The 72,089-nt window shown below is 38.4% G+C and overlaps 4 protein-coding genes across 6 annotated transcripts; 2 read left to right on the top strand and 2 right to left on the bottom strand.

Moving 5' to 3' along the window:
* Positions 1 to 13,364: 13,364 nt before the first annotated feature.
* On the top strand, positions 13,365 to 15,907 carry LOC103931820 (transcription factor MYB14). Its single transcript, XM_009341347.3, has 3 exons — positions 13,365 to 13,557; positions 14,000 to 14,129; positions 14,877 to 15,907. Exons 1-3 carry the CDS (start codon positions 13,425 to 13,427, stop codon positions 15,412 to 15,414), a joined length of 801 nt encoding a protein of 266 aa, XP_009339622.1. The 5' UTR covers positions 13,365 to 13,424; the 3' UTR covers positions 15,415 to 15,907.
* Positions 15,908 to 35,831: 19,924 nt separating this feature from the next.
* Positions 35,832 to 38,766, bottom strand: LOC125477434 (malate dehydrogenase-like). Its single transcript, XM_048584535.1, has 7 exons — positions 38,605 to 38,766; positions 38,060 to 38,218; positions 37,782 to 37,957; positions 36,696 to 36,973; positions 36,476 to 36,611; positions 36,280 to 36,391; positions 35,832 to 36,189 (listed from the first exon to the last, which is right to left on the bottom strand). The coding sequence occupies exons 1-7, from the start codon at positions 38,645 to 38,647 to the stop codon at positions 36,095 to 36,097; spliced, it is 999 nt and encodes a 332-aa protein (XP_048440492.1). The 5' UTR covers positions 38,648 to 38,766; the 3' UTR covers positions 35,832 to 36,094.
* Positions 38,767 to 39,736: 970 nt separating this feature from the next.
* LOC103931822 (pre-mRNA-splicing factor SLU7) lies at positions 39,737 to 44,238 on the top strand. 3 transcript variants are annotated; one of them, XM_009341349.3, is made up of 10 exons: positions 39,737 to 39,892; positions 40,632 to 40,795; positions 40,887 to 40,999; positions 41,575 to 41,988; positions 42,124 to 42,259; positions 42,339 to 42,638; positions 43,031 to 43,247; positions 43,517 to 43,620; positions 43,785 to 43,853; positions 43,972 to 44,238. In XM_009341349.3, the coding sequence occupies exons 1-10, from the start codon at positions 39,877 to 39,879 to the stop codon at positions 44,047 to 44,049; spliced, it is 1,611 nt and encodes a 536-aa protein (XP_009339624.2). In that variant the 5' UTR covers positions 39,737 to 39,876; the 3' UTR covers positions 44,050 to 44,238. The 3 variants fall into 3 exon arrangements, with proteins under 3 accessions (XP_009339624.2, XP_048440578.1, XP_048440580.1); XM_048584621.1 differs by having other exon boundaries at positions 43,517 to 43,628; XM_048584623.1 differs by lacking the exon at positions 39,737 to 39,892 and having other exon boundaries at positions 40,759 to 40,795; positions 40,887 to 41,093; positions 41,186 to 41,988.
* Positions 44,239 to 44,371: 133 nt separating this feature from the next.
* LOC125477474 lies at positions 44,372 to 46,363 on the bottom strand. The gene is made up of 2 exons (XM_048584624.1): positions 45,360 to 46,363; positions 44,372 to 45,269 (listed from the first exon to the last, which is right to left on the bottom strand). Exon 1 carries the CDS (start codon positions 46,058 to 46,060, stop codon positions 45,386 to 45,388), a length of 675 nt encoding a protein of 224 aa, XP_048440581.1. The 5' UTR covers positions 46,061 to 46,363; the 3' UTR covers positions 44,372 to 45,269; positions 45,360 to 45,385.
* Positions 46,364 to 72,089: the final 25,726 nt, after the last annotated feature.

Here is a 72,089-nt window from a genome sequence, read left to right as displayed (position 1 = left end):
AAATTGGCAAGTAGAGCTTTCTGGTGATCTACTTCTAAAGCTGCTTTAGTAGATCTTAGGTTAGTGAGAAGAAGAACATGACATGCATAAAGAGCATTAAGTCGGTCGTGAGACCAGAGATGAAGTCTCCAACTACTTTGAAGGAGATCCAAAGCTTGACCAGACGAGTAGCTGTCTTCAACTGCTTTCTTTCGTGGTCCACCGATCGATGCAAGCCCTTTTTCAAGGCCATCAAGAGGGTACAACTAGACAAATGGGACAATGAATACGAAAGAGCTTTCCAAAACCTGAAGAAGTATCTCACATCACCTCCCTTACTATCCAAGCTGAAAACAAATGAGGACTTATACATCTACTTGGCAATAGCAGTAAACTTTGTCCTCATACGAGAAGAGTTGGGGGCCCAACTGCCAGTATTCTACACTTCTAAAGCTCTTCTCGATGTGGAAACTAGATACCCGAAGATCGAAAAATTAATTTTAGCGCAAGTTGTTGTGACTCAGAAGCTCAGACCATACTTTCAAGCTCATACAGTCATCGTCATGACTCAATATCCTCTACGATCAATTCTACATGGTCCGGATGTTTCTCAATAAGTGATGAAGTGGGCGTTGGAACTTGGCCAATATGGTTTAGTTTTTCAACCCAGCACGGTGATAAAGGCCCAAGCTTTGGCGGACTTCATAGTAGAATTCACACCTAGCCTAGGCGACCTAACAGAGCGACCCAACGACTCCCCAAAAACAGTTGAGCACACTTTAGCCACGCCTACTCCCCACAATGAAGACTTCTGGCATTTGCATGTCGACGACACATCCAACTATAAAGGCTCGAAAATAGGCGTGGTCCTTGTCACTGTTGACTATTTAATGCTCGAGTAGGCGATCATTCTAGGCTTCAAAGCATCCAACAATAAAGCAGAGTACGAGGCCCTACTAGCAAGCCTTCGAATGGCAAAAGACTTAGCGGTGAAAAAGCTCGCAATTCATTTCGATTCCCAACTAATCATCAGCTCGACTATTGGGGAGTACAAGGCAAAACATCCAAGGATGGCACAATACCTAAAGAAGGTACGTAAGCAACTTGAGGCATTTTAGACTTACACTCTCACTTAAGTTCCGCAGACAGACAACGTTCACACGGATGCATTAGCCAGCCCAAGCTCTGCCCTCGACCACCAACTCAAATGCTCTATTCCGGTGAAGTATCTAAATAAGCCAAGCATAGAAGCAGAGCCGGCAGCCAGGTGTCATAGGTTAGTATAACTCCTAACTAGCAAAGTTCTATTATAAACTATTTGGTTAACAGCACACTCCCCAAGGAAAGGTTGGAGTTTAGAAAGCTCCAAATAAAGGCAGCACGCTACTACATGTGGAACGACATTCTCATCCGAAAATCTTACACTGGACCACATCTTCGTTGCCTAGCGCCTCCATATGACTTGAAGGTTCTAAGCTCAATCCATAAAGGCGTTTATGGAAATCATTCCAGAGGCCGATCCTTATTGCAGAAGGCTCTTAACACAGGCTACTACTGGCCTACTATACACCAAGATGCTAAGGAGTTAGTACAAAAGTGTGATCATTGCCAATGCTACAAGTCGGTACCAGCACTGCTTGCCAGCGAACTACACTCGCAGACGAGTCCTTTGCCGTTCATGCAGTGGGTAATCAACCTCGTAAGACCTATAGCACCTGTTACTGGGGGTAACCGATTACTTCACCAAATGGGTAAAAGCAGAGCCCATGATGACCGTGACTCAGACAGACATAGAGCCCTTCATATCGAGGAACATCATTTTTCGATTTGGCATCCCTCGGTCAATCGTCACCAATAACAGCCCACAATTTGTGGGCAAAGATTTGGCGAAGTTCTTCCAAAAGTATGGCATCAAGCTGCACATGTCCATGTCGAGATATCCTTAAGGTAATAGACAAGCGGAAGCATCTAACAAGATGATCGTTGACTGCCTCAAGAAATCCTTTACCAAAAAAAAGGGAAAATGGCCAGATGAACTCTCCAAATGTCTATGGGCATATCGCGCCACCAAAAGACGAGTAATCGGTGAGGCTCATTTATCTTTGGCATTTGGTTCGGAAACCATCATTCCTTCCAACATTATCATACCAAGCATTAGCATTTTACTGCCAAGCATTGAGCAGAATGGTAAGGAGATGGCCATAAACTTAAATCTGGCAAAAGAGAAGCACGAGCAAACCATCACTCGTATTGCAGCTTACCAGCAACATCATCTCCAGCTATAATAAAAGGGCCAAGATCTGGCAGTTCCAACCCGGAGATCTAGTCTTAAGAAAAACCTTCATCATTGCCCATAAAGAAGGCTTCAAAAAGATGGATCCCATCTGGGAAGGTTCGTACAAGATATTGCCGCAAGGGTAATTACACCCTCGCTATCATGAATGATAAAGAAATCGAGAAGCAATGGAACACCTATAACCTGAGGAAGTACCATGTATGACCTCACACCATATCAAGACCCGAAGACTCAAGCAGCTCAACGGGCACCACCTCGCAAGCCAATGACTATCCAGTTATTATTCAATCTTTTACAACTAAGTTATTCGTTCGTTTCACTCATTTTTCAATGAAGAATTCATAAGTAATTTACAACTTAGCTCGACTACATGTTTACAACAACTGATCACCCTTGCAATTCAAAAGAAGACCGCGCCCTTCACAGAGACTCATCGCAGGAATTTTACCCCCCGAGGGACAAACCATGCTTTCCAATGCGAGATGATAAATCAATCCCCCGACACACATATGGGTATGCACTCCAAAGCGGGAGGATAAACTCTACACTCCAAATATCCAAACGTTGATGAGCCGGGCTGCCCTACTATAACTAGATGCATGATAACTTGCACCGGGATTCATAGAAGTAGTCATAATGGTCTTTTTCAAGGCTTAGCTAACTGAAGGATTTTGGGTCTCTTAGCCTAATCCATGGGGAGCCGAGCCCTAAAGATGGAGGGGGCATATTACGCAGTACACCTTATAGACGACTACCCTAGAATCTTAAAGCTGTTACCGAATGCACTAAGGTAGCCTACAGTTTCCAGAAGATTGTTTATAGCTTGCCCTTCGAGCAGTAAAGTCGTACTAGACTTATACAACTAGACATTCTTGTGAAAGGTTAAATAAGCTAGCATGCATATACGAAGCCTTATCCACCGCTGACATGCTACGTAATCAATAAGTTTCACAACTGCCAAGCACGGGACAACTAATACCAATTCCTAAAGTGTTGTGGTACTTGATTCGCAACCTACAAAATTGGAGAAAGCTAAGGTTAACATCCTAGTAGTAACGTGAACTTGTTTGCTTCTATAGGTAAGGCACCCGGCTGCCAACCTTATGGCTAACAACCTTGCAAAGTTCTACACTAACACCTACGGCTGCGTAGGCTTGTTTGCTTATAGAAAAGCAGCACGTCTGCCACTGGTTTATAAAGTCTAAAGGTTAAGGCATGAACAAAAGAAACGAAGATGAAGAAAAGCGAATGAAGTAAGTTTATTAAATTTTTTAGCAAAATTGATAAACAACTAGCAAAAACCGAAGAAGTTCAAGCAAAAGCAACAAGGAAAACAAAGAAAATCCTAAAGGCTACCTAGAAGACTACTCTTTAGTAGCTTGGACACCTACGGTCACTCAGTCGTCACACCTTGAACAGCCGCGACACTCTCAATAACGTCACCATCCAACGCTTCGCCACCAGCTGCCCCAGCTTGGCCATTAACTTCTTTGACTATTTCACCAATAGAAGACTCAAAAGTGAAGGTGAGCAACTCTTCCGAAGAAATAGAGAAGGCTTCGAAGTCTTTACCAGAAAACTCAAAGTCATATGGCCACCCAAAGAGAAGGTATACATAACCATGCTTGTAGAAATCAGCTTGACTCTGAGTAAGCGAAGCCTCGAACCCAGCCTTAAACCCTTTAACTGCTCATTCTCCTCAAGTAGACAAGCACGGACCCGATGCAGCTCCTCCATTTCTTTTTTCAAACTATCGTTGATCTTCAAAACACCTTGGAGTTCCAACACTTGAGGCTCAAGCTTATCAACAACCTTCTTGAAGTGGATCACTTGGTTGTAAGCAACAATCATTTCTTCATCCTTTGCAGAAGTAGTGGAGCGGAATTCAGAGATAGCACACTCAAGATCTTAAATCTGAGGTCTGCAACACCCAATCTCATTCTCAGCACTTTCATACTTTACTTAGATCGCATCAAGCCTAGTCTTCAAATCCACGACCTCTTGGCGAGCGGTCTCAAGCTGTAGAAAAGTAGGGGCAGAGATGTTAGACCCCTTCAAAGTAGCAAGCTCAGATTCTAACTTGTTGACTTTCTCGGCCGAGGAGTAAGCTTCGGCTGCCACAGTTCTTGCAACCTTCTTAGCAGCTTTGGTATCTTCTTAATCAAGAAGCATAGACTTGACTGCTAGAATCGCCATTTTTTACATTATGGTTAGCAGAGCAGTCCTCTTACACTCGGTCGTATGCTTCGTAAAGGAACTTGGGCCAACAACCCCTTTGACGCCATCAACAAACTTGGCATATTCATCCATGTCCTCAAGCAAATTTGGTTTCAAAAGCGCACAAATCTTAGCAACTTCCCCAGAAACAGACTTGGTGGATTTCTCACAACTGCCCGCACGAGCAGCCTCATTCTTCTCAACAGGCGAATCGGTCTCAACAGCAGAAGGAATGGGTTTTGGCATCATTTTAGCAAGCATGGGCACCTTGTCACTATTCACAGTAGCAAGCCTCTCCAAATGGGGATCAAACTTAGCCCCAGATGAACGTTTTGGTGTGAATTTCCATACCGGAGGCACGGAGGAACTTCTACACTGGGCAATCTTATCAACAATCGAACTAGCAGCCTTCAGAACGGCAAGCGCCACCGGCATAGATCTAGTAGCCTCCACTTTCTTACCCTTGGAGGAAGTCAAGTCAATCATAAGCTTGGGAGCAGCTGGTAAACCCTCATAAGCAACTGAAGAAGTTTTCGACTGCTTCTCAGCAGGTGTCTCTTGAGCAGACGGGGAAGGTTTCATTTTCCCACCTTCATTTGCACAAGCTCCACCATAATGATAGGATGAGCCAACACCTCAGCCTTAATTCGTTTTATCTCCTCTCTTGGGGGCAGCCTACCTTTCTTCCTACAAAGAAGACTAAGCAGCTAATGCCATTCACGGTACTCAGAAGGGATACCCAGAGCGACATGCACTTTCTTCATGTCCGGATAAGTGTTAGGAGTTGAGCCAAATTCCGAATCTACAAAAATAGCGGGAGATAATCAGAAAATTAAAGAGCAGTTTAGCACAAATACAAAACAACCAAGAGATTAAGCAGCTTACTTACTTGATATGAAGACCGTTAGAACACGCGGCTCGGGGGAAGAATCAGACTCCTATTCTCCACTTATCTACAAAGTCTCCTTGGCCCAGTCATGATCTCCCTTGCTTAAGTTATCAAAAAGCCTATGGCGAGATCGCAGCCGCCCAACTCCCTCAATGCGGCCTTTGTCAAAGAAGTACCAAAATATGTTGACGATTAGATCTAAGTCAAAGAATTGTCTTGGAATGTGGAATCCCACCATCACACGAACCACATTCAGAGAACATTGAGCAAGGGCACATTTCATGGAGCAGAGCACTTCTTGGAAAAAACACGGCATAGGAAAAGTAAACCCCAACACAAAATAGTAGGGGTAAAACTTGATGGCTCTTTGAGCCCTATCACATGGTTCACGGCTACTACCATCCTTAACACGCTTTACGCACACTCCCGATGGAATAACACTCCAATATGCCTCGAGGAAGTCTCTAAACAAGTCATCGGAGCTAATCTTGAAGTGAACGGCCTCGAAGTAACCAACATTGCTCAAAGACTCGCCTTAACGGTACAATAATGGCACACCATGCACACCATCATCATTTTTGTGGCTCGAGGAAGACATGCTTGAAGAAATTCTACAAAGATGCAAGGAAGATTCATTGGACGACTGTACACACACTCACACACACACACACACAAAAAAGAGCAAGGCATTCTTCAGCCCAACCTGGTGGCCCGCTGTTCTCTCATTCCTCACACATGCACGGGGTCGAGCCCAGCATGATCAAAAAATAAATAAATAAAGAATATGAAGGCCTAAGATGCAAGAGCCCATCACTCATGCCAGGCCCCACGCCCTGGCATGTCCTCTCTCACCCGCAGACTTCACGACCCAACTCCAGCTTGGCCCACGCCAAGCCCAGACCACCAGGCCACCCATGACAACCCTTGTGCCGTGACCTTCCCCAAGTTCTCTCAAGCCTCCTCGACACCCCCCTAGGTCAAGCTAAATTTCAAGCCCCGAGGCTCCCAAGAAATTAAGCAGACAAGGAAAATTAATTTTTTTATTCTTACCTTGAAGCGGCGTGAAGATGAAGCAAGCAATGAAAGATGATCCTTTGCCCGGGTAAGATGTAGAAGATTGCTAGAGGAGGGGGAACAAATATCCTCTAAGCTCTCTCTCTCTTGTAGGGTAGAATAAATCACTCTCCAAAGTTGATTTAATAACCCACTAAAGGTGGACTTAAATAGGCTTTGAGAGAAGTTTATTTCTCTTTCCTAGAAGGATCTAATTTCGTATTAAAGAAGGAATCTACATCAAAATAGGAAACAATCCTAAGTTTCCTAAAGCAAGAAAATCTCTACACCTGTTGTTTTTTTCTATGAGCAAGCTAACAGGTGTGGAGGCATTTGTGGAGCCAAAATTAATCAGGAAAAATATGGAGGCGACACGTGGATTTTTGGGTGAAAAAGACAAAATTACCCTTGAGGAACACCGGTACTCCTACTCTCAAGTAGTGGACAACCATCCCTCAATCACATCAAAAGTGCCCAAAATACGTATTTATTTAAAACCTATTTCATCCATCCTCATCAATTCTTCTCCACAAGGTAACCCCAAAATCTTTCCTTTCAAATTATATTAATTAGCTAATTAATTGATTTATTATTCAATTAATTTATTAATTAGCTACAAATCATGAATCTTACCCAAAAAACCATCCAAGTGGCCGGTCCATCTCCTCCCAAAGGGGCCGGCCGCACCCCTATATAAACACTCTCATTTTCTCCAAAACTCAATTCCAATTCTCTTGCTAAATTCTCTAAATTCTCCAAACACTTTTCCCTCAAAATTCTAACTTTGGCATTGGAGGTTCTTCAACCAAAGTCCCCCCCCCCATCGTGGGTGCGTGAGGCTCTTGGCCTTGACCTAAGGTGTTATTTGTTTTGCAGGTGCAATTTTGTCTAAGAATAAGGAGGAAGAAATTTGAATCCACAATTTACGTGTGCAAGAAATTACTAGGTCTAAGGATTACATATAAGGAGTACAAAACAACTTTTTTGATGTGTTAATAGAAATTATCTAAATTTATTCTATTATATTTGAATTTTGTATTATTATTTTTATATCAACAAGTAAAAAATGAAAGATTTTAGGGAGCTTTAATGAAAAGGGCTTGGGCCAACAAATATTTAACCAAAAACTATCCCAAAATGTTATTAACCAAAAGGGCTCAAAGCTTAATAAAAAAAAACCATCCTCTTCTCACCCTTCTCTGGCTTAAGCGGTCAAGCTCCACATAGCACTTGGGTTTTTTCAACTTCTCCAACAACGGCGACCCCAACGACAACATCTTCGGTGTCGAGTTTGATGTCTTCGAAAACCAAGAGTTCCAGGATCCTGATGACAACCATGTTGGTTTGGACATTAACTCCCTTACGTCTAATGCTTCGAGCAGCACTTGGTATTGCAGTAGCGGACTTGATCACGATTTCAACGAGTTGAAGCTCAACAATGGAATTAACTATCAAGTGTGGATTGATTTAGGGGCTCAAGAATTAACGTGAACATGGCTCGTGCTGGCGTGGCAAAAACAACCAAATTGAATTCCTCCATTTTAAAAACAACCAAATCAAAGTTCAAATCAAAGTTGAAAAATAAAGCATTCATCGAAACAAAGCCGCCGAACACAAGTTCAAAGAAGTTTAATGGCAGAAATTGATGAAAAAGTGTCTAAAAAAAAAAAAAAAAAAAAACCAATACATAAAACTGTTTCTAAAGAACCCAAAACATAATACTGTTTCTGAAAAAAAAAAAAAAAAAAAAATCAGATACAATGTTTGTTTAGTCTGGCACAAATAAACACTGTATCTGGAAATAAAAGAACCAAAATCTAGAAATAGTGACTTAAATTCCAGAAAAAGTGACTTAAATTTCAAAAATAGTGACTTAGATTCTAGAAACAGTCTATGTTTTAACCTTTGACTATTTCTTTTCTTTCATGCATCAGTTGATTATATTTAAGAAACAAGGTGTTTAATTTGCTTTGAATCCAAATACAGTGAATTTCACTATTTCTTTTCTAGCTTACATTTAAGAAACAATGTGTTTATTTCATTTGAATCCAGAAACAGTGACTTAGATTCAAGAAGTAAAGTAACTTAGGTTCCAGAAACAGTGATTTAAATTCCAAAAATTGTGTTTGTTAAAATCTAGAAACAGTTTATTTTTACAATCTAAAAACAGTGACTCATCGTTATTATTGAATAACATGTAAATCTCAAATTTATTTTCTAGAAAAACAAACGATGAACTCCATTGATGAAGAAATATTGAAAAACAGTATCTTGAATACACTATGAATAATAACGACGATCACATTTTAACGAAATAATACAAACTATAGCATGAGGATCTATATTTTTGTTTCAAAGAAAAAGAAGAAGGTCTGTAAAACAACGATGACCTCCATTAACAACAAAAATCTGGAACTCAACTTAAAAAAGTTAGAGGTAAAATCGACGAATCATAATTTATTATAGTTGAGCCATTTTTAGTTGGACTACTTTAATATGGGTCTTGCACTAAACATTAAACAAAACTTATAACATAATTTTTTATTAAAACTTTTCAAACCATTTTCATTAGTTTTACTAAGATTTTATTAATATCAACTAAACCTGTAATAGTAATATAACAAGCTACAGTTAGAGATGCTAAAGCCTGGACATGATTTCCGTGTAATGGAAGAGATTTTTCTATACGATGGTCAATCTTTCACATGTTATTGCAAATTCCCGTATTATAAAAGAGCAAAATAGTTATTATTCAAATTTCATTACTAAACAGTGTAGTATTGATAAATAGATAATATTTGTAGAACAATAGCAACACATTATAAGAAGGGGAACTTTAACGCAGTTTCAAAAATTTGAGTTATTGTTGGATTTAGTCTAGTTTTCTATTTTTCAACTTTAATTATTGGATTTATTCTAGTTTTTAAAATCTTCAACTTTAATGCATTAATGCAAGTATTATTTTAAATGGTTTTTTAGTCCAAATGGTCTTTGTGATTGGCATAACTTCTCGCTTCAGTTATTGAGATTTGAAATCAATAAAAGTCGTCCCTGAGTTTGTCCACCATCAACCATTTTGGTCATTCTGGGAAAAATCTCCATTAAATAAGAATAAAATGACAAAAATGCTCTCAATTTAATAAACAATGGGACAAAAGGATTTGAGAAAATTGAGGGTATTTTTGTTATCTTATCCGTATTTAATGGAGATTGTTCTAGGGATGACCAAAATGATTGATGGTGGACAAATTCATGGGCTACTTCTATTGATTTCAAATCTTAGGGACCAATATGAGGAGTTATGTCAATCTCGAAAACCATTTTGGCAAAAAAAACCCTTTTAAAATTATTAATCCATACCATCTCTAATGACACACCCCGACTGAAATTAAGGCGTGTTGGCCGTCACGTGAGGGTGACGTAGCCATGTGCACAGTGCGGAAGCAATATTAATATAAGAAATGCGAATAAATAAAAAAAAAAACCAAACTAACTAAAGCACTAAAAGATAAAGTGCAAGACGAAAGTAAGTGTGAATTCACAACCAGAGCATAAGTAGCCTAAGTGCAGTCCAGCTAGACAAATACGAATTATACAACACCCAAAGGTGATCTACATTTATGATGTTCTGTCAGATCCACCGTCGAAATCCCTGAGGTCCACCAAAGCACTTCTACCTAAAACCTGGAAAGGTGCAAAACAGAAAGTGTGAGTGGGCAATAACAAAGCTTTTCAAAATTATTTCATTTCTCAAAAGTTCTAACCCCTCGCCGTAAAACCTGTATAATTTCCCAGAAAATATAATATATGCTATACCACAACCATGTTCAGAATAGCAAAATTCACAAATATGCCATGACAATTATCTCAGCATAAAAAATGAATAATATATATATATATATATATATAAGCCAGGTGATATAGGTCAATGCAAATGATATGTCAGCCGAAGTCACCTAACGTGACCTGTATGGCTCAAATCCATATCTGCACACGAGTTGAAACCACCTAAAGTGGTCTGTACGACAAGATTGGGTGTAAATAAATACGCTCAAATGCTACGATCACATGAAGATTGTGCGAATAATCGCAGGTCACCTACGAGTCGGAACAACCTATAGTGGTCTGTACGACAGAACTGTGCACCTAACTTGGATCCAAGGTGAGCGTATGGTGCGGGAGGTGAACATCGCGTGAAGGACTGTGCCCTAACTCTGGGCAGAAGCACTAACACCAGGGTGCAGGTTTATGAGCTCTCAACACATCTCACATAATCATCAATTCACATAAACACTCTATAACTCACCTGAGCGTCCACCGCGTTAAATCACAATATGCACATATCGTACAAATTCATAGTCCAAGAAAAAATCACTAGGCATGGCATTTCAAACATAATTTCATTTGAATCGATTTTCTGGGAAAAATCTCAAGTATATAGGTATATACGGAAAACTAAAAGCCCACTCACTGGTATGTGGAAGGGTCGTAGCCCTCGAGCCTTGATTGACTGCGCTCGTCCTGAGGATAGGTCTCACCTATATGCGAAATGACTGAATAAACGTTATTTAAAGAACATATACAAAACTAGGAAATAACTTCTTATACATTGCTCAAATGGGGCATTTGAATATACCACCATGACCTACTCAACCTTAGGAACATCCCCATATTTTTACAAAAAAATTCCGAGCACCCACGCGCCGGCTAAGGCACGACCAGACGCTCGGCTCATGCGCAAGCACGTGCTTGGCACACCAAACGGATTCCCTAACAGCGTTAGGGAATATTCCGTTAAAATTCAGAATATGCCGTTAAAGTTACCTGACGGCGTCAGAATATTCCGTCAACATCAACGGAATATTCTCCTCCTTCTTCCTTGGTTCGCAAGAGTCCAGCGCTGGTCACCACTGCGATCGCCAAAAACTGGGAAATTTTAAAACTTCAATATCTTCTTCATTTCTCAACCAAAATCCATGAAATTAGAACCAAATTGAAGCTTAAGATGATAAGAACATAATCATACCACTTTGGGGACCTAAAACCAACTGAAAGTTGCCTAAAAGACCTTCGATATTCTGTCCAAACCTGCAACTCACTAAACATGGGCTTCCCGACGTCCAAATCACTTCAAAATTACTGCCCGAGCTTCGTGAAGATGTTTTAAGGCTCCCTATAACCTTAAAACTCCTTGAAAACTTCACAATCACGAGTGCATAAACAGTACTCCAAATTGGGGTTCTTGGTTTCTCGGGAAAACAAAGGTTTCACATCCAAATAATAGTATCAATGGGTTCCTGGGCTTGCAAGGAACTTAAAAGCAACCTCCTCGACGTCGATCCGTGGTTTGAGAGCTGAGTTCAAAGAGTGACCGTACACTTGTACGGACAATGGATGGAAGTCGAGACAAGGAGAGAGAGAGTCAACGGGATGCTTGGGTGTGTGAGTGTGTGTGTGGTTCAGTTTGCAGCCAACCAAAACAAGGAAAATAAAACCTAAATCCTAAATAGTTCCAAAAGTCTAGGAAAATTAGGAATTGGACCACAACCAAAAACATATCACACATAACACGTCTCAACGTCCAAAGGCAAATTAGACATTTCATACCATCGATAAAAATAATTTGGAACGGGCTGTGACATCTAAACCTTGGGTTAAAATTTAAAAAATTTTACTCAGAAAATTTAGGTTTTAACTCATAAACAGTTTTTCTCTTCCAATCTTTTTGTATTAAACTTTTAGCCCAAGATTATTAGAGATTGAATTTAGGATAATTTTTTTCTTAAGGTAAATTTATAAAAAAAAAAAATTATGTAGACTAACCTAATTTAATTTTATAAATATTTTAACCTAAAAATATTTAGATTCCAATAAATATTGAAAAATCAGTAAACCAACACTAATGAAACTCATGGAATACTAAGAAAGAATATGAAACTCATAAAAGAAATTTTTTTTAATTACTTTCGCTATTGGATTTAAGTTTGGACAATTAGATCTGTTTTTTACTATTGAATTTGATCATATTAGATCTTAACCGTTGGATTCAATGAATTTATAAATATAAAACTAAAAAAAATACACATATATGGTGAACCAGCCCCACTAAATCATGGGGAATCCTGAGCTAAATTTGCCCCAGAAATGAGTTTTGGGTTAGAACTCATATTTTTCTCAAGGATTGAAGTAAGTTAGGATACGTTTAAAACCTAAAATTTGAGTCTTACTCTAAAAATTGACGTAGGTCTTACAATTTCCTATTCATATCTCAACTAAAATAGAAAATTGCTTTGATATTTTCAGCAAAACTACATAGAAAGGGTTAGTGTCAAACCCGAATTACTTTGGCTGCTTCAACCATCCAACGTCACACTACTAGTTTCCCTTGTTTTCCTTAATATTTTATGAGATCATGGCCAAGATTTTTTGTCTGCTGCACGTCCTCAGTCCCGGAATTGGATCTCATCACATATTCATTTTGTAGAGATTTTAGGAATTTTCATATCTTAGTTATTCATTGTATATCATATGATAAAAAATTATTTGATTTTTTTAATTTAAAATTAAACATAAATAGTATTTGACGAAAATTAACCACATGATATACAATGAACGGTTAGAATGTGAGGATTCCTAGAATTCCAACAATGTGGATCCAGAGAGAATCCTCTTCCCTCGGTCCGTACTCCGTACTTTTAATAGTATCTATATGCCAAAATCTAGTAATCTACAACTCTCTATATCTTAATCATAATAATGAATTGCTAATTAGTAATTAGGTTAATTATTATTTTAATCGATAGATTACGAGCTCCTTCGAGGAACTTGCGAGTCTCTTTTTAATTTGTCTGTCTTGGTCCAGTCAAACATCCCTTTGTGTACTGTGGATCTTAAGATAAATAGCCAGCCAAGGCCTCAGAAATATTGAGCTCTCAAACCCAAGTACTGCTGTATTCTTAGCATTTTTCACCCAAATTAATTAGGAGAGAAATGGGGAGAGCTCCTTGCTGTGAGAAGATGGGACTGAAGAAGGGGCCATGGACCTCTGAAGAAGATCAAATTCTTACATCCTTCATCCAAAAATATGGCCATGGAAATTGGCGTGCCCTGCCAAAGCAAGCTGGTAATTACAACTATCCATCTGGGTTTTTTTTTCTTTCTCCAAAGATACATAGGCCACAAAGATCGGCTCTCCAATCAAAGATAGTATTCCACATCTTTGCATTACATGATGACAAATTTTACAGTTCTATATATGTTATTACCATTTGCAAACCTGAATTAAGTTAGCTAGCTATAGAAGTCTATTCTCCTCTTTTGCACCCAACTTCGAATTTCGCTCCTTGTAATTTAAATGAATTTAGTGTAGAGTACCGTTTTTCTAAAACATGTTAGACACCATTTATGCATGTTTCATGTTGAATTAATTAAACAAAAACTAAAACTGGAAAATTACCAATAATAATTAAGAACACTTCAATAGCTGCTAAGTAGCAACGTTGCTATAATTGCTTTGAGCCTTGGACTCATCTTTTTCACTTGTTTTTTTTTTTTTCTTGAAATAGGGTTGTTGAGATGTGGAAAGAGCTGCCGACTCCGGTGGGTAAACTATTTGAGGCCGGATATTAAGAGAGGAAACTTTACAAGAGAAGAAGAGGAAGCTATCGTTAAGTTGCATGAAATGCTGGGTAACAGGTAAATAAAAGCATCAAATTTTAATTTTCATGAAACTTTCGTAATTAAGCTAGCTTCAAAACATGCATGTTTATCTAGCCTTTTTACCCTGCAGCCGACTATCAAGTTATCAATCATAAGGAGGATTAACATAGTCAAATTAATAAGAAAATTTCTATCAAACTCATTAAGGCTTGTTTTTACAAAGAAGAAGGGCATTTATACATGTACTCGAGATCTGAGGTCAAATATGCACACCCTACTCCTCTCTAGCCTGGCGTATGAGCCAAAAAATAAAATACAGGATCGTTTCTCGGACACGCAAATCAAAGGCACTGATTTTCTGTTAGAGAATAGCAAGTGGGAGCTGGCAAAAAAGATTCTCTATTTGGAAGCCACCACATTAGACATAATTTGATTGTAAATAACGTGCAACCATGAAGTTGATAAATAATTGTCTTACTATGCAGTCACAACTCTCAAAACTCAAATTTAAGCATAAAATTTTAGGACAATTAGCTGAAATAAATATATTTTCACATTTGACATTTTATTGCAGAAAAGATCAGTGTTTTTTTTTCTTTTCAGTATTATATTATCATTACGTTATCATTGTATCGTCGATATGTGATTGTCATTATTAAAAAATAATCATTACTGCGAACGAAATATCAAAGCATGTTATTGTAGCTATTTTCCCAAAATTACATACTTGTTAGTTAAACTATCTTGCAAATGCTTAATTTTAATCTTTTGTTTCATTTTCAGGTGGTCGGCAATTGCAGCAAGATTACCAGGACGCACCGATAACGAAATAAAAAATGTATGGCACACCCACTTGAAAAAAAGACTCAAAGATCATACTACAACAACATCATCAACAAGAAGTAGTAGTAACAGTACTTCCAATGTCACAAGCCAATTTGCTGATGAACCTGAAAATTTGAATTATCCACAACCATCTTCTAGTGATGTTTCCTCCTCAGTCACAGAAGTCTCAGCTGCATTAAGTACCGATCAGGACACAATCGTCGTCAAGGGCGAAAACATGGAGTTGTCGGAAACCTTCCCCGATATTGATGACAGCTTCTGGTCAGAGGCACTTTCAACTGATAATTCCAGCGTCCCATTACAATTTCCAAGGGCCTCAAATGATGAACCAATATTGGAGTTTCCCATCATCAAAAACGATTCGGAGGAATTTGGTTTTAGTTTTGGTCTAAACATGGATGATGGCATGGAATTTTGGTATGATCTTTTCATTAGAACTGGTCATGGGGGAACGCCAGAATTACTAGAATTTTGAGTTTTACTATTTTCTCTCTTTGGAGTTTAGGAGGATATTTTATATTGGTGGTTTGAAAAAGTTTTTAAATATTTTTATCTTGAATTTGACCGTTAACAAATGCTAGGTTGGACAGAAATTTCAATTGTGGGGGCAAATGTTTGTCCTTGTACATCCAAAAGTTAGACTACCACTTGTGCATTGACGAAGAAACTAAAGCTAATTAGCTCTTTCATTATATAAAAAGGAGAAAAGAGGTGGATAAGGAACAGAATAATGTGAGACAAAAGAATTGACTTGGAGCACAGTTTTGTTACTTTGTATAGATATATATATATATATATATATATATAGCTACAATAATTTAATATTTTAGAGACTTCGGTGATATATAATCCTCCTTAGTAGGTTTTATTTGTTCAAAGTTTATGTGTAACCATAATGATGATGACGAAAATGATGTAGCTGGACCTTTTTACTCTGAAATAAAAAATTCATTGTTTTAATGTATGCATATTTAATATGTATATTCGATTTTGCAGTAATTTGTTTGATAGTGCTCTAGTCATATATTACGTGTTAAAGAAGGATATATAGTGAAAAACAGAATTAAATTGTTCTAATAAAAATAAAAAATAAAAATGCAAGCTTACAACAACATAGTTAAAACTTCTTACAATTGTGTCTAAAGAAAAAGGAAACATGGTTCTAACAAATCAACACCAGAATTATAAAAAGATGAATGGAGGTTTACCAAAAGGCTATTTCGATTTCAGATACCACTAACTGATACTCATGTCGGCAATATGATGATATGCAAGACAATTAATGTATGAACAAGAAGTCAAATAAGTACACAAATTTTGCGATCCAAATTTGACATACCTATTTTTTCAACACAGGCATTCATCCACTGAAAAACGGTGATTTATACAGAATAAGAACCAAAGGTATAAGTAGCAAAGCAAAATTAATATTAAACTACTATTGGTTTTCTTCTTGTTGGATCTCCTATTTTTTGGAATGCTCTTTCCACTTGGGCATCTAAATCAACTCAAGAAAAAAATATCTCTAAACAAGGGTTTAGCACTATGCAAAATGTGTGCAAGGAAAGCAAAAAAAATCAATTGATCGATATTAAGATAACAATTACCATTAGTCCAAGAGCTAGTTGAATATTTTTTCGAGCCTTTGCCCGTAAATTTATTTTTTCTTGTTGTTTATAGTGGGTTTATAAATATTAAATTGATATTAGGAAAACAGAGCAAGTTCTATATCTTCGTCACCATTTCATAGTCCAAAAGAGAGTTCTATTCCGAGGGTAAATAATGTTGTCACAAGGCCCACATTTTCCACAACTTCTCAATCCATGATTTATTAAATTACAGTTGAAAATCAAAGTATTCCGAGGGTAAATAATGTTGTCACAAGGCCCCCATTTTCCACAACTTCTCAATCCATGATTTATTAAATTACAGTTGAAAATCAAAGTATCAAATGGACGAGCAAATAAAATATAAACTACAAATATTATTATTATTATGAAAAAAAAATAAACAATTTGCCGAGATAGCTGCAAATTGAATAACTACATCTTAATTGACTTTGTGACATCCCACATCGTTTAGGGGAGTGATTCTTATATGTATATTCTCATCCCTACCTAGCACGAGGCCTTTTGGGAGCTCACTGGCTTCGGGTTCCGTAGGAACTTCGAAGTTAAGCGAGAAGGGGCCTAGAGTAATCTCATGATGGGTGATCCACTGGGAAGTTGCTCGTGAGTTCCCAAAAGTAAAACCGTGAGGGAATGGTAAGCCCAAAGTGGACAATATCGTGCTACGGTGGTGGAGCGGGCCCGAGAAGTGATCCGCCCTGGGCTGGGATGTGACAATTTGGTATCAGATCCTAACCCTGGTCACGAGTGTGCCGAAGAGGACGTCGGGCCCCTAAGGGGGGTGGATTGTGACATCCCACATCGCCTAGGGGAGTCATCCTTATATGTATATTCTCATCCTTACTTAGCACGAGGCCTTTTGGGAGCTCACTGGCTTCGAGTTCCGTTGGAACTCCGAAGTTAAGCGAGAAGGGGGCTAGAGCAATCCCATGATGGGTGACCCACTGGGAAGTTGCTCGTGAGTTCCCAAAAGCAAAACCGTGAGGGAATGATAAGCCCAAAGCCGACAATATCGTGCTACGGTGGTGGAGCGGGCTGGGGAAGCGATCCGCCCCAAGCTGGAATGTGACAGACTTAACTTTCATACTAAACTACAAATTATATTTACGAGCCTTCATGCACGCGAGTGAGCAAATAAACTATAAACTACAAATATTATTATGAAAAAAAAAATAAACAATTTGCCGAGATAGCTGTAAAATGAATGACTACATCTTAACTGACTTAACTTTCATACTAAACTACAAATTATATTTATTAGCCTTCATGCACGCGCTCACGCGCATGTAGAAGGTATTTTTTGAATCACGGTGTGTTACGCGCAACTTACACGTTTTAAATCTTTTTATATGCGTAAATTTACAAAAGGAATGTGACAGCCCGTCCCGGAAATTTTGAAAACGTACAAGTGAAAAGACACTTTTGCCCCTAGGTCTATTTCTTAACGTTGTGTGGTTGTTTGAGTTGGTGTGGCTGGCTGTGGACCACACACACACTCCCATAATCTCCCTCACCCTTTCCCCCTATCCCTGCACCTTTCCCGAGTTCCCTTTCCCTTCCCATTTTACATACAACGTACGGGCACACGCACAAACCCATCAAACCTTCACAGATCGAAGAAACAAAATACATATCCATGCTCGTGAGGCTCGTAGGAGTTCAAGCTTGTAGGAAGCTTGGTGAGGTCCCTAGGAGGCTCGGGGTGGTTCGTTTGAAGGTTTTGGACGTCAGGATAGTGAGTTTCGAGGTTGGCCGGAATTGGGGGAGTTTTCCAGGTGAGATTTCTTGGATTATAGCACTTGAAAGTGGTATGATTTTGTTCCTCTCGTTGTAAGCTTCATTTAGGTACCAACTTTGTGAAATTTGGTTGAAAAATGAAGAAGATATCACGATTTGAATTTTTCCCAATTTTCCGGCGCTGGAGGCTCGCCGGAGAAGATGATGGAATATTCCGTCGAAACTGACGGAATATTCCTAACTCCGTTGACAGATATCATTAAAGATAACGGAATATTCCTGACGGCGTCAACTGACGCCGTCAGCGTGCCAGGCACGTGCCTGCACGTGGCCAGCGCGTGTGGTCGTGCCTTAGCCAGCAGGTGGGGGCGCGTGCGGCGGTGAAAATTTTTTCTAAAAATATGGGGATGTTCTTGAGGTTGAGTAGATCACGTTGGTGTATTCATACTAGGCCTGGCAATTTCTGACACGACCCGATAACCCGACACGACACGACACGAAATTAACAGGTGTTTGGGTCGACACGATAACGAATCGGGTCGTTATCGAGTAACCCGATAAGCACCTGTTAAGATAACGGGTTGGTTCGGGTATACACGTGGGTAACACGATACACGATAAGCAGAATATTATTTTTATAATTTTATAACCCTAAAAAAATACTATAATAATTATATACATTAATTTTACAATTTTATACCCCTAAAAATTATAATAAATATATATATATATATATATATATATTAAATTAACTATAAAATTTATAATAATTATAATAATTATATATACTATAATAATTATACCCCAAAATATTAAGTCTATCTATAATAATTATATATATATAATTTTATAAAAACTATAATAATTATTAATTAATAATTTAATATGCATGATGCATTGCATGATTTTGCATCCATTGAAATTTGATGTGATTTCTTTCCATTCAAATTTCAATAATCAATTTCTTGCTGTTGCCAACTTGCCGCCCTTTTTGAAAAAAAAAATGGAGGAAAAATGAAAATGTTAAGAAAAGTTGAAAATGAAACAAAAAAGTGAGGGAATTAGGGAAAGATGTTGGAGGGAAAAGTGAAAATGATAATAAAAAGTTGAAAAGGAAACAAAAAAGAGAGGGAAAAATGAAAATTAATAGAAGTGGTGAGAATTTTTTTTTTTTTTTTAAGTTATTAACTTTTTATCACACACATGACTGTCATGACATATCTCACTATTTTTATAATGACACACGTGACATGTGATGTATGTACTATTCCGTGTACCAGTCAATTATAATTTATACGTACAAAATAAATAGATTTAAATCTACTTAATAAATATATATATATATATATACACACACACACGGAACTTGATTGATGGCATACGAATTCTCCAAAACTAATTTCAACGATCCAAACCGTCAAAATTGTTTGTATATGCTTGGAGATCACATCACATCAGCAAAAAATCACAAAAAAAAAACATTCAGAGATCAAGTAACGGGACAAAGCTTTTCAACGGTTATAAACGAAAAATCACGATTTAACGGTTATTTTAACTCCGATTTTGATGATTTTTTATAACTACACTCCTTGACCCTATATGAATACAATGAATGAATTCGATCTTCAATTTAAAATATTTACACAAGTGGATACCACAAAATCTTATGTTATACTTAATGAAAGTATAAATAAACTCTAAGTGTTAGTCAATCTATCGTTTTACGAATTCTCCAAAACTAATTTCAACGATCCAAACCGTCAAAATTGTTTGTATATACTTGGAGATCACATCAGCAAAAAATCACAAAAAAAAACATTCAGAGATCAAATAACGGGACAAAGCTTTTCAACGGTTATAAACGAAAAATCACGATTTAACGGTTATTTTAACTCCGATTTTGATGATTTTTTATAACTACACTCCTTGACCCTATATGAATACAATGAATGAATTCGATCTTCAATTTAAAATATTTACACAAGTGGATACCACAAAATCTTATGTTATACTTCATGAAAGTATAAATAAACTCTAAGTGTTAGTCAATCTATCGTTTTACGAATTCTCCAAAACTAATTTCAACGATCCAAACCGTCAAAATTGTTTGTATATGCTTGGAGATCACATCAGCAACAAATTACAAAAAAAAAAAACATTCAGAGATCAAGTAACGGGACAAAGCTTTCCAACGGTTATAAACGAAAAATCACGATTTAACGGTTATTTTAACTCCAATGTTGATGATTTTTTATAACTACACTCCTTGACCCTATATGAATACAATGAATGAATTTGATCTTCAATTTAAAATATTTACACAAGTGAATACCACAAAATCTTATGTTATACTTAATGAAAGTATAAATAAACTCTAAGTGTTAGTCAATCTATCGTTTTACGAATTCTTCAAAACTAATTTCAACGATCCAAACCGTCAAAATTGTTTGTATATGCTTGGAGATCACATCAGCAAAAAATCACAAAAAAAAAACATTAAGAGATCAAGTAACGGGACAAAGCTTTTCGACGGTTATAAACGAAAAATCAAGATTTAACGGTTATTTTAACTCTGATTTTGATGAATTTTTACAGCTACACTCCCTGACCCTATATGAATACAAAGAATAAATTTGATTTTCAATTTAAAATATTTACACTCCCTAACCCTAAACCCAAAATCTTATGTTATAATAATTATGAATCAACTATAATATTAATAATTATATACATTAATTTAATAATTTTATATCCCTAAAAAGTAAAAACTATAATAATTATATAGATGTAGGTGTAAATTGAATACAATTTCATGATGATCGATGTAAATTGAAGATTTTGTAAATGGAGGTGTAAACTTTTGAGAAAGACTTACAATCTTAAAAACTCTTTATCCTTGCACATTTAATATTTGTAATATATTAGTAGTGTATGTATTATTTTTTTTATTAGGCTTTTATTTTCGAGTGTAGATATAGTACTTGAACGAGAAATGTTTTAATGTTTTGAAGTAATATTTATGTGGCAATGTGTGGTATGTGCAAATTTAAAAAAAATATATTTTTTTCTTAACGGGTCATAATGGGTCATAACGGGTCGGGTCACTTTACCCGTTGGGTAAAGTGACATGACCTGTTAAGGACCCGTTAAGATAACGGGTGTGACACGACACGACCCGTTAAGATAACAGGTGTTACACGAAAACGACACGAACACGATAGACACGACCCGTTTGCCAGGCCTAATTCATACACCCCATTTGAGCATTGTATGAGAAGTTATTTCTAAAGTTTGGTTATGTGCTTTAAAATTAACGTTTTTATAGTTGTTTCGCATATAGGTGAGACGTATCCCGAGGACGAGCGTGGTCACTCGAGGCAGGGTTTTGGTTTTCCGTATATACCTATATACTTATATGTTTCCCAAAAAATGAATTAAAATGTTTTTACATTATTATGCCATGTTTATTGGTTGCCATTCGTTTATGCATTATTGGTTATATATATATACATGTGTATTGGTGCCGTGGACGCACAGGTAAGTGCCGGGTGAGTATAATTTATATTTACGTTCAATAGTGATTCTAGTGACTTAGAGAGCTCGTAACCTGCACCCCGGTGTTAGTGCTCCTGCCCAAAGTCGGGCACAGTACTTCACGTGATGTTCACCTCCCGCACCACACGCTCATCTTGGATCCAAGTTAGGTGCACAGACTTGTCGTACAGACCACTTTAAGTTGTTCCGACTCGTAGGTGACCCGCGATTATTCGCCCAGCCTTCATGTGATCGTAGCACTAGAGCGTACTTATATTACACCCAAGCCTGTCGTACAGACCACTTTAGGTGGTTCCGACTCGTGTGCAGGTATAGTTAGTGAGATGGAGATTCGAGCTCTAGATTCAGCCGTACAGGTCACGTTAGGTGACTCCGGCTGACAGTTTACATGGTATTGATTTGATGTTTCCTGAGTACTGGCATATTACTTCGATAAATATTGTATGACACGTTTTTCGAGCATGACTTATATTTATATATTTTATTTTCTGGGAAGTATATAGGTTTTACGGCGAGGGGTTAGTATTTATTTATTAAATGGTTTTCGAAAAGCTTTGTTTTTGCCCACTCACGCTTTTGTTTTGCGCCCCTCTAGGTTCTAGTTGGCTAGCACGTTTGGTGGCTTCCCTGAGGATTTCCCCGGCATATCTGACAGACCACCACCTATGTAGGACCACCTTCGGGTGTACTTTTGTTGTCGTCGTTTCCTTTTGGACTGCATTAGACTTTATGCTCTAAACTTAGTGTCGCACCTATGCTTGCACTTGTTTTTTTTACTTGGGGTAAAGCAAGTTTTTATTTATTCGTACCATTTATATTATTATTTTATTTAGCTTCCGGACTGTGCACATGGTTACGTCACTTTAACGTGACAGCCGGCATGCCCTGATCTCGATCGGGGTGTGTCAGGAAAGTCAAATATTTGCAGTAAATGAATAATCTTAGATCATGCTAGAAGAAACCCCTCATAAACCAATTAAAGCAGCTGAAACCACATAATAAAATCGATCTCTATTGAATTTATATTAAGAATAGAGAAAATAATATTTAATAAACAACTGATTGAATCACATTATTACTAGCTCATTGTGAAGCTAAGCTCACCCTCTCCCCTTTAGTGTTGATAATATTGTTTGTTAAAAAAAAAAATCATTTGACAACTAATTTAATCACATTATTATCCGCATACGAAAGACTTTTTTTAAACGTGTTTAAAAATAGAAAAATAATATTTAATGAACAACTGATTGAATCACATTATTGCTAATCTATTGTGAGATACTAATTATTTTTAAAAAAATTGTATGAAAATCTTTAATTATTAAAAAAACACTATTAAAATAACGAAAATACCCTGCCACATTTGATGCATTATTTTGGGTTGCTTTTGAAGTTCTTGGTTTGAGGGACATTTTTGTTCAATTCTTTTTTATGAAGCTAATGACACCAAAAAACACTGTTCATTGAACCCTTAGCTTTATATATAAAAGTAAAGACGAATACTTTAAAAACCTTAATTTGCAAAATACCAAAAATAACCTAATACAAAATAAAATCAAATCTAAAGAATAACTTCCTAAATAAAGTAATCATTCATTTTTGGATTAACAATTACATATAGACTCTGAATTGTTGAAAGTTCAGGGGAAAAAGAGTGTATCGCAGTCTTTATTTCCAAGATGCATTATGGTTGGGAAGTGATTTTAAAGGAGGAGGATTTTTTTCCTTTCTAATTTTTTTTTTTCTTCTCCTTCTACTTGAACGGTTACGATTAACTTACATTAATATTTTATATTATTTTTTTTAGATACAATAAGAAAGAAAGCAAAGTGTGAGAAGAGAGGAGGGAAGAGTATGAGAATTGGAAGGAAGAGAATCTTACTCTAATTTTAAATGATTTAAAACGCTTTTAGAAAAAAAAATGTTTTTAAAACCAATTATTAGTAAAAAAAAAAAAAAACTTAATCCTGAAAAATCACATGAAGCTTTTTGAACAAAAAAAAAACATTTTCTCTAAAAACGCTTTCAGTCATTTAAAAGCATTTCATCAATGATGTACTTGTTAAAGTAGGAGTGGGTAATAATAAAGGGGATGTCACTTAGCATTTCATCATCGATTCTCGTCAAATGTGAATTTAAATCATATTATTATTAGATCATCGTAAGATTTAACTCGTTCTTTTACCTCTTAGTGTAAAAGTATGTGTACTTAAAAAAAAGTAATAAAGGAGCTAACGACTTATAAAGTTATAGTCTTTGTTTACGGTACTGATTAAAAAGTAGGACCAAAATATCCGCTTAGTTGCCTTTCTTACTAAGTAGTCATGTGAGAATCTTCTTTTTGGAAAAGTTAATCAGCGATGAATTTCCAGTCATCCACAAATATCTGTTAGTCTTTGATTGCTGCTTTTCTCTGTACGCACTAAAGAAACTGTGCAAGATATTCAGTCCAGTCTTCCATGCATGAACAATAACGGGAAGGTCAGCTTTAACTAGGGGACGGAGGTTTAGTCGCTCTATAATTTGTGGTACAATATATCTAACCTGTATGATGTCGACTGTCGAGACGAGCTAGAACAACACTTGTTTTGGCTTTGAACGTGAGTTATCAGCTGTTGACTGTTGAATTCTTTGTCCCCGCTACAAGAAAAGGTGGCAACCACCATAGAGTAGTAAACGTGATTGTTATTGACGTAACTAATTAAAAACAATGACAAAAAAAGTCGAAAAGTGTGACATCACGGTTTTAGGAATAACTATTCTTGCAACAATCACGCTTGCTCCATGGTTATTTTCTATTTTTCTTTTGCTCTCAATAGACAACTATTGATCGAGCATCAATTTTGGTGATGGATTTGAGTGAGGATCCTTAGAAAGTTACGGTAGATATAAGCAGTCTTCACAGGGTACATTACACTTATGAAACATCCATTAAATGGTGTACTTCGATCTTCCAGAATAGTGGAAAATTTAGTCTCATTTCTGTGGGCTGAAAAATCTGAGTTCGTGAGAGTGATTTGATTCCTATACCATAAATGACCCACATTTTAAAGAAGAAAAGAGAATGGTTAAATAGTATTGACAGAACTTACCCCTATTAAACTTACACCACTGTTATAATTGTGCTATAGAAATTAAACTACTGTGAAAGGCCTTGATCAACTCGATTTTATAGTGCACCTTTAAATTGGAGCTAAACCACTCAATAGGCTAATTTTAGATGTTTATATTCAATAAGTCTGCTGTCCTATTACTTGGTTCTTCCTTATGAAGCCCAGTTAAGTGATTCGGATTATGGTACACATTAAAGGCCCAAAGTTACTCCAAAGGAACGTCATCATAATTTTGGACTAGTAACGATAACAGAACTCACAAACAACACGAAACTGGGTTGACTATAATGTTGTTCATGTCAAAATCGTGTCAACCTTCCTAAATTGAAACTGAGGTCATTTAAATGGATTAATAATTATGTATCTTGTTGACATATGTAGGATTTATCAGAAAAGATAAATCAAAGAATATTCCACCCACATGAAGATGTTAAACTTCCTAATTATCTAGGTGATAATTTGATGAAAAATCAATGATATTCATCATGAAATATGCTTAGGATTTTCTTGGGCTAATTGATCATTCTTCATCCTACCTAACCACTATATAAGGAAGCTTTAGTGAAGAAACAAACACAACACAAAAACACCAAGGTTTTACATAGTTCATATATTCTAGTTGGGTCTCTAGGGTAATCACCTCAACCCTAGGTCTTGGAGGCAAAAACCAAAGGGCCAACTCGACATACTGTAGACCTTCGAGCTTCTAGACATGCAAGGGGGTTCAAGGCCTTTGTTTGTGTTTGTAGGAACGTGTCGACATCCAAGCTTCCGCACAAGAGGTATAAACGTCCCTCTACCTTATTGATGGTCTTCTAATTGTCGTATCAAAGTCACTCACACACTTCTCGCACGGTTACACGATGTATTAATGTATATGCCATGTTAGAAAGGCTGAAAAACCATAGTTGCTTGCTTTTGAATTTTGGTTCATATGAGACTATGTTTAAAATTTGGTAAAGGAAAACGAAGTGGTTAGAGAGATAATTGAAACCCTAATTTCGGATTAGCATGAAAAACGAGTTTTTGCGAGCCTTTTTGCATGTGTTTAGAGTTCTTTTTTTTTTTTTTTTTTTGGTTTTTTTTTTTTTTTTTTGGGGATTCTCCCAAGAATACTTAATTGTAGATTGCAATCTTAGCTTTCTAACGACATATGATACATATAAAACGGAGGCATATTGACAAATTTATGGCCTTTGTGAACATGCCTTGTGAGAATATGAAATCTGGAAATTTCTAGATTTCATGGAGGAAGAAGATGAACAGTGGTTCATCTCTTCCACTCTTGGCCTGGGTGAGTACACGTGTACCGCTAAGATTTCGAGGATGTTAGGTACACTGATTGGATTTATCTCACGGAGTTTTATCTAATGAAGTTCACTAGGATGGAAGTGGACCACCACAAGGCAACGCGTGTAAGTCATGCACCACCTGAGGCATGTGGGGTGGAGTGCGTAATAAATAAAAATAATAATTTGCATCGCAGCTTTGGGCAGCACATGGGACATATTTTTGGGGCACTGCTGGCTAGTGAATCATCATGGTTCCCTGACTTATGTAGGTGTATATTTAGTTTTGGTATTAGACATGTTTTTGATTTACTAAAATTAAGGAAACGTTTTTGTTATTATTATATTATCCTTTTCTTTTAAGTTAAAATCACCAAAATTAAATAATTATCCATAGTTTGCCCGAATTCTAGGAATGTCAAGGAGATTATATCGATCTAGTTTACTCATGTTATTGAGCATTTTAAATTAGAAAGGAATATTCTTTAGTTGAATATTTAAATTGATTACTTCATATTTGTTTGTGAATAATTGGATGTTGTTAATTGGGCTTGTTGAGCATGTCATTTAAGAAAACGATCCATATTTAGGATCTTTATCCCACATGATTTAGTTGGGCCCAAAATTAGATATTTGACTGGGGTTTACCAAGTGGTCAATCTTCTTACTTGATGTGGTGTCAAGGAAGGATCTTTATGGAGACATCTTGGGTGTCAAAGAGGGTTAATTTTCAAAGACACAGTATTGCCAAGATATCGACCTGGCCGCACTTACGGAGGCCCACTTATTGAATGTTTCTCATGCTCCTAGGAATTAGATGCACACTTTGATCTCTAAAAGAACCGAGAATCTAAATGAGAATTCTCTTCAGGAATTAGCTCGAAAGTTAAGGAAGTTCCCTAGGAGGCATGCTCAAAGTAGTCCAATTCAAGAAGATGAGAAAGAGAAAGATAAAATCCTCAAACATCATTGATGCTACTAATGTTGAAGAGAGAGACATCTCACTGACATTGATTGAGTGAATCTTCACATTGGTTGAGTGAATCTATCATGATCTTCAATATTAACTCTCTACTTAACGAAGTATCATGATCTTGAATATTAACTCGCTACTTAATGAAGTATGCACATGGTGCACATTTTGCTCATACTTCTTTTTTAGTTGTATTTGAAGCAATTTTGGCATATGTGATGAGAATCCAAATGAAGATAAGATAACTTGGTTACCTAATTCTATTCCTTAAAGTACTAAGCAATTGATCCCCGTGGGAAATATAGGAGATTGCGGATGCGTTCGCATTCCTTAATTTGGACTTAGAATATTTCTTCAACATTTCATGATTGAGCAATATTTTTTGGAATATTTTATCCTTTTCAATGTGCCAACATTTGAGAAGTTAAAATACTTTATAATTTTAAGACAAGTGTTAGGTTATGGAATTATTGTTCCACATTATTCCTCAACTTATATTGATTGTAACTTTCTCTTTAAATATATTATTGAATGCTATTGATCAAAGTGGTTTGAGATACGTCATTACTTGACCCAATCACTAAATGATTAACCATACATTGAAATTTTAGTAAGTTTTGAAGAAGCCTCAAGAGAGTGCTATTCAAATCTAGCTCGAATTAGTGTGCTAATTCACTACAATTACAATTTTATTTTAGTCGAGAGCATTAAGTAGATGCTCCACATGTTTTTCTGAAAAATTTATTGTTTTTTCTGAAAAATTTATTGTTTTTTTCCTACTACTCAAGGCAATTATTCTTTAAATGTACATTGTGGTAAAGCCTTGGTTTAACAACTGTTTCACATGTATATCAAAAGAATAGAGTCTATTATACTCTTCTTAGAAAACCAAGAAATTACGACTAGGATTCCAATCACTTGGAAATGAATTTTGGAAATTTTGTGTAATGTCACACTATTTTAAGGTGGTGTAGGGGCAATTTAACTCTTCCAACCTAGTGGGAGACATTTCTTGAAAGTTTGATGCCTACAAGTAGTCCATAAACCCTAGAGTAATTGGATGAGCGAAGAAAAGACTCTGAATTTCCACTTAGCTTACACCACTTCTCACATATGGTGAGATAGTTGTCTAGGATATAGACTTAAAGGTTAACTAATTTCTTGTGACATTTAAACTATAATAGAATTGACTATAAACTTGTTCTTCACAATGGAGAGATCTTTCAATCTTTAAGCGAAGGTGGGGAAAATCAAATATTCTTACCAAGTGTCGGTAAAAGATTGTAAGTTTAGTGGGAGTACAACTAATGGAAGTGTACCACTAGACTTTAGAGATTCTCCAACCAAAAGGTTGTTGGGCGTGGTGGTTGTACTACTAATAAAAGTGTACCACTAGTCTGAAAGCAGTCTCTAAGCTAGAGCGCTAGCTTAAGTACAAGAGGTTGTATGTTTAGTGGGAGTGTACTAAATAAAGTGTACCGGTAAACTACAAGTAATCTTCCACCTTAGAGAAGGACAACCAAAGAGAATGTGCCAAATTGCACTGGGAGTAAAACTAATGGAATCATACCTTATGCCTTTTGTACTAAAGTCTATGTCAAAAAGAAGAGGTTTAATGATCGCTACTTTAACATGTTTATCTAAGACGGTCAAGTTAGCTATTGTCCCAAGAGGCATGTCTAGGCAAGTAGTTAAACCAAATTAGACTGACATGAGAGCTTAGGGAAGACAATTTGAAGTTAACACTGTTGACTTGTATTAGGATTCCTATAATTGTGGGATTCCTACTACAATTGGTTTCCTAGTTTAGGATGTAATTATTCTTTCCCTTATTCTTTCCCATATTTATTCTTTCCCATATCTGTATAGGGTTGTATATATACCTTGTTTTGATATGAAATAAAATATATTCATTGAAAAGCATTCTTTCTTCTTGGCACCAGAGCCGGGTTAGAAAAACACTAAACACTAATAATATTTTTTTTTTCTGCCGTGTACCTGATCCATTGCAGCGAGCAACCTTAGGATTGTTGTTGCCCGTGCCCTGACCGATTGCAGCGAGCACCAGATAAGGTGTTGTTGCCCTGTTGATTTGTCCAACGTGTTTTAGGTCCCATCACCACTGCTGTTTTTTCCTTCTCTGCCTAGTTTGTGTCAGTCAACACCGAAGCAACAAAGAGATGGCTGAAGAAAAGGGGGCTGGTTCACAGATTGTTTCAGCGGCTGCTCCAATTATGGTGCAGTCAGAGAATTCAAGCTTTAATATTGGTATGGTTTTGGATGAAAAGAACTATGATTTATGGGCTCCTCTCATTCAAATTCATATTGCTGGAAGGAAGAAGATGGGATATCTTCGTGGGTCTATCAAGGCACCTAGCGAAGACGATCCTAAATATGATGATTGGTTTTCTGAAGATCAAAAACTTAAGAGTTGGCTTTTGTCTTCAATGAAGCCCGAGATTATGAAACGGTACATTCGGTTGTCTACATCGAAGAAGATTTAGGACTCCTTGAAGGCAGCCTACTTTGATGAGAATGATGAGGCTAAAATTTATTCGTTGAATCAGAAGGCATCCCGTCTGCGTCAGAATGGTCGACCCTTAGCTACCTATTTTGGGGAGCTCACTGAGATCTTCCAAGAATTGGATCACTTTAATAAAGTATCCATGGAGTGTGAGAATGACATCAAAGTGTTTCAGAAATCCACTGAGAGACAACGGGTCTATGTGTTTCTTGGTGTTCTCGATGATGGGTTTGATCAGGTGTGTGGAGAAGTGCTGCGGAAGGATCCCCCACTTGGCCTGCAGGCTTCTTATGCCTATGTTCGTCGAGAAGCCGATCGAAAGGAAGCAATGAAGACAGAGGTTGACAAAGGGGAGTCTGCTGCCATGGCAGCAAGGGCCCGTGGATCATCTAGTTGGTCGAACCGAGAAGGGTACAAAACCGGCCTGGATCAACTCGGTCGAGCCAGACAAGGCGGGATCGTCCACAAGGTAAGTGCCCACATTGTGGCTTGACGAGACACTCCAAGAGTCGTTGTTTTGAGCTGATTGGATATCCCGAGAATTGGGATAAGACCCGTGATCCTCGGTGCAACAAATCTCGAGCCTCCATTGTCGAAACAAAGAATGATTCGGATCAGATAGCGAACAAGGCATCTGCCATGATAGCTGCGGCAGGAAGTGATGGTAAGGCACTCAGTACTTCTACTTCTGTTATGAATAATACATGGATAATTGATTTCGGAGCTACTGAACATATGACTTGTGATTCTAGACAGGTTCCATCACTAAAAACATCCACACAAACCGAGGTTAATGTTGCTAATGGTAATGTCGTCCTTGTTATTGGGGAAGGCGCTGTTTCCCTTTCCGATACCATGAAACTTGACACTGTTCTTGTGGTTCCCTCTTTAAATTATAATTTGCTGTCTGTTGCTCAAATAACCCTTGCCTTACATTGTTTGGTTATTTTTTGGCCCTATTTTTGTGTTTTTAAGGACATCCGGACGCGGAAGACGATTGGTTATGGTATTAGAAGAGGGAAACTTTATTACTTGGAATTGATCACCAGTAGTTCTAGCTTGCTGACTCAAGCTCTCTTTGTCGATGATTCTCAAAGGATTACTAATAAAGTGTCAGACATCTGGATGTGGCATCGGCGCCTTGGGCATGCTTCCTTTGGTTATCTGCATAAGTTATTTCCTAGTTTGTTTGTCAAGAATGATGTTTCTCAGTTTAAGTATGGTGTTTGTGAAATGGCTAAAAGCCATTGAACCTCTTTTCCTCCCAGTTTAAATAAAAGTATCGTTCCTTTTATGATTGTGCATTCTGATGTATGTGGACCGTCAAAAGTAGCCACTCTTGGTGGTGCTCATTGGTTTGTTACTTTTATTGATGATTGTACCCGCATGACTTGGGTTATTTTGTTATAGTCAAAGAGTGAAGTTAGTTCGGCCTTCCAACGGTTTCATAAAATGATTGCTGTACAATACAACAGGAATATCCAGGTTCTTCGCAGTGACAATGGGGGAGAATATGTTAATATGGAACTTCGTTCATTCTTAGAGTTGCATGGTATTGTTCATCAGACCACGTGTCCGTATACTCCTCAACAGAATGGGGTTGCAGAAAGGAAAAATCGAAACTTGTTGGAAATGGTTCGTGCTTCCCTACTTGCGGCACATCTGCCGCTCAATTATTGGGGAGAGGCACTTACGTCTGCAACTTATCTTATTAATCATCTTCCATCTCGGACTCTCAACTTCCAGACGCCATTTCAGGCTCTCGCATCTCAGACTAGCAGCCCCCCGACTCCCAATCTTCCCCCACAGGTCATTGGATGTGTTGCGTTTGTTCACCTCCATCCACCTCAACGGAAGACTAAACTTGAACCTAGAGCTCTTCGTTGTGTTTTTTTTTGGGGTATGCTACTACCCAGAAAGGGTATCGTTGTTATCATCCTTCGAGTAAAAAGATGTTTATTACTCAGGATGTGAGTTTTCACGAGAATGACATGTTCTTTGGTTCCTCCCCGTCCTCACTTTAGGGGGAGTACCACAATGATGAAGTTCTGACTCACGATAATAGGGACGTGTTGAGCTTGGAGTACACGGCTTCTGGAAGAGGGCAACAGCCCACGACACCTGGGGAAGGGCAGCAGCCCATGCCCGTGACACCTGGAGAAGGGCAGCAACCCGTGTTTTCTGGGTTTAGTCCTACCGAGCAGCTTACTGAGGAGCAGCCAACAAGTCAAGAAGAGGAGCAGCCCATGGGTCTCACGGGATGTGAGTTGGAAGATGAGATGCAGCCGCCCAATTGCAGTGAAACAGAGCAGCAATTACAGCATGTGTCACGAGATACTACTTCTCATAACCAATCGTCTTCTACACCGGATGCACCTCCACTTCGTCGCCTTCCAGAGCGTATTAATAGAGGTATTCCCAAACCCACTTATGAGGCAGATCCTGAGTGTAAACACAAGTATTCCATGAGTGAGCCAAACTCTGATTCCAGAGTAAGATACCCATTAAACCATTATGTGTCTACCTGTCACCTGTCAGAATCAAATAAGTCATTTGTATATCAATTATCTACTGTATCTATTCCTAACAGTGTGCAGGACGCGTTAGCAGATTCCCGCTGGAAAGATGCAATGAACGAGGAATTGAGATCGTTGAAGAAGAATGCTACCTGGGAAATAACTGACTTGCCAGCCGGAAAGAAAACAGTGGGATGCAAATGGGTTTATACAGTAAAATATAAAGCCGACGGAACGGTAGATCGCTTCAAAGCAAGATTGGTGGCAAAGGGGTATACACAGAAATATGGCATTGATTACACTGATACGTTCGCACCAGTGGCAAAGATCAATACAGTTTGTGTTTTACTGTCCTTAGCAGCAAATCTGGATTGGCCTTTGCAACAGTTCGACGTAAAAAATGCTTTCCTCCATGGAGATCTGACTGAGGAGATTTACATGGACCTTCCACCAGGATGCAGTGATTCGGACAGACGGAAAAAAAAGGTATGTAGGCTCAAGAAATCACTGTATGGATTAAAGCAGTCTCCTAGAGCCTGGTTTGGAAGATTTACCAAGTCCATGAAGGCATTTGGGTATATACAGAGTAATTGGGATCACACATTGTTTTTGAAACACCAGAACGGAAAGGTTACGGCTCTAATCGTGTATGTGGATGATATGGTGGTTACTGGTGATGATCTTGTTGAGCAAGCAGCCTTGAAAAGTTATATATCCACAGAATTTGAAATGAAAGATCTTGGTCCTTTGAAATATTTTCTTGGGATTGAAGTATCAAGATGCAAGTCCGGGATATTTCTATCACAAAGGAAGTATGTTCTTGACCTATTGGAAGAAACCGGTATGACAGCATGTAAGCCGGTGTCTACTCCGTTTGCCGAAGGAATGAAGTTGGGTATAGATTAGAACCAAGTACCAGTTGATAAAGGGAGGTATCAAAGGTTAGTAGGAAGATTAATGTACTTGGCTCACACTAGGCCCGATCTTGCTCATGCCTTAAGTGTGATTAGTCAATATATGCACAATCCAGGAGAACAACATATGAGTGCAGTTATGAGAATATTGAGTTACTTAAAAGGAAGCCCTGGTAAAGGAATTTTATTTCGGAAAAATGAGCATTTCAGAATTGAGTGCTATACGGATGGTGATTGGGCAGGATTAACGGATGATAGACGCTCGACATCTGGGTATTTCACCTTTGTTAGGGGAAATCTAGTAACGTGGAGAAGCAAAAAGCAGAATATCGTATCAAGGTCAAGTGCAGAAGCCGAATTTAGAGGCATGGCACTCGGTATTTGTGAACTCTTGTGGCTTAAGTTTCTATTGCAAGATGTGGGTGTCAAACAAGGTCTGCCTATGAAGTTATTCTGTGACAATAAAGCTGCACGGGATATTGCTCATAATCCTGTGCAACATGATCGGACCAAGCATGTAGAGGTTGATCAGTTCTTTATTAAAGAGAAGCTAGATAATAAAGTAATTGAGGTTCCTCCCATAGGAACGGACGACCAAGTAGCAGATATTCTCACGAAGGCGGTTTCTAGTAACAAGTTCTCCAGATTTCTAGACAAGTTGGGCATGTGCAACATCTATGGACCAACTTGAGGGGGAGTGTTGACTTGTATTAGGATTCCTATAATTGTGGGATTCCTACTACAATTGGTTTCCTAGTTTAGGATGTAATTATTCTTTCCCATATTTATTCTTTCCCATATCTGCATAGGGTTGTATATATACCTTGTTTTGATATGAAATAAAATATATTCATTGAAAAGCATTCTTTCTTCTAACACCATGTCATGTAATTCATTAGCTGTGCAACGTATTTTTTATATTTGTTATCAAATGTAAGACATGGATATATGATACTCTAAGACATGACGTTAAAAATGCCTCGATCCAAGTTCAAGTACCAGACACTACGGTGCTGAACTAATCTATGCCATACTACCAAGAAAAGCTCGAATGACCTTCAACAAAAGAGTACTTGTACCCGAACCGACACAGGTAGGTAGGTAGAGAATACCGAGGGGCGTGAGAACTCTTTCTAAGGAACTCAGCAAAATAGCTCTATAACTTAAGGGATAAAGAGTGTCAAGTTTGGTGTATGACGAATAGTCTGGAGTATAAAGCAAAGAACTTCCAAGTGATTTGTTTTTATTAGTTTGGTAATGGCTTAATAACAATACTCCTGGATATGTACGTTCTTTTTCGCGAGGTCGCATGTCCCATTTTCTGTATGAGGAGATAGTCTAGAATGAATGTGAACTATATGTGTTGATTGATAGTCTAGAATGAATGTGAACCATATGTGTTGATTGAGATTATGCCACACCCTATGCGAGTGAATGGGAGATGTATTTATTAAAAAGGATAAATTAAAGAATATTCCACCTTGATGAGGATATTAAACCTCCCAATTATCTAGGTGATAATTAGATGAAAAATAAAAAATATTGATCCTAAAATATGCTTAGAATTTTCATTGGCTAATTGGTCATTCTTCATTCTCCCAAACCAGTATTTAAAGAGGCTTGAGTGAAAAAACAAACACAACACAAAAACACAAAGGTTTTTCATAGTTCATATATTCTGGTTAGGTCCCTAGAGCAATCACCTCAGCCCTAAGTCTTGCGAGGCGAAAACCACAAGGGCAACTCGACATACCGTAGCCAACCCGACAACCTTCTAGGTTCTAGACGTGCAAGATGGTACAAAACCTTTGTTTGTGTTCGTAGGACTGTGTCGAGATCCAAGCTCCCACACAAGAGGTAAATACGTCCTTCTACCTAATTATGGATCAAGCTTCAGGCTAAGCTCACTAGTGGTCGAGCCTCACCCTACGTGAAAACGATCAGTATTAGCTCATTCAGCACTTGGGGACGTATAAAAGAACGTCATAAAGAGATTCTGTAATGGCTGTTGAAAAGGGAAATATGATCCTTACTATGCGGTTAGTTGTCAATCATAGTATAAGGTAACAAAGTAGTTCGACTAAAAGGAGAGCGAGGGGGAACGAAAGACCCTCAACCAGTAGAGCTATCATCTAGAGTTATATGCGCTCAAGGCTGCAGCTCCAATAGAACCAGTCTCCCACGAGCAACAGACCCGTAGCGTCCGAAGACATATGACTCCTTGACAAAACATGAACACAACATGCAAGCTCTTCAACACAAAATAATCGACTTACAATTGACTCCATCAAAATTTGAAGCCCCGATGTTTATCATTTCACCAAATTAAGACAAATGAGTACAACAAAAATGGAGGTAAAGTAGAGCTGCAGCAAAACAAGCCGAGGGAAGGGACATCTTGAAAAGACAAACACAACACAAAAATTAAAGAAATCAATCACAAACCATTTACGATATAGACGAATGATTGCAGTCAACAATCCCTACAAATCATTTAAGTACGACCGCAGACGGGAGCCAATATGATAGCGGGTCATATATGTTAACAGAGCCCCAAAGCCCTCAGAGAGTTAATAAGGCGTATAAAGCATTGTGGGCTCCTAGAAAGTCTTGGAAATCAACATAACCACAAGAACTAACAAATTAGAATCAAGGCAGATATGGATTATTTTACGTCAATGGGACAATCCCATTGACGTTCAAATATGCAACTAAAAGAAGAAAAAAGTCGAAGTGTCCACATAGAATATTGGGCTCAACAACTGTAAAACCCACAAAAGCAGCTTCTGCATCATTAACATCTCTCTATCTTAACAATGGCATTATTCAAAACTTCAGCTACTTCCTTTTCTCACACATTGCAGGGAGGCCAACTTACAACCACACCAAGGAATGGCCGAGAGCATCTAAGAGAGACAAGAGTATGCCAAAGCTTTCTCCTCACTCAGCTCCTCTGCAGTTGCATTCAACTTCTTCCTCGAGAACTCGTCAATAGAGAGTCCTATACAATTGTGAAACAAATGTGTATTAGAACTTTGAATGTTCACATTCTATTCAATTGTTAAGAAATGCAAAGACTACAGACTCTTACCTTGAACAATCTTCCACTCCCCATGTTGGCAAGTGACTGGGAATGAGAAAATGAGACCAGGAGGTACATCGTATGAGCCGTCAGAGTAAACACCCATGGAAACCCAAGTGCCCTGAATGTATCGTCAAATAAATAATAAGCATATAATAGATCTGTATAGATGTTCTAACTGAAATCCGAACAGAATCATAAGTACCTCTGGGGTTCCAAGTACCCAATCACGAATGTGATCACAAGCAGAACTTGCAGCAGATAATGCACTTGACAGCTTACGGGCCTTGATGATTGCAGCACCACGTTGTTGAACAGTGGAAATGAATTCTCCATTCAACCTTATTAATAAAAAGAATGCTTCACTGTAAGTAAACCTAATAATAGGACTAAAGCGAGTTTTAAATGTAGATCAAATCATGTACCATGCATCATCAGCAACAAGCTCACGGACACCTTTCTCCCCAGATGGTGTCTTGACAGTTGCATGGTTGACATCAGGATACTGCGACGATGAGTGGTTACCCCAGATAATAACATTCTTAACATCAGAAACTTGAACATTCAATCTCTCAGAAACCTGGCCCAAGGCCCTGTTATGATCTAGTCTAGTCAAACAGGTGATGTTTTTCTCAGGAATTGATGGTGCAAATTCCTTCAAGATCAATGCATTGGTGTTTGCGGGATTAGCAACAACCAAAACCTGCAAATAGGAAAGGGAGCTTGTAATGTCAAATCAATTTGAACTTCTAACTGCAATAAGTGTCTTCATGTTGTACAGAAAATGTAAAAGCTCTCATACCATAAGGGATTTTAATTCTTTTAATAAATCTAGGGTATTCAATTAGGATTTTAAGTGATTCTCTAAAATTTAACGTGTATTCAATCAGGATTTTAAGATAGCTTACTGTTTATTAAAGTCCTAAGAAATCTGGTGATTCAATTAGAATTTTAAAGAAGTTTATAACATTCCACGTGTATTCAATTAGGAATTTATTCAAAGAATTTTAAAAAATTGAGGAATTTGAGGGAATTGGATCCAAGTGTATTTTAAGCATTCACAAATCTCACCTCTCCCCCTGAGATTCCGAGGGAATTGAATCAAAATTTTACATGAAATTTTTACAAATTAGTTAAACTCCATCAAATCATAGATTTATAAATTGATCAAAATTCCTCAAAATCTCAATTGAATACACACCAATCCTGAATGATGAATTTGATTGGAAACTAAACAAAGCTATTTGGTATCCAAAAGGGAGCTTAATCACACCCCTTATGGAGAACATGACACATTCATAATCTTGCATCTGCAAAACCACCTATATAATTACATTCAGAAAACAGAGAAAATAACATAGCACAGTCTGAACATAATTGACTGATTTGTCATGATTGTGCTTGAAGATGTATTTGAATCGTGCACAAATTCATATCATAATGAAGTGACATATTCCTTATAAAAATCAACAAACTACGCAATAATTTCTGTTCTATTCAATATTTTTTACCTTGCAGTTGGGAGCTGCATGCTTTTCCAGTGCAGAAGCTTGGGACCTGTAGATGGAAACGTTCTTTGTCATGACGTCTTTCCTTTCCATGCCTTCTTTCCTTGGGAAGCCACCCACCATGACGGCGATGTTAACTCCAGTGCATGCCTCCACAACATCAGTTGTAGCAACAACACCTGATACAATCCACAACAGGTACCAATCACATCAAACTCAACCACAACATGCACGCACAAACACGCAGTTCCATATACCGATAACAGATCAGTGGTATTTACCTTTAAGCAGAGGGAAAGCGGCGTCCACCAACTCCATCTTGACACCATTCAAAGCCTCAGCAGCTGGTGGAATATCAAGCAAGTGCAGAATCACCGGCTGATCCGCTCCGAGCATGATTCCCCTTGCGATCATCGGCACAAGCGCATATCCAATTTGCCCTGCAAATCCACAAATACACACACTTTCAACTTCACTCACTCAAAAATCATCCAAATCGGATCGCTACTTCAACAAATCACAAGCCACATCATTTCAAAACATCGATCTAATTACTACTTCGTCGCTCCTCCCACTCTCAGCCCTAGCACATACACATACATATACACAGACACACAGACACACAGACACACACAGACACAGACACACAGACACACGCACAGATATATATATATATATATATATAATCATGTACAGATCTAAAAGGTGCATCAATCATATGAAATATACAAGTTAACAACCAAGAACAAGATCGTAGATCTAGAAGATCGATCAAGGCTTGCTGAAAATTCGAAGAAACAGTGAGATTATGGATTCGATACTGTACCTGCGGCTCCAGTAACGAGGACGCGAGCTGGTTCTTTCGCCATGAATTCCGATGAGCTAAGGAGGAAGACGAATCGATCGATCTGAAGAGGCGAGGTGGACTTGCAGATGAGAAGAGCTTACAGTCAGAGAGTAAAGTTGAGGGAGGAGAGGGGTATATATCTGCGTGGAATTTTTGTAGCCAAGAAGATGGGATACGGACAGGGGAATAGCTTGACACGGCGCCGTTTTGAAATTAAGTGGACGCTTTGACGGCGTCATCAAGCCAGTGACTTGGAGAGGACGTGGGCAGTATGGCGCGTGATGAAGAATAGGCGGAGGAGGGATATTCCGTTTAGATTCGGTCTCGTGATGTGTCCTAACGACGATCGTCATGATCCATGCGGAGGCCGTATAAAGTAGTTTTTAAAGTTTCTAATCCAATTGTTCTTCTTTAAGTCAAAAAACTTGAGAAATTTTTCAGTGTACTTGGCAACATGGTTGAGTATACCAATATAACTAATGAGAATATCTTTCTGAATTGTTCATATTATTATTATAATATTTAGTGTATTAGACCGTGATTTAGAAAAATACTACTTTTACGATATTTTTCATACCACAATCGTATTATCTCTCTATAAATATGGCATCCATATGTGTAGATGGGTCATTTAACAAAATGGTACAAATGTATGAAAAATATGATAAAGGTAGCATTAATCGTGTTCTGAGAACATAGAAAAATCTGTCAATGAGATGAGTGATAATAACTTTTTCCTTTACGTTTTCATTTCATTTTACACACTACTCCAATCCCTTAGCTCCGTGAGTCGATTAAACATTTTGCTTACATGGCAGGAAATTTGATGATTTTTGTTTAATTATTCCTACTTCCCTTCACAATACCTACTTATTTAATTTGATTTAATTGTTGAAGATTTGGAATCCAAATTTTATGCTTTGGCCTTATTTCATGGTGTGGATTTCGGTTAAGATAAAACCCTCCCTTGATATGAAAATTATTCAGTGATGAAAGAAAACTTTGCAGTTGACGCTTTACCATGTGGTGGAAAACAATCATACTTACACATTTTGACGTGAATTCTCTCTCTTCCAACAAACGAACAATTTAGTTAACACACTATAAACGGCCCAATCACAACTAAAGTTAAAGCATCAAAGAATTTCCCTTATATAAATACTCAGTTTTATGAAATAATTGGTTTCGGTGTTCCTTTATTTTTCCAGAACGTTCTCCGCTGCTTTGGCGCTGCTCTTCCTGCATTCAACCATGGCTACTGCATCAGGTAAAGTTACAGACTTACAGTTCTCGTCGCCTCCCAATTTCTCGAATCGATCGCCGCCTTTCAAATCAAAGTTGTCACTGGTTTTTTTGTCGCTAAATATTTTAGAATCTTGATTAACAAGGAGCGAACGAGGGCTTAAATTTTGAAGAAAACCCCATTCTTTTGCGTTTTGAGTGTGAATGATCAAAATATGCTTAGATTTTTGGGGGTTTTTGAATTGTTGGGGGAAGATTGGTCTCAGTTTTGTGGATAATTATGATAATTAAGAGCACCCCGTCCATTGAATATTAACATTTATTGGATATTTTCTTAATTTCGAGATATGTTACGTTGCGATTTTATCGGAAGAAGATGGATTGGACTCAACGCTTAGGTTTTTTACATTTTGTTTTTTGTAGTGTGAGTTAGGGTGGGAGTGTGAAATGATATTTCAGACTTCAGGGGTCTATTTCTGCTCAATAATTGGTGAATGAAATTGATCCCTTTTTGCTAATTTAACTACCTTAACAGTTCACAATGTAATTCTGCAAATTCTAGTTAGTTATCAAGTGCAATTACTGAACAGTTTGGTAAATAGGAACCCATTATGCATACATATATAGACAGAAACATCATGCCGATGTTGGTGTGAGTAATTTGATTTCAGTTATGTAATTGTCTAAAACAATTTGAGTAATTGACACTTTTGTAAGAATGCAATCCCGCAATTTGATTTTGTAATGTTTTATGGTGTGTGCAGCGGCTTTCAAATCAAGGGAGGATCATCGGAAGCAGATGGAATTGGAGGAAGCGCGTAAAGCTGGGCTAGCGCCAGCTGAAGTTGATGAGGATGGGAAAGAGATTAATCCTCATATTCCTCAATATATGTCAAATGCACCTTGGTATCTTAAGGCTAATCAACGAGTAAGCTAACATTCTAAGATTCGTCAACCCTTTCCCTTACTTAGATGTCAAGGTGACATATGCTTAGCGTCTTTTTTCAATTTCTGTGTAGAGTTTGAAACATCAACGGAAATGGAAATCAGATCCAAATTATACAAAATCCTGGTACGACAGAGGTGCAAAGACTTTTTGGGCTGATAAATACCGGAAGGGAGCATGTGAAAAGTATGTGGATCATGCATTGCTTATAATACTGGTTCCTGATTTTCTTCTCCTGCTGTCGTACCACATCTAGCTTGTCATCTTCACTAAGATATCGGTAACCGAATCTCAAATATCATATACTTGTTCACTAATTGTAGTGGGAGTTTAATGATCACGTCTTTCCACTGGGAAGTGCTTTTCATGTAGGGAATGACAAGATTGCTGATGGTGTTATGAGCTCACAAGATTCATATATCCACTCTTATCCAAAACTGGTTTGTTAGTCGATCAAAGAATTTAGATGCATTTACTTAATAATTCTATAATTTGTGATGGTACCATGAGTTTTGTCAGGAAACTATACTCGGTTGTTAAATTGTTGAATGCCTACAGACAAGTTTTGATCTGGTTTTCTATAGTCACTATAGTAATATAATCATGTTAGTAACAAAAGCTTGTGTATCTTATTTACTTATTCTTGGGGATAGGATGCATATTTTAGCCCATGAAAGAAAATTTAAACTCTTCTTACCATATTTTGTGTTAGAGTTGGGATTTATTTATTACCAGGGGGTTTCATCCTTTTCTTTTTACAGCTGTGGGGCGATCACGCATACCACAAAGTTGTGCATGGAGAGGCCTAGAAAAAAAGGAGCAAGATGGACAGACATGCACATTGCACCTGATGAAAAAATAGAGAGTTTTGAGCTGGATTATGATGGAAAACGGGATAGATGGAATGGTTTTGATGCAGCAACTTATGCTCATATCATTGAGAGATACGAGGCAAGGGACGAGGCTAGAAGGAAATACCTGAAGGAACAGCAGATAAAAAAGTTGGAGGAGAAAAATAATAAGAAGAATGGGGAAGGGGAGGTTAGTGAAGATGATGAGGATGTCGATGCTCTGAAGGTAGATGAGGCCAAGGTTGACGAAAGCAAACAGATGGATTTTGCAAAGGTTGAGAAGCGTGTTCGCACGACTGGTGGTGGAAGCACTGGAACTGTGAGGCATGTATTGCTTTGTTTGCTATCTCCTTGATAGTCTGTGTGTTGTTTAATACGAAACATTTTTTTATTTTGTGTATGGCCTTCCCCCAAAAGATGATTCACACATGGTTTTAATTTTGAATTCTCTTGGTTCAGAAATTTGCGCATTCGGGAGGACACAGCTAAATATCTTTTGAATCTTGATGTCAATTCTGCTTATTATGATCCCAAAACTCGGTCCATGCGTGAAGATCCTCTTCCTGATGCTAACCCGAATGAGAAGTTTTATGGAGTGAGTTGTCGAACTCGGAATATTTTTTAATTCTATGAATGTGAAGGAAAAATGATTTGTCAACTTGCCATTTTTACAGGGAGATAACAAATATAGAGCGAGTGGGCAAGCTCTAGAGTTCAAGCAGCTCAATATTCATGCATGGGAGGCATTTGAAAAAGGGCAAGACATTCACATGCAAGCTGCTCCATCTCAAGCAGAATTACTGTATAAGAACTTTAAGGTCATTAAGGAGAGGTTGAAGTCACAAATGAAAGATGCCATTATGGAGAAGTATGGCAATGCTGCAACTGAAGAGCAACTTCCGAAGGAGCTTCTTTTGGGACAGTCTGAGAACCAAGTTGAATATGATCGTGCTGGCAGAGTTGTAAAGGGCATGGTATATATGAGATTAAATTATCTTGCCTTGCATTAATGATATTTGTACCTTTTATCTGTATGCAAAAAAAGCGAGAGGGGGAGGATAGTGTCTGTGTGCATGATATTTGTACCTTCATTATTTTTAAATGGAGGGGGGAGTTTCAAACCCGGTCGCATGGGTGGAAACCCAACACCCTATCCACTAGGATGTTGGACCACATGCAAGTTGTTTGCTAACATAAATCTCTTGTGAATTTATCTGATAAATTAATCTACCTAGTTGTCTCCTAGGCAATTTCATCTTCAGAATATGCTTGATAATGTCAAGATTGCCCTCTAACTTTTATATGTAGCATCTTTGAATGCTTGGTAAGGAAATTAACATCTGTTTTCTTCTGATTTTCTTTGAAGGAGACATCCCTTCCAAAGAGTAAATATGAAGAGGATGTTTACATCAATAACCACACAAGTGTTTGGGGATCATGGTGGAAGGATCACCAATGGGGATACAAGTGTTGTAAGCAAACAATTCAGAACAGTTATTGCACTGGTGTAGCTGGAGTTGAGGCTGCCGAGGCAGCTGCTGACCTAATGAATGCGAACATTGCCCGCAAAGTAGCCTCTGAAGGTTTGTATCTTTCACATATGTTTTTGTTTATTTATATTAATGTTTGAGAACACTGTTTTTATTGTTTATGGAGAGTGCTTTATCCATATTATTAAGTAATATCGTTTATTGTGGTTGATTTCATCATTTCGTTTATTGTGATTACGATCGTGTTTCCAGATTCTTATTTGTTTTACCTTCGTACATGTGGATATGTCTTGTTACTTTGTTATACTTTGAACTTCTTATCACATACTCAGTTACATTCTGATTCTTCAAATTTTTTGCAGAGACGCCTGCTCCAACAGAAGAAAAAAGGGTTGCTACCTGGGGAACTGATATACCCGACGACTTGGTCCTTGACCAGAAAAAACTTGATGATGCTCTTAAGAAGGTGATCTTGTTGGATTCATTTTCATTTTCAATTTACTACTTTTAATGTCACTTTATATATTTAATTTAAGATAAACTTTATAATACTCAACTCACATCGCCACTATACTAGCCATTGTTTCCAAACTTTATTGATTGATTGTTCATGTGTGTTGCTTTTCCCAGGAGGATGAGAGAAAGACGGAAGAAAAGGATGAAAGAAAGCGCAAATATAATGTTAAATGGGACGATGAGGTATAAATAAATACCCATTATGTTCCAATTGTGTTTACCTTTCTTTTCCTTGTATGATGTTGCTCGTGTACTGTGCTTCCTGGATAAATTTTTTTACACCGTGTCATGCATTTTGTAGGTTACTCCCGAGGAGATGGAGGCATATCGAATGAAAAAGATTCACCATGACGATCCCATGAAAGATTTCCTGCACTAAAAGAGTCAACTGTATTTGCCTTTAATCTGGATACTGTAAGCTTAGAAACCTTAATTAGCATCTTGTCGATTAGGCTCCGAGAAACATTTGCAGAAAACCTGCAGTTGTCTGAGCTCTTTGGATCTTGTTATTTTTGTGCACATCTGTAGAACAATGAAATCATATTAGAAAGAGGACAATTGGATTCAACTCTACTGCTTCTCCATGGATTGTGAAAATTGGGATACTAGCATACAAATATGTGGAGGGGCCTTGTAGCATCCGAGGTTATGTACGGTTTCCGTCCTCCGTCAATATTTGCTTGTATAAAAAAGAGAAATGCTCTCCCTCTCCACGACTCTCTTTTATTCTAGCTCTTGTATTTAATAAATCAAAGCAGAACCAAGGGACAAAAACAAAGGGAGGAGTATAAAAGGGGAAAACGGAGGTGAGAAATCGTGTACCTAACAATTAGAGGCCAATTATGTATAGGAATAAATTCTACATTGTAGTAAGTTATAATTATTCTAGGTCCCATATTAAGGAAACTCGCCTCTATATCGTAGTAATAATTGTCAATAACTACAAAAATATGTAATGTCACAAATAAAAGTCTAAGATGAACTAAAATATTTTGCTATAAATGTTTGGAAATTGTTTTACTTTATAGAGATGGTACCACGCTTTTGAGCTTGTGAGTGCATAATGCGTTGTAAACATGGACATTTTCCTGGTGAGCTTTTCGAACATGTTTACAGAGAAGCATTAAAGAGAGTACTGCATACACACAAGCGCTAGATTTTAAGACTGTGTGTGTTTTTTTTCCAATGTTACATCTTGGAAATTGATCTGCTCCACTTATTGTTCTTTGTATTCAAGCAATTTTCATTAAGAGTAACTATGTTAAAAAATAAAATAAAAAATCTAGCTCACTTAGCGATAACCTCTCTAAAATTATAACTATAGATTACAACTATACCTCACAAGGGTGAAGAGGTCCAAAGTAACGATCAAGTAATGTAAAATAGATCACAACTAAACTTTTGATTATTTCATATCCAAAAACAATAATCTTTAATCTTATATTCTCGACCAATTCACCAATCCACAAAAAGCATTTCCATGTACATATTCCACAGAAAATATTATAAAAAAAATAATTGAAAGGAAGAAAACCTAAATTGTTTGCATACATCACCACACTTTCTGCAGGAATCACTTCATTCGTCAATCTCTTCACCCTGAAAACAAAAAACTAGCAAATCTTGAAGCTTGTTCAATCACTCTCATATTTTGTATTGGAGAAAAAAAAAAAAAAAAAAAAAAACTACCGAAAGTTAAAATAAATTATGTTGATTTATGAACTGCGAGCCAACATCTCCTGGAACTCAAGAAGGGATTTCTCCTTCTGAAGCTTCATATCTTGCCTAAACTTGTGAATAAACTCCTCCGCTCTTTCATCCACTACCCGCAGCTGAGGTGACTTAGCAACCACTGCTTGCCACGCATCTTCAACGCTGTACAAACTCTTCTTATCTCTTTTCACAACCTTCCCATCATCCTCCTCGTCAACCGCTTGTTTCACTTTGCTTGTTTCTGCTTGCTCACCAAAATGTCGATCCTTCTTGGCGTCCACACAGACAGCGGCAGGCTCTTCAAAGAGTTCGTCTATGTGTATGGCTTCCGTATTCTTATTATGATGGAGCTTGTTGTGGTACTGGTAGCCAGATCTTCCCAGCGCATAACCGACGTGGGAGTCAAAGGTGTCGTAGTGATGGTTATAGTATCGGTTACTAGGGAAGGTAGAGGAAGGTTTGGTGAGAGCGCGGAGTTTGGATGGGATAAGAAAATGAAACTTGGTCTGCAAGGCACGGAGGTGTCTGGCAGTGGTTTTGATTGCTCTGGGGATGTTGAGTTTGTGGAGTTTTGATTGTACTTTATCGGTGAAGCTCCTCCACGTCCTCTTCGCGCATCCAAACTTCTTTGCCAGCGTCCGGCATGACCTAGAAGTATTGGATCGTAACGAAATCATTGTTTCCTTTCTACACAAAAACTTTGCTGCAACATAAGGCAAATGAGGGTATGATCTATATGATGGCTCGTATGGAAGAAGCTTTTGATACCTTACTTTTTCTGTTTTGCGCTGCTAAATGCTCCCGTTTTTCGACTAAATTTCGGGAAATGCCATTCTAGTCATAGCTAGCCAGCCAATTCAGAAAAATTCAACTTTGGAATAAGAATGGCAAATTAGCAATAAAGAAATGAATGATGAGTTGGTTGCAAAGTGGTTTCAACTTTTGGCAAAGCTTGGAGGCCCCAGCTTGGAGCAATCTTGGGTCCTAAGTTTGGTGAGAGAAGAGGACCAACCAAAGAAATAATTCATGTTTTTAGCATTTGATACTTTTTGAGTTGTATATGTAGTGTGTGGTGGGGTTTCCAGCATGTCACGTTGTGTTCGTTGTTTTGTGGGCTGAAATTGTGTGATCTGACTATTTTCTACAGGTCTTCCTACTCTTGTACTAGTTATATGAGTAAATACATGAAAGATAATGTAGAGAAGGCAAGAGAAGCATAGAATTATGGGTAATTGTTCTTGATTAGTTGTGGTTTCAATTGAACATCAGTGAGTATTATATATAACTATATTATATATAACTACAAGCTTGGTGATCGACTTTCTGTACAAAGAAAACATAAAAGGAAAACGAATCCTATTGATTTGGTTATGTAAATGAAGACTGATTTCCATAAATCAGGAGGTGATTTTGAACTGATTTGGTCAAAAATTATCTTTGTGATTTGCTTGTGTGTATCACGTTTATCATGACATAATATGTAATAATTAGTAAAGACATCATTCTATTTACGTTTGGTCAAAAAAGAGATTGACTATGGTACATACATTTATCATCTAATATGCACCTATAAAATATAATCGTTAGACGGTGAATGTATTAAGTAAATGTATATGTAGCCAAGAAAAGAAAGGTAGAATAATAGTTTACATGAGTTCTGATTGGGTAGGTCAATTGATGTTCATGTCTTAACGAGAAGACAAACTCTTTTTAGTTTCAAACACCGACTATATATGTATGGTTCACATCAAGTGATAAAAACTATAATTTTGATTTCAAACACTAGTGGTCATTTTTGTCTCACAATAGGCATAATCAGTGTTTGTAACTGAGATATATAGTAAATAGGGTTTCTCCTTATGAAGATGTATATATGAATCAATTCATCTACTTGCTTCATAAATTAAATAGGTTGATTACGAAATTTGCTAGAGCAGCGGCTTCTCTAGATGAAATTTGACAAATATTGTGCCTTCTCCATTAGTACCATTTATCATAATTAAACTTGATGGTGGTACCCTTCCATAGACCATCTCCAATGCATGTATTTTGAGGTCAAGAATGTTAGTGTTTTGAGTTTTGGGGTGTGTGTATAGGAGTCGAGATTCTCTTCAAATCTTTGCGTGTTGAGCTCAATAATCTGGAGCTTTAGGGAGTTGAAGAGAGAGAAAAAGAGATCGAAACCATTTAAGTTGTGTGAGTGATATGAATTAATAAGGACTGCATGATTTACAATAATAGTGCAGATCTTCGAATACATCTACTTCAGACACAAAAATCTGAATAAAATTTCAATACGTTATATAGATCTACTAATGGGACTAGGATTCTCTCCCCTTCTCTTTCCATCCCCTTCTATCCCCTCCTCTCACATTCTCTATTTTGTCTTTCTCTTTCTATAAAAAATTAATATAAGATGTTGACGTGATTTAATCATGACCGTTCAAATAGGAGGGCAGGGAAGTGGAGGGAAAAAAAAAAGAAAAAGGAAGAGAATCCTACTCCCTTCTAATGACCAAGGTTGTGAAAATTTTGAGTGGAAATGTGTCATATCTTAGCCCACTTGCAAGGGAGAAAACGTAGGCCCTGCGTGCCAAAATGCAACTGTGTAAGGTCATCTCCAACTGAGGGGTCCAGAGGACCAGAGGGTCAAAAATAGCCAAAAAATCGTCTCCAACTAAGGGCTAGGCCAGAGGGTTCACGGGCCCCACTCTGAAAGGGCCAAAGGGCTGGCCCAATCTAGCCAGCTAGCCAGTCCGAGGCTGGCCAGAGGGATGAGTATTCCTGTCGAATATAACCAACAAGAATGCTTAAACAAATTGTTGAATCCAACGGTTAGCTGACGCTAGTTACCATTGGATTCAATTTTTTTTTTTGTTTTAATTCTTAAACATTCTAATTTTTTTTCCCTATAAATACCTAAACCATTGATTAAACTTAAGTTCTAATTTTTTTGGTTTTTTGGGCCAGTTACTGTTGTAGTTTTTAAATTTAAGTTGTTGGATTTGAATTTAAGTTGTTGTTGTAGTTTTTAAATTTAAATAATAAATTATGTTTGGCCTTATGGCCATTTAGCCCTCGGTTGGAGACGGTTTTTTGTGACAGGGCTAAAATAAGTCTTATGCCCTTTTAGCCTTCGGTTGGAGACAGAGGCAAATATGACCCTGTACTATTCATTAAAATATTAATATCTTCGAGGGCCAGATGGCTAAAACAAGCCCTTTGGCCAGCCCTCGATTGGAGATGGCCTAAGCCGAATGAGGATCCTCTTTGTGAAAATCTCGGGGATCCTTAAATCGTGTTTGTTCATTGTATATCATGCAGTCAGAAATTATTTTAGATTTTTTATTTTAAATTTAACATAAATAGTACCTGATAGAAACTGATCACGCGATATAAACGACACGATTAAAGAATTCCAGAATCCTCATAAAGAAGATTTAGAGAAGATCCTCATTCGTGTAAGCCAATGTGGCGCAGACCACAACATGAAAATAATATCTTTTGTTAAAAAAGAAATTTCCCACTTTCTTCACAAATATTGATTGGGTGAAGAGGATTACATGTGACTTGTGAGGCAGGCCTTTGCCCTCAACTTTTTTATTGGTCTTCTCGTGGTCTTTTGGAGCAAAAGCAAAAGCAAAAGCACAATCACAATTTTCTTTTCTTCAGATTTTTATTTTTTTACGTCATGCTCGTAAATAAAATAAAATAAAGATTATACAAAAATTAACTCAAAAATTGTTAACCAAAAAAAATTAAATATATAAAAAAAAAAAACAATTACTAAAGTTGGAGACTCAAATTATAAGTTTCCTAAGAGAAAGATCTAACCCAATTTTTATTTATGGTGAAACAATACTAAATTTTTCTAAAAAAAAAACGAAAAAAAAAAATAAGGAGCACCCATAAGTTGGTGGCGAAACTGGAAACACAAGATGAGGAGCCATGAGCTGAACCAAATGACCTGAATATGTTTCTTGATAAATTTCTAAAGTTAATTCAACTTACAGTATTCTGACTTTTCTTGAAAACTTTGAGCAAAGTTATTGAATTTCAGGAGAAATGGGAGGGAGCACGGTTTGTGTTGTTAATATAACAAGGGAGAACAAAACTAATTACAATATAACTGGCTTAATATTATAACGGTCATGCCTCGCAAAATACATTAAAGTCGATCAAATCCTTGTGAATTGTTTTTTTTTTTTTATGGTACTCTCCATACACTTATTTTTCTTTCATACACGCCTCTTGTTAATTTCTGTTTTTTTTTTATCTTGTTCAATTAATTCGATGCGACTGACGAAAATTGAGAGATGTATGTTGATATCACGCCTTTTTTTTTATCCGCATGCCCCTTCTTTCTTCTATAAATCAAATGGATATACCAGACTACGAGTAGGCGTGAAAGGTATGGTTTAAGGGTGTCGGACTTAATTAGTTTGAATTTATTTTTAATGTGTGGGATATTGTAGAATTTTTCAGGTTGAGGGCCCACAATACTATCCCCACTTAACCATCTGCACAATCCTCAAGTATAGGGTTTTATCACAAAAAGCCTTGATGTTAGTTAGAGAGGGGTATTTTTATTTAAACTACTTTCTCTTTAGCCTTCTGGTTGATGTGGGACAACAATGAGTTCCAACACTCCCCGCACGTGAGACCTCATTTTGTGGGTCACATGTGGATATTACATTGGCAACCATGTGGAGCCATGTTGAGACTCATCCATCACTCAGGGCCAATGGGGACCCACCCAATCATGTGGCATCTTTGTCCTACGTGGAGCCATGTCGGGAATTACCCATCGCGCGGGGCCAAACGGGGACCCACCCAATCACATGGCGGGTCACATGTGGATATTACATCGACAACCATGTGGAGCCATGTCGGGACTCATCCATCACTCAGGGCCAATAGGGACCCACACAATTGTGTGGCATCTTTGGCCTAGTGGAGCCATGTCGGGACTTACCCATTGCGCGGGGCCAAACGGGGACCCACCCAATCACATGGTAGTATGGACCTGCCTTCTAACTTTGATACCATGTAGAATTTTTCAGGTCGACAGGCCGAGGGCCCAGCTATGGTTTAAAAGGGTTGGACTTAAGTAGTTTGTATTTATTTTTAAGTGTGGGATACTGTAGAATTTTTCAAGTTGACTAGCCGAGGGTCCACTCTAACAACACTGATACTATCCCCACTTAACCACCTGCACAATCCTCAGGTGTGGGGTTTTATCACAAAAGGCCTCGATGTTAGTTAGAGAGGGGTATTTCAATTTAAACTACTTTCTCTTTGGCCCTCTGGCCGATGTGGGACAACAATGAGTTCCAACACTCCCCCGCACGTGAGACCCCATTTTATGTTCACATGTGGATATTCGCATCGGCAACCATGTGGAGCCATGTCGGGATTCACCCATCACGTGGGACCAATGGGAACCCACGCAATCACGTGGCATCTTTGGCCTACGTGGAGCCATGTAGTGACACACCCATCACACGGGGCCACACGGAGACCCACCCCAATCACGTAGCAATACGGGCCCACCTCCTGTCTCTGATACCATGTAGAATTTTTCAGGTCGACGAGCCGAGTGTCCACTCTAACAACACCGATATTGTCCCCACTTAACCACCTGCACAATCCTCAGGTGTGGGGTTTTATCGTAAAAGGTCTCGATGTTAGTTAAAAAGAGGTATTTCTATTTAAACTACTTTCTCTTTGGCCCTTTGGCGGATGAAGGACAACAATAAGTTCCAACAGATACCAACATTTTAGCCCAAATCACGTACAAAATTCTCGATCATTAAGTTCTCATGCAAACATTACCATTTTCCTTTGGAGTTATAGTTATTTTCGAGTAAATGGGTTTTGGATGTAGCAGAAGTGAGAATCCAGTTTAGATGACTTATCTTCATACAAATTGTAAGCGGTTCCTAAAATTTGGTGAGAAACACCCTAGGCGTTTTGTTGACAATAATGAAAAATTATTGTGATATAATTTCATATGGACAAACTTCTAATTTCTAGTTGTCACTTTTGGTATTATTATAGTTTAGCGAAGCAGGAGGTATTAAGCGCTAGTTTGGTATTGCTGTACTTTGAAAAAAAACTGTTTTTGCTGTACTGTGATAATAAACAGCTGTGAAATAAAGCAACAGAGTGTTTGGTAAATTTTTTTTGTAAAAGTGCTTTTGAAAAAAAAAAGTAGTATTATAGTGTTTGGTAAACTTTTATGTAAAACAGATATGAAAAAAAGCCGGTTTTTCAAAGCTGGGTTTTGCAGCTTTTGTTTTTGGCTTTTTTTTTCACTCAAAACTGTGAAAAAAAAACTAAAGCTGAATGTTTACCAAACACCAAAACAGCTCCTAACTTTTTTTGATACCAGCTTTTTTCAGAATCACTTCAGTATCAAACCAGGCATAAGTATGACTTTGTGGATGGAGAGATTGATACGAATTATTATAACCCAATCCCCCATTACATTAGTAACTAGTGTAAATATATAGTTGCATTATATTTTCTTTTCTGATCCAAATTTAGTTCACTCTACTTCCTAAGCGATGTATTGTTTACCCTGTTTAACAGTTCAACTTCACCATTTTGGCATGCACTTAGTGTAAAATTGGAGTGTACCCGAAACACCAGCACATGTCATTATATAAGTGGAGGGACACTTATAAAAAAAATTAAAAAATATTATGTCACTTGTATAATAATATATGACGTATCATCCCATATTTGTAGCTCATTAAAAAATCTCTCGTAAAACAGGTCGGATCAATGAATCTTACTTTCGATTGTCAATCAATTGATTTCATTTGAATTCAGGTCAATGAACCCAGCAAACCTCAAAATAAATCGCAATACAGACCATGAAGCAAATCCACCCAGCATAAAATTGTGATAAAAACCTAATATAAAATAAAAAATATTTGGACATACAAAGATAAATTTAGTGATACATTCTTTAATAGATATGAACGGAGCTCAATTATTGGCTAATGAAACTCACTTTTATCAGAAATGTGTTAGTTTTGTATGTTTGAATAATATCACTTATTAAAAATTATGACCCAAATCAGTATCAAAACTTGATTAAATAGCACCAAGTCATCCTGCCATAAAAAGCTTTCACTTTCAAGAAAGTAATGTATAAAATTCTTTAGAACACGAGAGTGTTCCTTTTTGGTTGATAATCTCGGATTTGGCTACCATCCAGATCAAAATTGTCAGAATCTTAAGGATCCTTACACCCTAACTGTTTATTATACATCGTGAAGTCAAAAATTATTTTAATTTTTTTATATTTAAAAGTGATGATACCCACCCCTCAACCGTATTTTTCCCACCCACTTATTATTGAAAATATTAGTGATATACTTAACCTTTTCTAAAATGACTTATGAAGCCCTAACAAAATTAATCAGGCCAAATTCTTTTTCGTGGTCCTTGTGGTGACACGACATTTTCAATGTGATCCTTGTGTTGAAAAAACTTTTTGATTAAACACTCGTGGTGAGCCTTATTAGCAATTGAGGTCTAAATCTAAACTTTCGTTATTCTTCCGTTAAATAAACTCACATGACTATCACATGGAGGGTCAAATTCGTCATTTCAATTCAAATTACATCATATTCCATGACATCTAGTATGAGTTAGGGTTAAACGGAAATTAGATTTCATAGAAAAAAACTTGAATGTAAAGAGTGAAACTAAACCTGTAAAACCACATCAAGGGCTAGGAGAAGAGGTGAAAGTGAAGCTGCATATAATTTCTTAGGTATGATTTAATTTCGTTTGGAAATCATAAATACTTCTAATATACCATTATTTTTTTTCATTGCCAACACGTCTTGATCATGAGTTAGAGTCTTAGTGTTAGTTAAATTTTCATTCTTGTATCAATTTGTACTAGTCTGAATGCATATATGCCTTTCAATTTTGTCTTTAATTGGTAGTGTGGTTTGATGCACGCTGTAGTTGGCCAGTACACAACCTTTCAATTTTTTTTTTTTCTGAATCTACTTTGAATTTTAATTATTTAAGTTTCTTATGCTCTTGAAGTTCATATGTAGAGGGTAGACGTGAAAATTGAATTTTCTGCACTGCCCTTCACCCATTGTCTTCAATTATTTAATTCTGCAATGCCTTTCACTAGTCTGAATGCATAAACTGCAATGTTGTTCACCCGTTGTCTTTAATTGTTTAAGTTATTCTTGTAAATTATCTCTCATTTTCACTTGTTTCAATTTTCTTTGTGCATTGGAATCAGATGCCAACTTTTAACTCACAAGAAAAATAAGTGTATGTCATATCTCACCCAGAAAGAACAAGGGTATACTAAAGTCATACTAGATGTCCATAGAATAGGATGTGATTTGGATTGAAATGACGTATTTGACCAATCCATGTGATAGTCACATGAGTTTATTTAACGAAAGATTAACAAAAGTTTGGATTTGGACCTCAATTGCTAACGGCGCTCCCCACGAGAGTTTAATTAACAACTTTTTCATCACAAGGGTGACATTGAAAATGGTGTGTCACCACAGAAACCATAAAAAAAAATGAACTTTTTAGTGTAAAATGTGGTTTTTCGTTAAAGTGAATAGTACTAGGAGCTTTTTGTTAAAGTTTCTATTTCTTTATGGCCAAAAGAACATAAATTCAACATTTTGTTTCCAACTCACAAAAAAAAAAAAAACACTGTTATCTTTAATCTGGAGAAATCCCAAAAAGCAAAGAGAGATTTGACTATTTGAGGAGAAGGAAATGAGAAGGTGTGAAAAAAAATGGCGGGATGCAATCAACACACTAGCTCTCTAGTCTAATTGTTGCCTTGTTAAAATTAGAAGAAAAAACAAGACAACAAAAATTGAAAATTAGAAGGAAAACGAAGAGCCACGCCCACCCCGTCCAATCTGGTTGCAACCATCCTCCACCGTTTTGGGGTCTCATTCCCAACCTAATCTTTTCCTTTCTCCATCTCAATTGTACCCACAAATAAACAAACTCAACCTCAACACAAATCATCATTATCAGTCCACAAATGAACAAACTCAACCTCAACCCAATTCAACCGACGGTTGCTCATTTTCCTCCAAATTTCCAGAGAGAAAAGTTGGTTGGTGGTGGGAAGGGGGTTGCCATCCAATTGGGTCGGGTCGTTTGGTTTTGATTTTCAATTTTTGTTTTTATTGGAAAATAGTTGAACAAATGTATGAAGGACATTCTAGGAATAAGCAAAGAGAGTATTATGTGTTTTTAACTTTTTTATGGTAGGTGAAAACTAGGCTAGGCATTTTGAAAAGAAAAAAAAACTGATTCAACCATCCGAATTGCACCGATGACTTGGTTTGGTTGGGTTTTTTTTATTGTTTTTAAATTTTCAGTGGTTAAATTGAACCACACCGCCCTTAATCGGTTTGGCAATTGGTTTCCAAAATTCTTAGAGTGCGGTTAATCAAACTGACCCGCATATATTTAATTTAATTTTTTTAATCATAAATAATATGCATAGTAATATAAATGGTTAGTTTTTTTACGAGTTACCATGTTTTGATCACAAGAAAACAAAACTTAATTAGTTTAAGAGTCCCTTTCGAGAAGATCAAGGGCACCATTTGTGTTTTCTTTTGAGCAATTACTCACATTGGTGCTATGTTTTGTTTCTTTTGGAAGAGAAGTTTATTATCTATTTTCGTCTTTACACAAACCGAAAACCAATCCAAATCAACCCACCACATTCGGTGAACCAACTTGATCGGTTTTAGGCCTAGCTTGGTCGGTTTCGGTTTGCAAATTTGGCCAAACCAACCCACGCTTACCCTTAGTGAAAACATAGGATGAGTGAAAACATAAAGTTACCAGCATGATGTCTGATGCACGACTAAAATGTAAAGATGCATAAGATCCTCACAAAAAGGATCCAGAGGGAATCCTTATATGATAATCTCATCGCACTCCTGCAAAATGTCAAATAATAAACAAGCAAGCAGAGAAAAAGATATTGAGGCGCTTTGGGATTAAACAAAAGTTTTATCGAGAAATATGGCCATGTCCAATGGTATACCTACTTCCAAGTCCCTACCGTAATTTCCCCTAATTAAAGAAGTGGCTCGTTTGGTAGGCTGTTGTGCATATACATATGTAACTAGACTATATTGTAATTTGGCATTTTTTTAGTGTTGATTTGGACTTTGGAATCTTGAGGTTCAAAGTTAGGGTCAAACAAAGATTTAAAAATGGATAATGTTAAGGGGACTAGATCTTTAAATTAAATGTGTAAACTAAATGATGTGTAACTAATAGGAAATAAATACGTTAATCGATACTTAATTAATAATCTAATCATCAACGCTTAAGGATAATGTGTAATCAATATAAATGAGCATGTTTATCAACGCTTAAGTAATAGAGCAATCGTCAACTTTTATGTCTTTTAATTTTTAAAATTTTGTCTCCAAATTTAGTCTCCCTAAAATATCCTTTTTCTAAAAGCGAAGCTCCAACAGTATTGGCTGACTTGTTATAATTGTGAAGCCAAAAATAATCAAGAAAAATATGGAGGCAACACGTGGACTTTTGGGTTAGAAAGACAAAATTATGCTTAAGGCACATTGGGACTCCCACACACATGCAACGGATAATAAGGACTTAATCAATGTTAAAGGTGATCAAAACGATATTCTTTTAAACCTTCTCATCACTCCTCAACAAATCTTCATCCACAAGGTAACTCCTAATTATTAGTTTCAAATTGGGATTAATTACCTAAATTAATTATATAATTATATAATTAATTGATTAATTACCTAAAGTAATTCCATAATATCTTGCAATCAATCCCACAAAAATAACCAAATGTGGCCGGTCCCAATTTTGCTAATAGGGCCAACCACACCCCTATATATAGCCCTCATTTTCTCCAAAACCTAGGTCTAATTCTCTTCTAAAATTCTCTAAATTTCTCTAAACACTTTTCCCTCAAATTCTAACTTTAGAATCGGAGAATCTTCGGCCAAAACTTCCCCCATTCATTGTGGGCACGTGAGCATCTTGGCCTTGATCTTAGGTGTTAATTGTTTTGCAGGTGCATTTTCATCCAAAAAGAAGAAGGAGGAAATTTGCATTCACAAATTGGTGCTTTTTTTAAGAGTCTTGATTCAAATGCTCGTAAAAGACTCTCGTATTCAAGGTTTTTGTTTTCTAGTTCATTTGTAGATTTTTCGTATTTTCTTATTCTTGGAATTTTTATTTATAAAGATCATTTGATAAAACGTAGAAGAAAAGTACAATGACTAGAAACTCGGAAACCACAACGAATGAAAATTCCAACGTTTAAGAATTGGGACCACGATGATCCACAAGGCTCAACGCAACGACAAGTGGAGTGACACCACCATCGCGGGGTGCCACCGTTGCAGCAACTATCATGGCCATCCTCGGCAAAGCCCAAACCGATGATGCCAAGACAACAGCCTAAGGCCCGCATGCTATTTCAACCTACATGGGCCCAAGCCTAAGCCTAACGTGCTCCCGAGCCAAGCCCAAGCCCAACGCCCATGTGCGCCACAACCCACTCCTATGGCCCAACCCACTCCTGTGGTGTCCTAAGCAGCCCAAACTGGTCTAAGACTAGTTCAACCATCTCGGCTCCAAATTTCTAGGCCGATGATTGAACTAGGGGTATTTTCATCATATTTCTCTACATATTTGACATTTCCCAACTCAAATCTCTTGCCTGGAGTCTACCACACTTCAACTAATCAAGGAGACGCATTCGGTCCAAGCTTTTCCAACCCAAATGGTGAACAACACTTGTCTCGACAAGTCATAGAGTTAACAAACGCCATGACGATGTGTCCCGAAGTGGACAAGGGCAGACGAGGAACCTCTCCAGTAGCATCTTGGTAAGCAGCCACTCAACCAACCAAGAATCGAGGGTTCCAGCAGTGAACATTCCTGACTGGGCCCCTGAGATAGCGTATACTCATATCTTAGCGTTCGGAGGAACGTGCATTCTCGACTAGGCCCATGGATGAGTGTACATTCATGGTTGGGATTGTACTCCGACAATCAACATAAGCAACCTTCCAGGTGAAATGTTCATTTGCAGCTGGGCCTGCAAGAAACACGACAGACGGAGATAAGCAGTCACTCAATCCAGCTAAAGTTTAATAGGCAGTCTACTAAGAAATTGCTCACCTACCAGGAAAATACCACATGCATTGCAACCACGGCATAGACGAGCCGAACATATGGAAGAGTAACCTGGATCGGCAAGTAAAGACTGAGGTTAGCAGAGGGCTCTGTTACCCCAACAAAGGCAAATTCAAGAAGAAGTAGAGAGGCTCTTGATTGAGCGATTGCGTGATTTCTAACACAACAAGGTTACCGATGAGGCATTACGACGGGACATGACCAGCATGAGCAAGTCACCCTTCACGGACTAGATCAAGTAGGCAGAGCCTCCACGCAAAGTTTAGCATACCACATTTCACATCCTTCAAAGGAGATGAAGATCTAGAGAAACACTTGAAGCATTACCAAAGCACGATGGTCCTTTATCGGAGCAACGATGCCTTCATGTGCAAGATATTTGCCACTACTTTGCAAGGTGAGGTGCAAGATTGGTTCCACACTTTGCCGCCACGATCTATCCGGAGTTTCGATGAGGTGCAAGATATTCGTCCTACTGCTCGATCAAGAAAAAGTCCGACCACTTGTTCAATGTGAAGAAAAACCCAAAAAAGTCGCACCGTCACTATGTGAAGAAGTTCAAGGTAGAGAAGGTGAAGATAGTCGGATACGACGACTCGATAGCAATGCAACCTTCCAAAAAGGATTCCTAGCAGACCACCCACTGTTTGGAGAATTGATTGTGAAAGAAGATTTAACTTTGGAAGAATCTTTCACTCTGGTAGAGAAGCATGCACTTTGGGATAAGGCTCGACTAGTAGACAAGGTGCCTAAGCAGCCTCAAAAATAGTAGGCAGTGGCTCAAAAAAATGAGGACATGAAGCAGTATAGCAAAGCAGGTAGGAAGCCAAACGTAAGGGTCGACCCATGACTAAAGAATGCTTTGCATCCAAGAACTACTCTAAGTTCTCGATCCCAATTCAGTAAATCCTTCGTGACATCAAGAGCAAACTATGGCTTAAGTTGCCAAAATAATTAAAGGGAGATACTTCCAAGTTGGACCACACCAAGTACTGCATATTCCACTAAGGTCTCGGGCACACAACCAATGACTACTACACTTGGAAAAACTACCTAGAGAAACTTGTGAAAGAAGGCAAAGTCGACAAATACTTGGATAAGCCGATTGCGCAGCCTAGAAGGAATGCAGATGCTGACGAAGAAGAGGAAGATCCAGCAGGCTTTACTAGTCTCGCTGAATCTGAGCGATTCGGATTAACGACATCTTCGCTGAATCTGAGCATTTGGGGGCTACCAATAAGTCAAAGAAGAAGTAGATCGAGTATGCTTTACTAGTCTCGCAGGTTTAGGCAGTTGACACCCAACCTGGACCCATCATTGGCTTCACCGAGCATAATGCAAAAGGTGTTGACTTCCCCCATGATGACGCACTAGTGGTATCTGTCAACCTAGCTTATGCATAGTTGACAAAATGATGGTTAACAATGGAAATGCAGTCAACCTATTTCAGCTCTTAGTAATTCAGAAGATGGCCTTGAAAAACATAATCATACGCCGAGCAAAGGTACTCATCGGATTCAAGGGACACACCTCGACCTCCATCGGCCTTATCACACTTGATGTGAAAACATTGCCAGTTATCTTAAAGTAAACATTCACAATATTAAGTGATCCATTTCCCTATAATGGGATTCTAGGGGCGACCTTGGCTGATAAAGATGAACGCTGTCACTTTCGTCAAGTATCAAAAAATCTGATTTCCCATCCTGGGAGAAGAAGTCAGAGAAATCAAGTCTGACCAAGCTGCATCTCGACAATGCACTGTGCAAGTACTGAATGAGTTAAGAAGGAAAACTTTTACCCTCGTAGAGGCTATCAAGGTCCAAAGGGACGATGAAGCTACCAAATAGCAAGCGGATCAAGAAGATGGGACCCAAACCAATGCGCCAACAAACGAGACAAGATGGAAACCCAAAGAAGACGCCGAACACATCATTCTTGATCCCCGGCAACCGAAGAAGACTGCTAGAATCGGCTCACTTCTAAGCCCAAAGGAAAAGGAAGAACTCACGGTTTTCCTTAGGGGAAATCTCAACATCTTCGCGTGATTACCCTGTGACATACCTGACATTGACCCCTCTATAGCTTGCCACAAGCTATTCGTCAATCTCGCTGCCAAACCGGTGATCCAAAAGAGAAGACATTTTGCACTCGAGTGAGTGGCGATCATTGAGGTTGAAATTGACAAGCTACTAAAGGTCAAATTCATAGAAGAGGTAGCACACTTAGCATGTCTTGCCAACGTCATGCTAGTAAAGAAAAAAGAGAAGGGAAAATGGAGGGTTTGTGTAGACTACACTGAACTCAACAAAGCATGCTTAAAGATTCAACTTCTGGGAACCAACTGGTCATTTTCTTGGACGCATACTTCAGCTACAACCAAATAGACATGTATGAGCCCGACAAGGAGAAAACTGTATTCGTGATCGAGCAAGGCACCTACTGCTACAAGGTCATGCCTTTTGGCCTAAAAAACGCGAGAGCCACTTACCAAAGTGGTTAAAGGCAAGCAGCGGTCGGACCATATTGGCAACTTGATGGAAACTTTCAACATCCATAGAAGGTACAAGATAAAGCTCAATCTTGCCAAATGCAGAGTCGGAGTATCTTCAGGCAGATTCTTATGGTACCTCGTAACCCAATGAGGAATCAAAGCACATCCCAAGAAAATTCGAGTAATCCTAGAGATGAAGTCTCCAACTACCTTGAAGGAGATCCAAAGATTGATTAGAAGAGTAGCCGCCTTCAATTGATTTCTCTCGCAATTCACCGATCGATGCAAGCCTTTTTTCAAAGCCATCAAGAGGGCACAACGAGACAAATGGGATGATGAGAGCGAAAGAGTTTTCCAAGACCTGAAGAAGTATCTTACATCAACTCCTTTACTATCGAAGCCAGAAGAAGCGGAGGATTTATACATTTACTTGGCAGTCTCGGAAGTAGCAATAAGCTCTACCCTCATACGAAAAGAGTCAGAGCCCCAACTGCTGGTATTCTACACTTCTAAAACTCTTCTCAATATGGAAACTATAAACCCGAAGATCGAGAAATTAATTTTGGTGCTAGTTGTTGCAACTCGGAAGCTCATACCATATTTTCAAGCTTACACAGTCATCGTCATGACTCAATACCTTCTACGACCAATCCTATATGGATAAGATGTTTCTCAATGAGTAATGAAATGGGAGTTGGTACTTGGCTAATACGCCTTAGTTTTTCAACCCTACATGGCGATAAATGCCCAGGCCTTAGTGGACTTCATAGCAGAATTCACACCTAGCCTAGGTACCGTAACAAAGCGGCCGACACCTTGGAGGTAGCTAAGCACACCTTAGCCGTGCTTGCTCCACCCAATGGAGACTTCTGGCATTTGCATGTCGATGGCGTATCCAACTACAAGGGTTTGGGAGCAGGTATGGTCCGTGTCACTTAGATGATTCGATGCTCGAGCAGGTGATCACTTTAGGCTTCAAATCATCCAACAATGAAGTAGAGTATGAGGACCTACTAGTAGGCCTCCGAATGGCAAAAGACTTAGCGATAAATAAGCTAGCAATTCATTCCAATTCTCAGCTAATCACTAACCAGACTACTGAGGAGTACACAACGAAAAATCTAAACATGATGCAATACCTATAGAAGGTACGAAAGCAACTTGAGGCATTTCAGACTTATAATCTCACTCAAGTTTCGCGGGTAAACAACACTCACGCGGATGCGCTAGCCAGCTTAGGCTTCACCCTTGACCACCAACTCAAATGCTTTAAAATAGCAAAGTCCCATTATAGATTACCTGGTTAATGTCACACTCCCCACGGAAAGGTTGAAGTCTAGAAAGCTTCAAACGAAGGCAGCATGCTACTACATATGGAACGACATTCTTGTCCAAAGATCTTACACTGGTCCACATTTTCATTACCTAACGCCTCCGGACAAGCTAAAAGTTCTAAGTTCAATCCACGAAGGTGTATGTTGAAATTTCTCTAGAGGCTGATCCTTAGCACAAAAGGCTCTTAATGCGGGCTACTATTGGCCTACTATGCATCAAGACGTTAAGGAATAAGTACAAAAGTGCGACAGGTGCCAATGTTACAAGCTGGTATCAACATAGCCTGCCAGTAAACTCCACTTGCAGACGAGTCATTGGCCGTTCATGTAGTTGGCAATCAACTTGGTAGGGCCAATGCCGCCCGTTACTGGGGGTAAAGACATGATGTTCGTGGCAATCAATTACTTCACTAAATGGGTAGAAGCAAAACCCATGATAACCACGACTCAGATGAATATAGAGTGTTTTATATGGAGGAACATCATTTGCCGATTTGGCATCCCTCAATCCATTATCATAAACAATGGCCTGCAGTTTGTAGGCAAACATTTGGTGAAGTTCTTCCAGAAATATGACATCAAGCAGCACATGTCCACACCGAGATATCGTCAAGGCAATGGGCAGGCCGAAGCATCCAATAAGATGATCTTCAACTACCTCAAGAAATCCCTATTTACAAGAAAGGAAAATGGCCAAACAAACTCCCCGGATGTCTTTGGGCATATTGTACAACTAAACGATGAACAACTGGTGAAACTCCTTTCTTTTTGGCATTTAGTTCAGAAGCAATCATTCCTTCCAATGTCATCGTGCCAAGTATCAACACTTTACTGCGAAGTGTCGAGCAAAATGAAAAGGAGATGACCATGAATCTAGATTTGGTAGAGGAGAAATGCAAAATGTCATCACCCGTATTGCAGTCTACCAGTAACAGCTTATCTCTAGCTACAACAAAATGGCCAACATTTAGCAGTTCCAGCTCGAAAATCTAGTCCTAAGAAAAACCTTCATCACCGCTTAAAGAGAAGGTTGCAAAAAGATGGATCCTACCTAGTAAGGTCTGTACAAGATCAGTAAAGTAGGCGGCAAAGGTAGCTACACGCTCGCCATTATAAACGACAAAGAGATCGAAAAACAGTAGAACGCCTACAATCTAAAGAAGTACCATGTGTGACTCTCGCTACATCAAAGCCTGAAGACTCAAGCAGCTCAACGGGTATCACTTAGCGAACTAAGGGTTATCAAATTATACAGTTTCTACTTTACAGCTAAGTTTTCGTTCGTTTCATTCATTTTTCAATGAGGAATTCAGAAGTAATTTAGAATTTAGCTCGACTGCATGCTTATAAAAACTGATCACTCCTGCACTTCAAAAGAAGATGGCGCCCTTCTTAAGGACTTATCGCAGTAATTGCACCCACTGAAGGATAAACCATACTCTCCAGTGCAAGAGGGTAAACCAATTCCCCGACACCCACATGGGTTTACTCTCTAACACGAAAGGATAAACTCTACACTTCGAATATCCAGGCGTGGATGAGTCTGGCTATCCTAGTATAACTAGATGCACGATGGCTTGCATTGTGATTCTTAGAAGTAGCCACAATGGCATTTTTCAAGGCTTAGCTAATTGAAGGATTTTAGGTCTCTTGGCCTAATCCTTGAGGAATCGGGCTTCAGAGATGGAGTCATTAATGACACGTGGCACAAATGAAGCGAATGAAGTGTAAAATTTCCCCAAAATTCAGCTAAAGGGGGAAATCCCTCCTTAAAATCGGCAAAGGGTCCAAAATCTCTCAAAACCTAAAAGAAAGCTAAAACATCTTCACAAAACAAGCAAGAATTAAAGATTGCTCACAAAATAAGCAAGAAAGCCCTATAGATTTCGACCAGGTTGAAATTAAGACGCAAAACATGCCTAAATTCTCCTATGGATGAATCAAGACACAAATCAAGGCTAAATCCATCCAAAGGTAGGGCTTTGGAAGTTTATAAATACAAGGATCTAAGACACCCAAAGGGATCGAAATTGCACATTGAGAAAAACCTTTGCACAAATCTTTGAAGGCTAATATGCTGCCAAAGCTCTCTTCGAATAATGTACAACTAAAGCCGAAGCTTTCTTTCAACCAAAGTGGAAGCACTCCCCTTGAAGAATCAACAAGCACTCGTATCGATTCCTTCAAGACTTTGTTACAAGCTCAAAACTTGTAACAACGTTTGTTTCAAGATCAAGTTGCCAAGACCCTTGAATCAACGAAATCTTGCATCAACATCACCTTTTGCCATATCTTTGACATGCAGACCATCCAAGCGTTGTTTCAAGCTCAAAACTTGAACCAATCATTCAATCGTTCTTCTGAGATCAAGTCATCGCAACCCTTGGATCGACAACTTGCGCATCTACATCAAATTTGAAGACTAAATAAGAGAAAAATTGTAAATAGAGATTGTAACCTACAAATTCAATCAATATAAATCTACATTGTACATATGTTTTCGTTTCATTCGTTACATAATTTTCATGTTTACAAATTTGACACGCCCAGTGGGACCTCTCTACCTCTCATCTCTGTCTTCAAGTCCACAAAAAACATAAATGGCATTAAGAAAGGATCAAGCTGTTCCCACAACCAACGAGAAAAACAAGAACATCCTTGCCGCAAGTGGGGGCACTTTAGGCATTACAACTTGAAGCAAGGCAAGAGATCTCTCTACCGTACCTTCCATCCCTACACGAAACTTGCCGAATGAGCAAAAGCATTTGAGGCACAAGTCCATGATCACTTTGACCTCGATAAGGGCGCCAAGGGAAGAAAGCCTGAAGAGGCATTTTGAGTCCTTGACTTTCGATGCCAATTCAAGCAGCATCTCATATCCCGTAGCCATGCAAGTCATGACTACTGGTGCAACTTCTATCAAGAAGCAACTGGCTTAAATGAATGAAGCAATTGCAATTCTAACAAGGATCATGGAGGAATATAACTTGCAGATTGCTACACTCGTCAACCGTCTGGAGGTGTAGCATGATGAAAAAGCTGACTGTGACCCAAAGGTTGATCTACAAAAGAAGGAAACTGACAAAGATGAGAAGCTGCCGATAGAAAAAGTCAAGGATAAGTTGGACCAAACAACAACGCTTATGGGATCTCTCTTTATCCAATAGTTGCAGAAGGATGCCAATGGGTTATCAGCCGCTAAAATTCATGCAATTTGATTGAAAGGGCAATCCCAAATAACATATTGCCCATTTCATCGAAACTTGCAACAACGCTGGGACAAAGGGAGACTACCTCATCAAGAAATTTGTGCTCTCGCTAAAACACAACGCCTTTGACTAGTGCACCGACCTTAAGCCCGAATCCATCAACGGTTGGGATCAACTTGAAAAGGAATTCCTTAACCATTTCTACAATACTCGCCGCACTGTAAACATATTAGACCTGGCAAGTACGAAGCAGTGGAAAGATGAACCCATCATTGACTACATCAATATATGGTGTTTATTAAGTCTAGATTGAAAAGGTCGGCTTTCTAAAACCTTTACCATTGAGATGTGTGTTCAAGGCATGCACTAGGGGTTACATTACATCCTCCAATGCATAAAATCGAGAATGTTTGAGAAGTTTGCACCTCGATCCTATGACATGGAGTTGAGTTTCGCCAATCATGGGAAAAATGAGCCAATCACTGAATTCAATAAGGACAAGGTGTTTATTCCGAATATGGAGAAGACTGGGAAGAAGCCTGCAAATGAAGCTTTTACTGTCAACGCTACCCCCATCAAGACCTCTTCTGCGCCTATTAAAATCTCTTCCAAGAACAAGAAAATGAGATAAAAAGAGGTGAGCTTCCTCGTACCTAAGATAGGTACAAAAACACCTTGAGAGAACTGGAGCAAAAGATGTACCCTTTTTCAGACTCTGACGTAGCCGCAATGCTAAATGACCTGTTGGAGAAGAAAGTAATCGAGCTACCTGAAAGCAAACGCCTTGAAGAGATGAATCATGTTAACGATCCTAGGTACTGCAAGTACCATCATATCGTGAGCCATTCTATTGGTAAATGCTTCATCCTCAAAGACTTCATCATGAAGCTGGCACAACAAGGGCAAATTGAACTGGACCTTAAAGACACGACCCTAACACACATTGCTACGATTGTGTTTGCATCCTTTGATCCCGTGCCTTTCCAAATCATGCATAACCACTTCAATCAAAGCTCAAGCCATAGGGCACCTTCTGCACAACCATCGCTGGTGAGCATTGGTGACCTACAAAAAGACAAGGAAGCCAAAACCACAAGCCATATAGCCAAATGTGGAATAAGGGAGGAAACACTGATGCCGCAACAATAAGAAGCCTATAAGAAACGTAAGAGCTACTAAGCCAACAGACCTAAGGGAACCTATGGAGCAAGAGCCACGCATTCCTGTCTCTTTGCACGAGTACTTCCCCGAATGACTTATTTCAACAGTGCACCATCACTGCCTGTCACATGGTCGAAATAAAGATATAAGAGCCCTCAAAAGGTAAAGTTATCGTCGTTGAGGAAAAGAAAACTTTCACGCCTAAAGAAAGCTTGCTAGTACACTTTAGTATCAAGGAAGCGCCAAGATTGCCCAAGGAGATGCGAAAAGCACTAGTAACGGTCTTGACGAGTCCCAATGATCACAAGGTACAAGAAAACAAGGACGAAGGCTTGAAGCTTCGGTCATATGAATATGCCACATGTTGTGCCATCTATGACACAATCAGCTTCATTGACCAAGACTTGCTGCTAGGGTTAAAGCTTCACAACCGTCCTCTCTTTGTCTCTGGGTACGTAAGAGAGCCCAAAGTCAACCGCATGTCGATGGATGGTGGATCGGCCATAAACATCATGCCAAAGTCAACAATGACTGCAATCAGCATTGATGTGGATGAACTATCCCGAAGCTGCCTTCTAATCCAAGGTTTTAACTAAGGAAGACAAAAAACGATGGGTATGATCCAAGCTGAGATGACCATTGGCGAACTCAAATCAAGCACGTTATTTCACGTGATAGATGCAAAAAGTTCCTACAACTTGCTCTTAGGAAGGCCTTGGATCCACGAAAATGGAGTAGTGTCATCTATTTTCCACCAATGCCTAAAGTTCTACCAAGAAGGGGTAAAGGTGATACAAGGTGACACTAAGCCATTCACCGATGCTGAATCTTACTTTGCGGACACCATGTTCTACATAGATGAAGACATGGTACCCAAAGCTCTTCCAAAAGAGATTAAATCCACTAGTAAAGTCGTACCCAAAAAGAAGGAGTGGCAAGCCGTGCCCAAGAAGCAAGAAGTGGAAACCATGCCATCTTCGAGCAAAGACGATGATGAGCCTACTAAAGCCACAACAACCAAAATAGGCAAGAAAGCCCTATAAACTTCGACTACAGGGGGAAATCCCTCCTTAAAATCATCAAGGGGTCCAAAATCTCTCAAAATAGGAAAGAAAGCTAAAGCATCTTCACAATACAAGTAAGAATTGAAGATTGCTCACAAAATAGGCAAGAAAGCCCTATAGATTTCGGCCAAACAAGGGAAACTGATTGAAATTAAGACAGAAAACATGCCTAAATTCTCCTTTGGACGAATTAAGAAACAAATCAAGGCCAAATCCATCCAAAGGCTTGGTTTTGGAAGTCGATAAATACAAAGATCCAAGATACACAAAGAGGTCAAAATTTGCACATTGGGAAGAACCTCTGCAAAAATCTTTGAAGACTAATACGTTGCCAAAGCTCTCTTCGAAGAATGTACAACCAAAGCCAAAGCTTTCTCTCGACCAATGCCGAAGCATTCGCCTTGAAGAATCAACAAGCACTCGTACCAATGTCTTCAAGACTTTGTTGCAAGCTCAAAACTTGTAATGACGTTCGTTTCAAGATCAAGTCACCCAGACCTTTGAATCAATGAAATCTTGCATCAACATCCACATCTGCCGTATTTTTGAGGTGAAGACCATCCAAACATTGTTTCAAGCTCAAAACTGAAGTAATTATTCTTCCGAGATCAAGTCATCCTGACCCTTGGATCAACAACCTACACATCTACATCAAATTTAAATACTGAATCAGATCAAAATTATAAACAGAGATTGTAACCTACAAATTAAATCAATACAACTCTATTTTGTACACGTGTTCTCGTTTCATTTGTTACAAAAATTTTGTGTTTACAGCGAGCCCAGTGCAAGGCCGAGCCTAAGACCAGGGGGCCCAAGACATATCACTCTAAGCCACACGGACCCAAGCCCAAGGTGAGTTAACCTGAGCCCCCGACCTTGTTGAAGCCCAGTGCGTTCTTGAGCCAAGCCTAAGCCCAGCGCCCACGTATACTAGACGTGGAGCAGCCCAAGCACGTGGCCTAACCCACGGTAGTGGTTCGACTCGTCCCACTCCCACGACCTAATTCGAGATCCAATCCCCTCCCAAAGCCTTCCAAGCAATCTAAACCGATCCAGGATCGATTCAACCATCCCGGCTTCAGATTTCTAGACAGACGATTGAATCGGGGTTATTTTTCACCTTATTTCTTTACAGGTTTGATATATCCCAACTCAAATCTCATGCCTGGAGTCATTACACTTCCACTACTCAAGGAGACGCATGTCATCCACGCTTTTCTAACCTAAATGAAGAACAACACTTGTCTCGACAAGTTATAAAGTTGACAAGCGCCCTCGCACAGTAGACGACCTTGGTGAATCAGCTCTCGCAGTAAACCAAGATGTAGCGTGCCCCAAACGAGGTGTCCCGAAGTATGACAAAGGCATTCGATTAACCACAGACCGAGTGTTCAGGCAGTGTACACTCCCAACTAGGTCCCCAAGATAGCGTGTACTCTCGTCTTAATGCGCGTAGGAGTGTGCACTCTTCGTTAGGCCCATGGATAAGCATACATTCACGGTTGAGGCCACACTTCGATAATTAACATAAGCAACCTTCCAAGTGAAATGTTCATTCGTGGCTAGGCCTGCAAGAAGCATAATCCACCTCACATCGAAATAGGCAGCATGACAAACGAAGAGAAGTAGTCAATTAATTCTACTCAAGTTTAATGAACAGTCTACAAAGAACTCACTTGTCTACTAGAAACGTACCACATGCTCCGTAGCTGCAGTATAGATTAACCGAACATATGGAAGAGCAATGTACACAAATAGGTCACGATCGGGGGTAGCAGAGAACTCTGCTACCCCAACAAAGGCAAATTCAAGAAGAAAATAGAAATGCTCTTGATCGAGTGATTGCGTGATTTCCAACTCAACAAGGTCACTAATGAGGCACTACGATGGGACATGACCAACTTTCACGGATGAGACCGAGTAAGGAGAACCTCCATGTAAGTTCAACATGCCACATTTCACATCCTTCAAAGAGGATAGAGGCCCGGATAGCTAAAACACTACCGAAGTGCAACAATCCTCTATCGAAACAACGACGATCTTATGTGCAAAATATTTGCCACAACTATACAAGGTAAGGCACAAGATTGGTTCTGCACCATGCCACCATAATCCGTTCGAAGTTTTGACGAACTTTCTTTGGTTTTCACCAAAAAAATTTCATCCTATCGCTCGATTAAGAAGAAGTCCAACTTGTTCAACGTCAAGAAGAACCCAAAAGAAACACTTTGCGACTACGTGGAAAGGTTCAAAGCAGAGAAGGAAAAGATAGTCGGATGCAACCACTCGATAGCTAGAGCGGCCTTCCAAAAAGGAATTTTAATAGACCATCCATTGTTCGGAGAATTGATCATGAAAGAAGATCTAACTTTAGCAAAGTTTTTCGCTCTGGCAGAGAAACATGCATTTTAGGAGGAGCCTCATCAATGCATATTCAAGGCAAGTTCGAGCGATCTTGAATATGAAGTCCCGTATAACTCTGAAGAAGATTCAAGGTCTGATAAGACGAGCAGGATGACGAGTTCGAGAAAGCATTCAAGGACTTAAAGAAGTACCTGACATCACCTCTTTACTATCCAAACTGGAAGTAGTGGAGGACCTATTCACATGTTTGACGGTATCTGAAGCAGCAATAAGCTCTACCTTCATGCAAGAAGAGCTGGAGGCCCGACTACCTGTATTCTACAATTCAAAAGCTCTCCTCGATGCGGAAACTAGCTACCAGAAATTCAAAAGCTAACTTTGGCGACAATTGTTGCAACCCGGAAACTCAAGTTATACATTTAGACGTACGCAGTCATCCTTATGATGCACTATTTCACCCAATCCAGACAAACGATGATAAAGTGCAGGCACTGGTGGATGCAAAATTCTCTGACGAACGCAACAACTCTGCCCAAAAGGTGCGCCAAGGGTAGAAGAACATTAGAAAGACACACTAGAAAACAAGTTTTGTCCTCGTCATTTTCGACAGTTGAGCATAACCTCTGTTACGGATCACACGGCCCCAGCCAACCCTTGCTTCATAATTCAGCTCTAGAGTGGTCCAATACCAGAAGTTGACCATCTCTTGTTGTATGTAACATGGCCCTAGCTCCACGGTTCCCTACCGCACCTTCACGCCTAACCTAGGCAACACAACAGAATGACCCAACGACGCCTCAGAGGTAACTAAGCACACCCTAGCCATGCCTGCTTCAGTCGATGGAGATTTTTGGCATTTGCACGTGGACAACGCATCTAACTACATGGGCTCGGAGTAGGTGTGGTCCTTATCATGAAGGAAATGATTTGTCCTAGATAAGAACATGTAAGAACATTTGAACACAAAAGCAAACTATTAACACTTTAAAGTAGGCATGCATTAAATAACAATTCTAAAACCCATGAATTTCAATGACTAGTGAATGGTGAACCATAAGACTCTTTAACAACATTAAAGAGAAGAAAGGATTTTGAGATTCATTGCCCTTGAAGCTCATCCTTGTTTACACAAGGGATTCACCCAAGTGGAGAGGAACTCCAAAAATACCAAAAGTTTGGTACCTCTAAGTCTCTACACCAAGGATGATGGTGTGAAGATGAAATAGATTACCTAGAGGAAGTTGGATGCTAGTGAACTCCCCTAGGACGGCCAGCGTCTATAAAGAAAAAGGAAAAAAAATTTCTCTTCTTTACCTCAAGAAAACCTTAGTGAGAGAATGGCTATAAAGATGCCTTTATACCACCTCACATGTGAGTGGCAAACTTGAAATTAACCCAAGTTTGCTACCACTCAACCTATGGCTAGCTTTGACTTTGTATTTGGGTTAATTTCCATTTAGTTTTAGTTGTCACAAAACTTAAACTCAATGGCCTTGTGGACCAAAACCTTTTTGGGCCCCAGGACCTGAAACTAACTTAAAAGCCCGATACGAAGCTTTCATATAATTAATTAATCTTGACCATTCTCAATTAAACCATTTAATTGCTTATCAATCTCATTTATATTTCTTCACTTTCATCCTTACTTGGTGTACGATCCATGAGGTTCCAATTAGCGACGCAGTGGACGATTGTTACTGTTAAAGATTGATTGTGAATTGAAACTACATTTTAATTATCCCTTTGATGAAGATTAGTGTTCGCTAATCTTCAAGGCTTCCATAAACCATGAGTGACACCTAGCAGTATGTCATAGCTACCCAAGCTAAGTAGAAGTGGTTGAAGAACTTATCTAGTTACAATTACAATGCAATATGGTCATTCTCTAATACAATACTCTTAATCACACTGTTTGAGTGATAGTTTGTTTCATGTCTACTATCCAATGTGATACTTCTCTATATGATTAAATTGAATATGATTTGGAACCAACTTCCTAAGTCATATTCGTATGCTTTGGTCAAAGACTCCCAAATCATATCTCAGAGTATTCTCCCTCCACTATGGAAGGTTAAAGATCCCTTGTTGTGCATTTATATGCCTACATGACTAGATAGCTTGACCCCAACAATGTCTTGGACACTCTTAATGGAATGCCTTAGACATGATCAAAGATCAATGACCTAACCATTAGACATCTATGATGCCTCAGGTCAAATGACTATTCTCCATATTGCAACTTACGAGTTCTTACATGACATGTATGTTCGAACTCTCTTTTGATCGTAGTTCAGTGTACTCGATTACCATTTTGAGCATCTATGTGTTTGTCTCAGTGTCCAACACTAAATGACTTAAGACTAATCATACTTACGCTTGAATTAACATAACACATGCTAACCTTAGTGGATTGTCAATGCCCAATTGGTAATCCTATGGCTAAGAACGTTTTAGGAATGAACATAAGAGAAAGGTCTCATTAATCTAACTTACTTAGATCACTTCTCTCTTAGATTAAATACATTCCTTGGATTCCCTTATTGCTTAAACACATAATACAATAAATAGTGATTAACAATAAGCTTTGCCCTTCATTAAACGTATAATAGTTTAACACAATAATATTCCAAAAGCTATTACATTAAATGAGTGGCTTTGTGGGCATACTTCCAACATGTCACCCCAGATAGTTTGATGCTCGAGCATGCAATCACTCTAGGCTTCAAAGCATCCAACAATGAAACAGAGTACGAAGCCTTACTAGCAGGTTTCAGAATGACAAAACACTTGGGGGTGAAAAGGCTTGCAATTCATTCTGATTCCTAACTAAACACCAACCAGACTAC

This window comes from the organism of the source record quoted next, unplaced genomic scaffold (genome assembly GCF_019419815.1).
Source record: "Pyrus x bretschneideri cultivar Hongxiangsu unplaced genomic scaffold, Pyrus_bretschneideri_v1 Contig21, whole genome shotgun sequence".
Taxonomy (NCBI): domain Eukaryota; kingdom Viridiplantae; phylum Streptophyta; class Magnoliopsida; order Rosales; family Rosaceae; genus Pyrus; species Pyrus x bretschneideri.
Note: the sequence above shows the minus strand (reverse complement) of the source record. Positions and strands in the feature narration are given on the sequence as shown.

Bases quoted from the DNA above. Each gene is read 5' to 3' on its own strand.
- LOC103931822 (XM_009341349.3), top strand. The intron at 41,000-41,574 runs GTATGTGGATCA...TTCTTTTTACAG, and splicing joins CGGAAGGGAGCATGTGAAAA to CTGTGGGGCGATCACGCATA. The intron at 43,248-43,516 runs GTTTGTATCTTT...AATTTTTTGCAG, and splicing joins CCGCAAAGTAGCCTCTGAAG to AGACGCCTGCTCCAACAGAA.
- LOC125477474 (XM_048584624.1), bottom strand. From the start codon at position 46,060: ATGATTTCGTTACGATCCAATACTTCTAGGTCATGCCGGACGCTGGCA.
- LOC125477434 (XM_048584535.1), bottom strand. From the start codon at position 38,647: ATGGCGAAAGAACCAGCTCGCGTCCTCGTTACTGGAGCCGCAG. The intron at 38,219-38,604 runs GTACAGTATCGA...GTGGATTTGCAG, and splicing joins CCTCGTTACTGGAGCCGCAG to GGCAAATTGGATATGCGCTT. The intron at 37,958-38,059 runs GTAAATACCACT...GGATTGTATCAG, and splicing joins CGCTTTCCCTCTGCTTAAAG to GTGTTGTTGCTACAACTGAT.
- LOC103931820 (XM_009341347.3), top strand. From the start codon at position 13,425: ATGGGGAGAGCTCCTTGCTGTGAGAAGATGGGACTGAAGAAGGGGCCA. The intron at 13,558-13,999 runs GTAATTACAACT...TTCTTGAAATAG, and splicing joins TGCCCTGCCAAAGCAAGCTG to GGTTGTTGAGATGTGGAAAG. The intron at 14,130-14,876 runs GTAAATAAAAGC...TTTCATTTTCAG, and splicing joins CATGAAATGCTGGGTAACAG to GTGGTCGGCAATTGCAGCAA.